Source organism: Oratosquilla oratoria, chromosome 43 (genome assembly GCF_046742065.1).
Source record: "Oratosquilla oratoria isolate Oo_2021 chromosome 43, ASM4674206v1, whole genome shotgun sequence".
NCBI lineage: Eukaryota > Metazoa > Arthropoda > Malacostraca > Stomatopoda > Squillidae > Oratosquilla > Oratosquilla oratoria.
In genome coordinates, this window is record NC_134819.1 from 25,158,978 (window position 1) to 25,223,580 (window position 64,603).

The window sequence follows — 64,603 nt, forward strand, 5'->3', positions numbered from 1 at the left end:
TCTATATCATATTCCAAAATTATTTCAGCACCATCTATTTGCTTGGGATAATCTTGAGATGTCAAACTCAATTTTGGCACTCAGCTAAAAGTGCCAAATTATCACAATGATGAATTATCGAGTGTCAGCTGCATAGACTTTCATCTTGCTAGGTTGCAATAAAAAAAATTCTATCTGAATACAGATAGGCTTTTTCCCCTTTATAAGGGAGATAGCCAGCCAAGGCAAACACCCAACCCCACCCATGAACCATCTCACTTTTATTTTAGATCAGTCCAAAATTATCATTAACATAATGATTCTTTCACAAGAAATATATCTGGAACTAAAATAATATTATGAATAAAAAAAAATAGAAAGAGGAGATGAGATCCAATGAGTATTGCTCCTTTCCTGAATACCACAATAAGGTAAATACAATTAGGTAGATACATGAGTTAATTACTCTCATATAGAATGATTTGTAGTAACCCCCTACACACACACACACACACACACACACACACACACACACACTTCAGCGAATGGACGACTTGGATGACGTTCTGAAGAAAACTGAAGTCTGTGGATCCCAACGCAAAGAGAAGTGCCTAGTGTTTTTGCAGGGTGGGGGGGAAATTGCTCGTGGAGTAGTGGGAAAGTAGGGAAAGAGGAAAAGGGGAGGGATTACTGAGGGAAATGGAAGGAAATGAGGAGGGAGTAGACTTGGCCCAGCCAGACAAGCGGAAGGTAAACAAAAGACTGAGTGAGGATGACATGTCTAATAAAAATGTAAAGATTAGAAGTATAGAGAGGAGCAATACAGAAGAAAGTGACGAGAATATGTTCCAGGGATTTAAAGAGGGTGGGGGGGACACAACCCCCCCCGACTGATAAGACTAGAGGAGAGAGTTGATAAGGTGATCGAGGACTTGGAGCGTAAGTTAGGTAACGTAGACTCCATTTTCCAGAGAATTGAAAGGTTGGAACAACTAGAGAAGGCTAACAGAAACTTAACTGAAGAAATAGAGGACCTAAAAAGACAGTTAGGAAATGTAAAGGAGGAGAATGAGAAATTGAAGAAGAATAGTAATGAAAACAGAGAGAAAATAGCTACAGAAGCTAAAAATTGGAGAATAACTCAAGAAGGGAATAAGGTTTCATTCACTGACATAGTCAAACAGCAATTGAAAGAACATAATGAAGACTCAGTTATTAAAGTGATGAGACAGAAGGAGAATATAGTAAGAGAATTAGCTGACAAAAAGAAATGTATAATTATATTAGGAATGGAAGAGAAACATAACCCAGATAGAACCGCAAGAATCAAGGAGGAAAATGAAAGAGTAAGCAGTTTATTAAAATTAGTCCAGGAAGATGAACCAGAAATTATAAAGGAAATTGAGGAAAAATTCAGACTCGGAAAATATAGTACAGATAAGAACAGACCAATTAAGATTAAATTCAGGTCACAAACAACGGCAGAGAAAATTCTATCCAAGACAGGGAAACTAGCAACAAATGATCAATATAAAAAGGTATGGATAAAAAGAGAAATGAATAAGGAGGAAAGAGAGGCAGAAAAGCAGAAAAGAATTGAAGCTAAGGCAAAAAACGAGGAAAGAACGGAGTCAGAGAAAGAGAGATTCTATTGGAGAGTAGTGAACATGAAAATAAAGCAGTTCGACATACTAAAGAAAAACATAAGGGAAACAGAGAATACAATGGAAGTGGCAGAAAACTAAGAGTGTCTTACACAAATATAGATGGATTGATAACAGGATTGAATGAACTGAATGATTATTTGAAAGAAAAAGAACCGGACATAATGGGAATTGTAGAAACAAAATTAAAAGGCCCACTACCACCCAACAGTGTAGGACATGATACATACAATTATTGGATTAGAAACAGAGAGAAAAAACAAGGGGGTGGAGTTATGTTCCTGACTAAGAAGGATATAAACGTGAAAGGTGTCATATATGGAAAGAATACAGTAGAGATGATTATGATAGAAGTGGAAGACCGAGATAAGAAGAGCAGAAAATTTGTGATCAATTATGTGCCTCCGAAAACAGCCTCATGGGAGGAGAGTGAACATAAAAGTATGTTAGAGGACACAAGGATAGCATTAACTAAAATAATGGAAGACGGAGGAAGAATAGTTATGATGGGCGACTTTAATTGCAAAGAAATCTGCTGGGAAGAAATGACAGTAAAGAGTGGTGATGACTCATGGGGAAATGCTCTACTTGAGATGATTACTGACCATTCAATGACACAATGGATACAAGAGAACACTAGGTATAGAAATGAAGAAGAACCATCGAGGCTAGACTTAATAATTACATCTGAACCTAGAATAGTGGACAAGATTGAATATAAAACACCAATAGGTAAAAGTGACCACATATTGATTGAACTGGAACTTAATGAAGAAAAATATATGAAAAGAAATGAACAATATAGAAAAGGAAGAATGATGTATGAAAAAACAAACTTTGATAAAATAAGAGAATTCTTCCAACAAGAAAACTGGGAAGAAATATACAAAGAAGAAACAACAGTGGAAGAGAAATGGAATATTTTGACAAAAATTTACAAAAAAGGAGTGGAAAAGTATGTCCCAAGACAAAAACAAGAAAAAGAATATGTAAAATGCTGGTACAACAAAAGTTGTAGGGAGTTAAAGGACAAAAGAGACAAAGCCTGGACCAGATGGAAAAAAGACAGAAGACCTGAAAAATGGAAAATATATACTGGTTATAGAAATTAATATGTACAAAAGTGCAGAGAGGAAAAAAGAAAATATGAAAAAGATGTTATAGAAAAGTGTAAAGATCAACCAAAACTATTCTACAGATTTGTAAACAATAAACTGAAAAACAAACAAGACTTGGAGAAATTAAGACAAGGAGGAGTTGAATACACTGAGGAAATGGAAATGGCAGAAATTATGAACAAACATTTTAAATCAGTGTTTACAAGGGAAAATATACAACCTGAAGAGATTGAGTGGAAAGAAAAAGTCCCCCCTATGGAAGAAATAGAAGTAACAAAGAATGAAATATTGACACACTTGGGTAATTTTGATGTCAGAAAATCGCATGGGCCAGATGAAATAGCAAACTGGATTCTGAAAGAATGCAGGAATGAACTGGCAGACAAAATACATAGCATAATAAGCAGTTCCTTAAAAGAAGGAAAAGTTCCAGAAGATTGGAAAAAAGCAAATATAGTACCTATATGTAAAGGAGGAAATAAAGAAGAACCTACCAACTATAGACCAGTCTCTCTAACAAGTACAATAGCAAAAATTTGTGAAAGAATTATCAAAAGTAGATGGGTAAAATACTTGGAAAAAAACAACGTACTAAATCCAAGGCAATTTGGATTCAGACAAGGACGATCATGCGTCACCAATTTAATATGTTTCTATTCAAGGCTAATAGATATAATACAAGAAAGAGATGGGTGGGCTGATTGTGCATTTCTAGACCTAAAAAAAGCTTTTGACAAAGTACCACATAAGAAGTTGCTTAAGAAATTAGAATCTGAAGGAGGAATACAAGGTAAATTGCTAAATTGGATGGAAGACTTTTTGCAAGAAAGAAAAATGAGAGTAGTGATAAGAGATCAGCACTCAAAATGGAATGAAGTAATAAGCGGTGTCCCGCAGGGAACAGTTCTGGCCCCAATAATGTTTGCTATATATATTAATGATATGGATGAAGGAATTGAAAGCTATATGAGCTTCTTTGCAGATGATGCAAAATTACTGAAAAGAGTGAAAACTGAAGAAGATTGTGAATCACTACAGAGAGATCTAAATAAAGTACAAGAATGGAGTAGGAAGTGGGAGATGGAGTTCAATACAAAAAAGTGTAGTATAATGGAATTTGGAAAAAGCAAAAACAGAATAACAGGATCATATAATTTGGGAGAAGAAGGAATAAAAAAAGTAGAAAATGAGAAGGACCTGGGAGTCATTGTTATGAATAATATGTCACCTGAGAAACATATAAATAAGATTTTTGGAGAAACTTATAATTTAATAAGAACAATCAAAGTGGCATTTACATACCTGGATGAAGAAATGGTGAGGAAAATCCTAATCACCCTGATAAGACCAAGATTGGAATATGCAGCAACGATATGGTCACCAAGTACAAAAAAATGTATAAAAAAACTTGAAAGAATACAAAGAGCAATTACAAAACTGGCACCAACACTCTCAAAACTATCATATGAAGAGAGACTACAAAAACTTAAACTACAGACACTAGAGCAAAGAAGAGAGAGAGGAGATTTGATAGCTATTTACAGAATCATGAAAGGCATAGAAATTACTGATAGAGAGAATCTGATAAAATGGGATGACAGAAATACAAGAGGACACGGAAAGAAAATAAAAAAAGACAGCTATAGAAGAGATTTTAAAAAGAACAGCTTTCCTCACAGAGCAATAGACAGTTGGAACAAGTTAGATGAGAAAGTGGTGTGTGCAAAAACAATACATGAATTTAAAAATAGTTTAGATAAAATGAGATATGAAGACGGGACCCCACGAGCATAGCTCCCCTTCCCGTAAAATACAACTAGGTAAATACAACTAGGTAAATACACACACACACTTTCAACGAACGGACGGCTTGAAGAACGTTCTGAAGAAAAGTGAAGATTGTGGATCCCAACGCAAAGAGAAGTGCCTTTTTGTATTTGCAGGGTGGGGGGAAATTGCTCGTGGGGTAGTGGGAAAGTAAGGAAAGAGGAGAGGGGGAGGGATTGCTGGGGAAATGGAAGGTAATGAGGAAGTGGAGGAAATGGCCCTGACGGGCCGCCGTAAGGTAGACAAACGACCCCAAGACGAGTTGGATGATGACGACATGTCTAATAGGAATGTGAAGATTAGAGGTATAGATAGGAGCAATATAGCAGAAAGTGATGAGAATATTTTCAAGGGATTTAAAGAGGGTGGGGGGGACACAACCCCCCCCCGACTGACAAGACTAGAGAAGAAGGTTGATAAGGTGATCGAGGACTTGGAGAGTAGGTTAGGTCATATGAACACCATTTTACAAAGGGTTGAAAGATTGGAAGAACTGGAAAAGGCGAATAAAAACTTAACTGATGAAATAGAAGACCTAAAAAGACAGTTAAGAGAGGTAAAGGTGGAGAATGAGGAATTGAAGAAGAATAGTAAAGAAAACAGAGAAACGATAGCTAAAGAAAGTAAAAATTGGAAGAAAACCCAAGAAGGAAATAAGGTTTCATTCACTGACATAGTCAAACAGCAATTGAAAGAACATACTGAAGACTCAGTTATTAAAGTGATGAGACAAAAGGAGAATATAGTAAGGGATTTAGCAGACAAGAAGAAATGTATAATTATATTAGGAATGGAAGAGAAACACAACACAGATAGAACCACAAGAATCAAAGAGGAAAATGAAAAAGTAAGCCAATTACTAGAATCAGTTCAAGAAGATGAACCAGAAATTATGAAACAAATCGAAGAGAAATTTAGACTCGGAAAGTATAGCACAGACAAGACCAGACCAATTAAGATTAAATTCAAGTCACAAACAACGGCAGAGAATATCTTATCCAAAACAGGGAAACTAGCAACAAGTGAACAATACAAAAAGATATGGATAAAAAGAGAAATGAATAAAGAGGAAAGAGAGGAAGAAAAGCAGAAAAGACTGGAAGCTAAGGCAAAAAACGAGAACAGAACGGAGTCAGAGAAAGAAAGATTCTATTGGAGAGTAGTGAACATGAAACTAAGGAAGTTCGACATACAAAAGAAAAACATAAGGGAAACAGAGAACACAATGGAAGTGGCAGAAAACTAAGAGTGTCTTACACAAATATAGATGGATTAATAACAGGATTGAATGAGCTGAATGATTATTTGAAAGAAAAAGAACCGGACATAATGGGAATTGTAGAAACAAAATTAAAAGGCCCACTACCACCCAACAGTGTAGGACATGATGCATACAATTATTGGATTAGAAACAGAGAGAAAAAGCAAGGGGGTGGAGTTATGTTCCTGACTAAGAAGGATATAAACGTGAAAGGTGTCATATATGGAAAGAATACAGTAGAGATGATTATGATAGAAGTGGAAGACAGAGATAAGAAGAGCAGAAAATTTATGATCAATTATGTGCCTCCGAAAACAGCCTCATGGGAGGAGAGTGAATATAAAAGTATGTTAGAGGACACAAAGATAGCATTAACTAAAATAATGGAAGACGGAGGAAGAATAGTTATGATGGGCGACTTTAATTGCAAAGAAATCTGCTGGGAAGAAATGACAGTAAAGAGTGGTGATGACTCATGGGGAAATGCTCTACTTGAGATGATTACTGACCATTCAATGACACAATGGATACAAGAGAACACTAGGTATAGAAATGAAGAAGAACCATCGAGGCTAGACTTAATAATTACATCTGAACCTAGAATAGTGGACAAGATTGAATATAAAACACCAATAGGTAAAAGTGACCACATATTGATTGAACTGGAACTTAATGAAGAAAAATATATGAAAAGAAATGAACAATATAGAAAAGGAAGAATGATGTATGAAAAAACAAACTTTGATAAAATAAGAGAATTCTTCCAACAAGAAAACTGGGAAAAAATATACAAAGAAGAAACATCAGTGGAAGAGAAATGGAATATTTTGACAAAAATTTACAAAAAAGGAGTGGAAAAGTATGTCCCAAGACAAAAACAAGAAAAAGAATATGTAAAATGCTGGTACAACAAAAGTTGTAGGGAGTTAAAAGACAAAAGAGACAAAGCCTGGACCAGATGGAAAAAAGACAGAAGACCTGAAAAATGGAAAATATATACTGGTTATAGAAATTAATATGTACAAAAGCGCAGAGAGGAAAAAAGAAAATATGAAAAAGATGTTATAGAAAAGTGTAAAGATCAACCAAAACTATTCTACAGATTTGTAAACAATAAACTGAAAAACAAACAAGACTTGGAGAAATTAAGACAAGGAGGAGTTGAATACACTGAGGAAATGGAAATGGCAGAAATTATGAACAAACATTTTAAATCAGTGTTTACAAGGGAAAATATACAACCTGAAGAGATTGAGTGGAAAGAAAAAGTCCCCCCTATGGAAGAAATAGAAGTAACAAAGAATGAAATATTGACACACTTGGGTAATTTTGATGTCAGAAAATCGCATGGGCCAGATGAAATAGCAAACTGGATTCTGAAAGAATGCAGGAATGAACTGGCAGACAAAATACATAGCATAATAAGCAGTTCCTTAAAAGAAGGAAAAGTTCCAGAAGATTGGAAAAAAGCAAATATAGTACCTATATGTAAAGGAGGAAATAAAGAAGAACCTACCAACTATAGACCAGTCTCTCTAACAAGTACAATAGCAAAAATTTGTGAAAGAATTATCAAAAGTAGATGGGTAAAATACTTGGAAAAAAACAACGTACTAAATCCAAGGCAATTTGGATTCAGACAAGGACGATCATGCGTCACCAATTTAATATGTTTCTATTCAAGGCTAATAGATATAATACAAGAAAGAGATGGGTGGGCTGATTGTGCATTTCTAGACCTAAAAAAAGCTTTTGACAAAGTACCACATAAGAAGTTGCTTAAGAAATTAGAATCTGAAGGAGGAATACAAGGTAAATTGCTAAATTGGATGGAAGACTTTTTGCAAGAAAGAAAAATGAGAGTAGTGATAAGAGATCAGCACTCAAAATGGAATGAAGTAATAAGCGGTGTCCCGCAGGGAACAGTTCTGGCCCCAATAATGTTTGCTATATATATTAATGATATGGATGAAGGAATTGAAAGCTATATGAGCTTCTTTGCAGATGATGCAAAATTACTGAAAAGAGTGAAAACTGAAGAAGATTGTGAATCACTACAGAGAGATCTAAATAAAGTACAAGAATGGAGTAGGAAGTGGGAGATGGAGTTCAATACAAAAAAGTGTAGTATAATGGAATTTGGAAAAAGCAAAAACAGAATAACAGGATCATATAATTTGGGAGAAGAAGGAATAAAAAAAGTAGAAAATGAGAAGGACCTGGGAGTCATTGTTATGAATAATATGTCACCTGAGAAACATATAAATAAGATTTTTGGAGAAACTTATAATTTAATAAGAACAATCAAAGTGGCATTTACATACCTGGATGAAGAAATGGTGAGGAAAATCCTAATCACCCTGATAAGACCAAGATTGGGAATATGCAGCAACGATATGGTCACCAAGTACAAAAAAATGTATAAAAAAACTTGAAAGAATACAAAGAGCAATCACAAAACTGGCACCAACACTCTCAAAACTATCATATGAAGAGAGACTACAAAAACTTAAACTACAGACACTAGAGCAAAGAAGAGAGAGAGGAGATTTGATAGCTATTTACAGAATCATGAAAGGCATAGAAATTACTGATAGAGAGAATCTGATAAAATGGGATGACAGAAATACAAGAGGACACGGAAAGAAAATAAAAAAAGACAACTATAGAAGAGATTTGAAAAAGAACAGCTTTCCTCACAGAGTAATAGACAGTTGGAACAAGTTAGATGAGAAAGTGGTGTGTGCAAAAACAATACATGAATTTAAAAATAGTTTAGATAAAATGAGATATGAAGACGGGACCCCACGAGCATAGCTCCCCTTCCCGTAAAATACAACTAGGTAAATACAACTAGGTAAATACACAAACACACACACTTATTAAGCAAAGGATTAGTTGTGGGAAAACATTCCTATGATTGATATTTAGTAAAAAAACATTCATAGTACCAACTACAGGAATAATGAAAGGCAAGCTTGTCACATCAAGGCATTCCCTCCATATACTATTTTCAACCTTGTTTTTCCACAGAGTTATTTCTGTATTAGCCAATTAAGAAGCAAACTGGTAGAGGCATTCTAATGTAATTTATAATTAGTTGTCAATTGTTATGATTTTAAACTTTAATCATTTTGTTATATGACATCAATGAAAACATCCACAAATTTTTCAGATAAGATGACTATGTATATTGAAAAACAAAAACATATATATATGTATATGGCACAAAATTTGTTTTATAATTTTCAGACACTTTTTGAGTTATTTTTTCCTTTCACATAGATTTGAAACTGCATAATTGTGTTTCTCTTTATGTGTACTAGTATTTGTACTAGTATTCTTATGACACAATAATTATCAGTGGTCTCTATATTAGGTTTCTCGTTCAAATTTTTTTTATATCTACAATGGAAGTTGCTACTTGTATACTTACATGTTTGCCTTGCTTTCTACAGCTCATCTACACAGTTTTGCTATTGCATGGTTCTTTTCCAGTGCTCAAATATCTGGAAGCTTTGTTTTATAGTATTTTATTAGATTATCATTGTCAGCATGTCAATAGATAGACGAGTCTTCATAATAGATAATAGTACAATGTAACTTTCATGTTACAAAATTTATATATGTATTAGGGGCTGTAGCAGTGTATTTAGGGTAGGTTGTAAAATATGCAACCTGCCAAAGAAAATTCAAAAACAATTTTATTCTTTTTATCAATATGTTGTATATAGCACCGTATTTGGGTTCAGTTGGATACCTGTTATATCATTCCACATAATTAAAGCTGTAAAATTTTATTCTGTAATACAGTTGTAAAAACACAAAATAAGTTGACATGTACATCTTAATGGAAAAATTAGATGTAGGTTAATTAAATCAGACTTGATATATAACAGGATATAATTAGGATTAATGAGTGTTCAGGTGAATAGTGAATTTTATGCATATAAAAAAGTAATAGAGGTAAGTCACAGATGAGTGCTCATCCTTACCACTCATATAACATGCTGACACTAATTTACAGATGCGTGAATTTGACACTTCTAGTTATGGATGAAATAACGCATTCCTTTGTCTTGATCCATGAATGCAGAATTCATGTTCATATATATTTAATCTAATTTTATATATATTTTTTTCAATCCTAGAAATATAAGAAAAAAGAACATTAGATAGATCAAGATTTGTAATATGTATTGACACCAATAGTCTTTTGTATTTACCTAGTTAATGAAGTTTGAGCTATGTTTATGTGGTCTTGGCTTCATATCTCCATTTGTTAAACTTTTATCTTGAATTCATTTATGTTTTATATATATACCAAGGCCTTCTTCCATCTTATTAGGGAGGTAGCCAGTCAGGGTTAGGAGTGAGTACATACTGGCTACCTCCCATATAAGGGGGAAGAGGGCCTTAGTATATAGATAGATATTTGTTGGCCTGGATTATGTCTTCATCTATTTTATTTACACAAATCTATGTATCTGTGTGAAAAGCTGTACCTCCCCCCCCCCCAATTTATTTATTTATTTATTTTTTTCATATATATATATATATGTATATATATATATATATATATATATATATATATATATATATATATATATATATATATATATATATATATATATATATATACTACAATTTCTTGTTGACCTTACCATACCATACCAGCAGTTCCTCTCTGTACATTTCTCTATTCCTTTGTCTGGTCTAACAGTATCATATCACTTCTTCATTCATCCAATGTGGGAAGTCCCTTTTTTCAGTTTCTCCTCGTAACTTTTCAATCAGGCTTGAAACCATCTTCATTGTCATGTGTATGTATAAGAAAAATTTGATGCAGCCCAAAGGGATTTCTCCCCATCTTCTCCTCCTCTGCATGAGGGGACAGAGAGGTGGGTCACCGAATAAATGAAACTGCCTTGATGTGCCTGTTGCTGTGTCTTGCTGCATTGCTTCTCACCCAGGGCAATGGGCAAGATGCAGGGATGACCTGTCATCCAGGAGGAACCAAGAAAAAAAAATGAGGGAAGGATGGTGAATGGGAGTGGAGTATGTGGGGGTGAAATGGGTGGGAATGGATTTATGCCTTTGACTTTGGCTACATCCTTTGTAAGGGTGAAAGTGCCTTTGGTATATGTTTGTATGTCATTCACTCACTCACTCCGCTGGATCTTGAACCTCGTGTAGATTCTGGTCCGCCAACAGTAATCCTCTCCATGCCCTTCGGTCCTGTGCTGCTTCCATCCAGGTTGCTTTATTTATTCCTCTTCTGTCCATCTCTGCATCCACACCATCCATCCATCTCATTCGAGGTCTCCCTCTGGGTCTTCTTCCAAGCATTCTACCCATCATCATATGTATGTATGTACCTCCCTTATTACAAGTGCCAGAACTAAGCCCTATGGTGCCCAACTAGTCACTTCTCCAGTCTGACATCACCTCTCTCACTAACATTTACATATGTCTGTTACTTGAAAAATGTTTACCCATTCCAATGTACTCCTTTTGAAACCTATATTTCCATCTTTAATATTAATCTTATGTGCAGTACCTTGTCAAAAGCCTTTTCTGAATCCAGGTGCATACAATCTACCCAACCCTGTCTCACACAGTACATCAACACTACCTACTAATCTATCACTTCATTTGCAAAATTTGTAGTATATATAGTGCATGTTGTATGTTTATGTATACAGCATGCATTATGAATTTGTTTGTGGTCTCGGATATCAGAAATATAGTATCTTGTGTTTTGTCTTGTGCTTTGATATTTAGGGATGTGCTTTATATTCAGAGGAACATATCACACTTGATCCTAACAGTCTAAGGACACAGAATAAAAGTGACAGCTTTTATCAGAAAAAATACTTTCTTGTGTATGTGTTCCCTTCCTTCATTATTTCCACAACTTTGGTGTTTCAAAAATATTGAATCTGCCAGATTATCAACAGTGCCAAAATTAGTTCATAATTTCAGGATAATAGCAAATTATAACATGTTTTCCTGAATTAATGAGAAGTGTAAAGGCTCTCAATAATAAACAATTCAGTTTTAGCACAAATGCCATATTGAATTACTGATATTGTTAGTCTCAAAAATTTCTGCATTAAATTATATATTTTTATTATTCTGAATATCTGAGGTATATGGCATCACCTCAACATCTCAAAATAGTCCCGGCTTATCGAACTAGATTAGCACTCATCAAATCATGCCAAATGATCACAAGTTTTGAATTATTGAGAGCACAATATATATCTGGAGAAAAAACAGGTTTGTGATTTTTGTTATATGATTAATTCATAAATAGGGGAACCCTGCATTATTAAAGTAAAACTATATTCCTAAATTGTTGTCACTTCTCTTTCATAGGAGGTAGTTACAATGTTTACAACCAATTTGTAGTCACAATCAAAGCTATATTTTTGTAAAGCTAAACTATGCATCTTGTAGTCCCTTGGAATTTGATTTTGTCTTATGCTGTAACATATGTGGCTTGCAATCATGGGAATGTGATAACCAGTTTTTACCAATTATGGGTACCTGCCAGTGGTGCAAGATTTCCGTCGGAAGCATATCCCTACTGCCCATCATTGAAACTCGTCAACATTCTTGCCTCCATCTGGAGCTGCAGTTCTGAATGGTTGATATTCAGTCTGGGCCCAAGATCTTCTAACTTGGTTGCCTACTAACAACCAACAACTGCTCTCCTACTTATATAAATCAATGGTTGTGGGTTTCCAGTTAGTAAAACTTAAGGCAACAATTAATATCATTACCAGTGAATCATGTTATTTTGAAGTATAAATCTGCTGCTGTAGCTTGTACTTGATAATTGCGAATGAATCCATCCCCATGTAAAAGTTATTATGAAGGGAAGGAAATGGTGTGTATGACCATGGTGGAATGCCTTTCATAATATATATTTTACATGGTAAAGGAACAGAAACTCTTCTTTAAAGCCAATGTCAAGCCTACCAAAAAGTTAGTTTTCTTTACTATGAAATATCTGCTACCAAAGTTTTACAGGTGTGGGGCAGAACAGTTGGTTCCTTCATTTTGTAATCTTGTTTCCTGTTTTTGCTCCCAGTATGCAACAGTTGGCTCCCTCTCACATGAAAGGGTATTTGCCACCTGTTTGACACTTCAGCAGTCATATATAGATCCTACTGTAAGTTAAATTTCTTTTATGATATTGTATTACACATTTCTTTGATGTGCTCTGGTTTTGTCATTTGTCAGTTTTTTATATATTGTTAGTTTTATGTTAGTATTTATGTGTATCAGGATAAGTGTATCATGAAGTAGCCTTGCTGTGGATGTGCTGTGTCTTGCTGCATTGCTTCTGACCCAGGGCAGTGGGTGAGATGCAGGGATGACCCATCATCCAGGAGGAGCCAAGAAAAGAGAGAGGGAGGGAGGGACGGAGTATGTGGGGGATGAAATGAGTGGGAGTGGATTTATACTTTTGACTCTGGCTACCTCCCTTGTGTGGGGGGAAAAGCCCTTAGTATATGTATAAATAAGGATAGATATAAACTCTAAACAGATAACAGATACTTATGGGGCATTATATAGGGTAGGTGCTCAAACCAGCATTCCCATCATATGCAATACAGCTCAGTTGTTATCAGTCTAGTAGGCCTATTCATCCAGTTTTATATATTACTTGACTTTTCAATTAACCTGGCCATCACAAGCCCCCTTTTCTCTCTCTCTCTCTCTCTCTCTCTCTCTCTCTCTCTCTCTCTCTCTCTCTCTCTCTCTCGTCAATGGATGAAAGTTGGTAGCATAATCGGACGCATACTGGTCTTGTATTCTCTTAGTTGAGGGTTTGAATCCCACTTTTCTTTCTATTCCTGGCAAAGACTGTTACCTGCCCCATCATTGGCTGCAGCTAGACCCTCTTGGCACAGAGACCTCACTCTCTTCTTTCATGGGAGGGTTTGCTTATTCATATAATTGATAGTTGCCTCGTTTTCACTAAGTGGAAAACCCACAGCCCTACAATGGCTGACAACAGTCTTGGACCCTTCCACAGATCTTCTTGAGATAAAACTTTGGACTGTTGTATTAGTGCGGGACTCCTTCATGCAGTGTCACTGGCTAGAAGGTGTCGAGGGAAGAGAGCCATTGTTGGTTGTCAGCTCTCCATGTGTTGATAGAGATCTTGGACTTAATCTAGACCAAGTGTCAGCACCTCAAAACTATGCCTACCAAAGGAGGTGAGGGCGATTGATAAGTTCTGAAAATGGGCAGCTTCCCTGTCCATTTTGCAAGACAAACACATGCAAATACCTGTCCTTGGTCCTGAGGCATTCAGTTTTACTGTTGGGTGTTTCCTTGATTCATGGGTTTCTATCTATATACCAAGGGCTTTTTCCTCCTTATAACAGAGCTAGCCAGCCATATAATAGAGCTAGCTAGCCATATAATAGAGCTAGCCAGCCATATAATAAAGCTAGCCAGCTAAATATACTTCCATCCCTACCCAAATCTACTCCCATCCATCACTCGTATGTTACCCTCTCGTAGTTTTCTGGAATGAGTAATGTGTCTGAAGATTTTTGGCAAAAGGCCTCCATTCTATTATTTCTATGAATTACTCTAATTTGTCTAAGTAAGCTCAGGTGTTCTTAACCATTTTGTAGTTGTAGTCAGATCATCTGTACAGGTGAGGAATTTGGTGTTATGTTAATGGATGTGATTACTTGAAATTGACTGTTTATGGAATCCCCAAGAAATAGCACCAAAGGAAGTAGAATTTGTAGCTTTAGTATCCTTCAGTAGGAACCTTGCAGCTTCATGCATAAGGTTCTGAGCTGAAATTTTGGTAATAGTCTAGGGATTAAATGCCAGCAAACTGACCACTTGATAACTGTAATGTCCTTTTATTTCTCAAGAATATAATGAACAGTTAGAAAAAATTATTACAGAAGAACCAGAATTTTATCTATTTCAATCGATCCATTGCCCCTGGTGTCTCTTGCAGAAGATCTGTGGCCTTCAGGTAACCAGTAACAGCCTCCAGGCTGTTACTGGTTAGTGTGGGGCAGCGTTTCTCAACCTTTTTACCCTTGCGTAACCTTTAAAATAAATTGCATGTCTCAAGGAACCCCTGCACAAAAAAAAAAAACACACACATACCATATCTTTCTCATTTTATTTTCATCGTAATAATAGGTTAGATAGGATGATGTCTATATTACATTATTACAATAACCAAGAATATGTCATGCGTGTTTAATTATATTACATATATGAAATTAAATAAAAAATGCATTAGCTTATCTCACATGTTCTAGTGGAACCCTTAGGGACCTTTTGCGGAAACTTAGGGTTCCAGGGAACCCTGGTTGAGAAACGCTGGTGTGGGGCATTGTAATATGAGATGGTCTGTGTCTTCTGTGCGGTGGTTGCATCTGGGGCAGTTTGATTCTGCAGCCAGGCCGATTCTGTGGTGGTACTGTTTTAATCCTAGATGGCGTTCTCAGCACAGATATGCCAGTGTGGTTCTTATGAATAATAATAATGAAAATATATATATATAGTTATGAATTTGGTCTGCCTGATCGATCTTCCAGTTTTTTATCTAAATTTTTGCAAAGTCTATTCACACCATTAATGTTAAGGTAAAGTAATTAAACTGTGAACATAACTTTATAAAACTATGATTTAGAACATAAAACCACCTTTTTTAAGTACCATATAGTTAAATAGCTGTGAAATGACCTGTATAAGAAAAAAAAATTGTTTAACATTTAGAAAGATAATCAAATGAAATGAAGTAACAACTTTAAGCCCTCCAGTTGCAACCAAGAATGGTATCTAAGAGTGTATTATGTTAAAGATTATGTACCCATGCATGAACGACTTTTTGGACAGTCACTGATGTAGGCAAGGCAGAGATCACTCAAATACTGTATCAAATTGAGACTGTCTTTTCTTATTCAGGATGATCAAAGTATCTTGCCCCTTGACTGAAGGACCGTTTTTATCTTTTTCTTGTTTAGAGATTTGTAAAAGTGTTTAGAGCTCGTTACCGTTTCACTTCTAGCTAGCTTATGTATACATACACGTTATTGACCCATTTCGTATTTTTTTAACCATGACATTTTTGCTACTACTGCAGTACTATTATATACTGTATCCTTATATTTTTTCCATTAAGTAAAACTTGAAAGCTGTATGAACAGCCATAGTTTACTTCTCAATTTTCTACTGAGCCGATAGTATCCAGTGTATTTGTTCCCTACAGATGAACTAATGATACTGTTGTAATCTAATAGATAAGGAAGCTAAGTTGTCAGTAATAATCTAGTTAAGAGTACCTAATTCTTGAAAGAAAATTAGCATACAAGATTGTGTGCAATGTTAGTAAGTAGTAGCAAAAAATTGGTAACCAGATTTGGTTTAAAAAATTTGATGGATGGAAGTGAGGCATTGTTGTATATCCATAAGTTTCAGTAACAACCTTTGTATCAGTGAGCTGCATCAAACAAAAAATGTAAACCATTAAAGAAAAGGATACTCATAAAAATATACTTTCTAGATTCTCAAGTATCACGGATGTAACATATACTGTAATCTAGTCCTAGTTTTAAGGGTTGGTGAAAGAAAAGGAATCCAGAATTTAATAATTTCCTGCTGCTCATATAACCCAATTTATCTTCATTTAACTAAGGTTTTTGTTTACCTTATGAACACACATCTAATTTATTCAGGTGAGAGTTGGGACCTTGCTTGGATTAAGCAAGAAAGGAAAAGAGAAATAGAAAAGTAATAAATTATTTTCATGGTCCTACCTAACTTGCCATGTCATCATATATAACTTTTCAAAGTATGTAAAAATCAATACCAGCCTAATGTGATCCGTTACATTTCAGGGTCGACCCGGAAGTCAAAATGAAGCTCGACCGTACAATCAGTCCCTGACAGTCAATACACAGCAGGAGCCTGTTCCGTGAGTACATTTAAGATTATTTACCGGTTGACTAATGAGTATGAAACATGTAATTAAGGAGGATAGCAGATAGGTGTGAAACTTGAGGAGGCATCTGAGAATGAGATGGATGGATGGAATGAAAAGGGCTTTGAGCAATAGGGGAATGTCTGTTGAGCAAAGATGGGAGAAGGTAGAGGATAAGGGTGAATGGAGAATGACTGTATATGGACAATACTTTGATGCAGCACAAAGGGATTTCCTCCCTTCTTCTCTCTTGTCTATATCAAACAAGGAAGGGAGGAGGCAGGGGATTGGGTGGAATATGTATGGATGATATTTTGCTGCTGCCCAAAAGGATTTCTCCCTATCTTCTCCATTTTTCACTTGAGTGGACAGACGGGTGATTGCCAAATAAGTGAAGCAGCCTTGCTGTGGATGTTCTGTGTCTTACTGCATTGCCTCTGACCCATGGGCGGGAAGCCAGGATGACCATGAGGAGCTAAGATGAGAGGGAATGGGTAGGAGTTGGTTCAGCCCTTTGACTTGGTTACCTCCTTGGTGTATTATCAATAGATAGTATTTGACGCAGCCCGAAGGGATTTCTCCCCGTCTTCTCCTTTTCTGCATGAGAGGATGGAGAGGGGGAGTCGCCGATTTAATGTAGCGGCCTTGCTGTGTCTTGAGTCATTGCTTCTGACCCAGGGCAGTGGGCAAGATGCAGGGATGACCTGTCATCCAGGAAGTGCCAAGATAAGAGGGAGGATAGAGGGTGGATGGGAGTGGAGTGTATTAGGGATGGTTTTTATGCCATTGTTTTTTGGCTACCTCTCTTGTAAGGGGGAAAAAGCCTTTGGTATATGTATGTATGTAGTATTTACCAAAGCACATTCTCCATTTATACATTTTCCTTTACAGTTACCGTGCCCTTTACAACTACAAGCCCCAGAATGATGATGAATTGGAGCTTCTAGAAGGTGACATTGCTATGGTAATGGAAAAGTGTGATGATGGCTGGTTTGTAGGCACCTCACGTCGCACTGGGCTGTTTGGAACCTTCCCAGGCAACTATGTTGAGAGGGTTTAGAAATTGTCAGGCAGAAATTGAAGCATTTTCAAGTTGTTATTATCCACTTCCTGTGCATTTTGTAGCACCATCTCCTATTTATCCTCAACGCTTCAGCCCCATTCCAAAATACAGATTCCATTATACCTAGAAATGTATGAGTGTTTGAGTATGCAGTGTATGCTGTATATGTATTACAGTACATATATCCTAAGAACATGTGTATGATGTGGGTGCGCACATTTCCATGTACACTCATACGAATATATATCTAAATATTCATGAGTTTATGAATACACGGATATAAGAATCTAATTTAAACACATGTATTCCAATATGCCAATATGCATGTATACATGAAGCTTCAATTGTAATTTTCATTTTCTGTCTCAAGCATCTCCAAGAGGAATGGGTGCCTTTCAGCTTAGAGGATAGAAGGCTATTCCAGACTAGAACAGCTTTAAACAATTCCCTCCAGCTGGAATAGATCTAAGTCATATCTAATAAGATCTCAAAATGTAATAGGAAGTTGGAACTAAAAAAGATATAGAAAAAATTTATAAAAAAGGCAACAATTTTTTTACCATTTTCTCTCTTTTTTCCACCAATTAGTTCCCATCAAAGGTGCTACTGAAAAACAACTCGGCAGAACTACTGCCATAGTCACTCATGTTGACCGTTGTGAATATGAGGACTTATAAGTGGTCAGATAAAAAAATGTAAGGAGAGGAAATGGACATTATATACTGTGCTGAATTGTGATTTTTCCACAATATTTCACAGACAAAACATAAGAGTTGGTATAACGAGTGCCAGTCGGCAGGGGTATTCGTCTGTTATACACAAACAGTGAGAAGACTGAGGTGGACGGAACTGAAGAATCATTGTTGTTTTCAAAAGTGTCGTGTTGTGACGTCAAAGAAAACAAAACGAAAAGGAGAAATGAAAGCTTCCTTTTTGTAAATCTGAAATTTTTATGTTAAGTTTTAAATGAATTTATTGAGATTTTAAGCTGCTTCACACTTTTTGCACTTGCTACAGTATGTACAGACAAAAGACTTAGAACATTTCTTGGTGCTTTTTGAAATATAAATTCTGATGTTTTGAGTTTTGATAACTTACTGAAGATATTAGATCTAGTTCACTTATTTGCTAGCACCACTTTCATGAACACTTAAAAAGTACACATTGTGTATATTTGCGCATATACACACATATTACATGTACACAATATATATTTACATATGTGTGCATAAAGTATTGTATACAGTTTATTATATATACAGTAAACAGTATCATGTACAAGGTATATATAAAACTATATATACAGTGTTCATAAGTGCATACAGATCCACAAACATCTACACATATATTAGCATGCCTATGTGCATTGAAGTCTACATTTTCATACCTGAGTTGTATAAAAGTATTGTCTAATTTTGATCAATTGCAAGAATGTTATATTCAGGTTATTTTGCACACCTCTAGTCACAGCCAAAGTTGAGTAGTTACCATTTTCCTGTTTCTCTCATATTGCATCATACACTCAATTACGGATTACATACTATCATATCACTTATTGGCAACAGTGCATGCCTAATCTGTTTTCAATAATTTCTTCTATCTGAAACTAATATCTGTTGGTTTTTGTCATAATTTTATTATTCATGCAGTTTTTATTCTTCTAGAAATTATTTTACTTTTTTTTTTTATAAAATGCAAACTTGAGAGTTCCTCATTTACCTACAGTATTGTAACTCTTGAAGACGTGAAAGTTAAAGCTGTACAATTTTTCTTCTTACTCTATAAGCATTTAGCCTTCTGTATATGGAAGGATTTTTTCTACAAGGTCAGCCTTTATCTTAAAAATATCAGTATTTCACCTATTGCCTCCATTAAGAATAAAAATAAAAATAAATCCCTCAAAAATCATTACTATATTCATCAATTAATTTTTTTCCTTTTTCTTGTCATTCATGTTTTCTAAACCTTTAGTGACAATGTCTGCTACTCCATATGGCTTGTTCTTTTAAAGTAATGTATCATTAATATCCAGCCTTTGTACCATCACATCTTATCTTGATATTCTCTTTGGTTTGAATACTTTGTAGTTTTTGGAAGATCCCACCGTTACTATAAACTTTACTATCGTACATTATTGTTATCCAATACTGGCATATCTCTCCCATTTTTCACGCAATTATTGCAGTTATGATTATTATAATCATTGCTCTATAGTCTTTTAAGTTCCCTTCTACATATTAAGAAGTTTGCAAAGTCTTGCCATCCTGAACGGAAGGCAATGAAATATGAATTATCTAAAATTGCCAGATTATTATTTGAATTATAGAATACAGATAATTAAATCTTAAGTCTTTGTAATGAAGTCGTCCTCTTTATGAGTTGGGCATGTCCATATACCAAGCATAAGCTTAGGTATGTATTTTTCTTACTGGACATGTTCAAATCATGAGCCTTTTGAATTTAACATGGTTGGTCGTATGTCGTGTGTGCTTCCGTAACCCTCTTCCCTATGTGACTTGTAATATGAACTATTTTATTACCGTCTTGCTGGTATGGTGTTGTCGATATTATACCCTTTCAAAATTACTATCTTAAATTTCTCCTCAGCTCTTCTATAATCACAACCGTAATCAGAAATACGAAATGCCTTTTGATTTTTTCATGATTCGTGTCAACATCATTATAATTCATCACTACACGGCTTAAAAACGCACAGGTCAGTGCGAATTTCAAGTCCCTCCTCCATATACTACTGACAATGTTTACAGTTGACTGAAGTGCCTTGTTGTATTGTGAGGTGGAACGATACTGGAAGTTTTCGAAGAGCCAGTGCCAGCAGGTGCCAGCAGGTGCCAGTAGGTGCCACGTCCAGGGTAGGCAGAGGAGGCCCTGGCCTTCTGTTGGCCTGACCACTTCCTTTTGATTCGTTATGCACAACTTACTATGTAGTTTAGCATGTAGGACTATGATAATAAAGGGGATAATCTAATCTCTTATTTTTAGACCTTAAATTTCATTTAAAAATATATGTATATACATGTGAGGTATTATGGAAAGTTTTGTAAGCCATTTTATGAGAAGTGTTTACTAAGTGCTTTGGATATTTTAATTCAGAAGCTATGCTATATATGCTAATGATACTGTTGTAATATAATAGATTAAGAAGCTAAGTTGTCAGTAATAATCTAGTTAAGAGTACCTAATTCTTGAAAGAAAATTAGCATACAAGATTGTGTGCAATGTTAGTAAGTAGTAGCAAAAAATTGACAAGTGGCCAAAATGACCCTCAAAATTACCAAAGGGGTTAACCCACGGATTTGGACAAAAACCGTCATGTCTCCGATTTGGCCCAAACTTACTCCAGAGGGAGAGTTGTCCACAGGGCACAGCGAGATAGACGTGGGTAACCTGGACCCAAGGGCGAGGTTGTGGCGATCAGCCAAATTTGTTTGTCTGTGTAGATTTCCCCTCTCATTTCCGTCTGTTGGCGCCCGTACTTTTAGCCTGAGCAGTATCTAAGTGCGATCCGCAAGAGCCCTGGTGGCCCTCGACCTGTAGCTGAGGTGGCGACCCAATCGGGACAAGTGGCCAAAATGACCCTCAAAATTACCAAAGGGGTTAACCCACGGATTTGGACAAAAACCGTTATGTCTCCGATTTGGCCCAAACTTACTCCAGAGGGAGAGAGTCGTCCACAGGGCACAGCGAGATAGACGTGGGTAACCTGGACCCAAGGGCGAGGTTGTGGCGACCAGCCAAATTTGTTTGTCTTTGTGTAATTTTCCCCTCTCATTTCCGCCTGTTGGCGCCCGTACTTTTAGCCTGAGCAGTATCTAAGTGCGATCCGCAAGAGCCCTAGTGGCCCTCGACTTGTAGCTGAGGTGGCGACCCAATCGGGACAAGTGGCCAAAATGACCCTCAAAATTTGGACAAAAACCGTCATGTCTCCGATTTGGCCCAAACTTACTCCAGAGGGAGAGAGTCGTCCACAGGGCACAGCGAGATAGACGTGGGGAACCTGGACCCAAGTGCGAGGTTGTGGCGATCAGCCAAATTTGTTTGTCTTTGTGTAATTTTCCCCTCTCATATCCGCCTGTTGGCGCCCGTACTTTTAGCCTGAGCAGTATCTAAGTGCGATCCGCAAGAGCCCTGGTGGCCCTCGACCTATAGCTGAGGTGGCGACCCAATCGGGACAAGTGGCCAAAATGACCCTCAAAATTACCCACGGATTTGGACAAAAACCGTCATGTCTCCGATTTGGCCCAAACTTACTCCAGAGGGAGTCATCCACAGGGCACAGCGAGGTAGACGTGTGCCCTGTGGACATACAACCACAACATACACCTACCACTTACCACGACATACAACCACAAAGTACAACCACGACATATAACCACCACCTACAACCACAATATATAACCACTTACAACCAGGACATACAACCACCACTTACAATCACGACATACAACCACCACCTACAATCACGACATACAGCCACCACTTACAATCACGACATACAACCATTAGTTACAACCACGACATACAACCACCGCTTACAACCACATACAACCACCACCTATAACCACGATATATAACCACCACTTACAACCACGACACATCCACCACTTACAACGGCGTACAACCACCACTTACAAACACGACCTACAACCATCACTTATAACCACCACGTACAACCACCACTTACAATAACGACTTACAACTACATAAAACCACTTACAACCACGACACAAACCACCAATTACAACCACGACATACAACCACCGCTTGCAACGACAAACACAACATACAACCACGACATACAACCAAAACTTACAACCAAAACTTACAACCACGACATACAACCACCACTTACAACCACGACATACAACCAACACTTACAACCACGACATAGAACCATCACTTACAATCACGATATACAACCACCACTTACAACCACTACATACAACCAACACCAACCTCGACATAGAACCACCACTTACAACCACATGCAACCATCAGTTACAACCACGACATACCACTGCTTACGACATACAACCACCACTTTCAACCATGACATACAACCACAACTTACAACCACCACTTACAACCACAATACCAGCGCTTACAACCACGACATACAACCACCACTTACAACCACAATACCAGCGCTTACAACCACGACATACAACCACCACTTACAACCACGACATACAAAGGATTACCAAGGATTACAAAGGCGGAGCATGCCGACAGGAAACCTTTTGATCCATATCTAGGTCGGATGCGAAAAAAAAAATAATAAAACAATAAATAAAAACTATAATAATGTAAATAAATAAAATACATAGATAAATGCATAGGTATAGTTAAATAATAAACAAACAGGTAAATAGTAAATAATAATAAATTGACATATAACTAATAATAAATGAAAATCAGACAAATGATAACAAAACAAAAACAAATAATATAAGATAAATTATAATCATTACAGCATCTTACTTAGGTATTTATCTAACCGATTCTTAAAGCTTCGAACTGAACTACATTGCACTACCTGTGCAGGAAGTTTATTCCATTCATTTACTACACGGTTGGCAAAGTTGTTTCTACCTACTTCCAAAATTGAATCTATTTCCGGATAGTTTGAGAACATTGTTTCTCGTCTGATTCTCACAACCACAAAAACAACCACTTGCAACCACGACATACCACATCCAACCACCACTTACAACCAAGACATACAACCACCACTTACAACCACGAAATACAACCACAACATACAACCACCACTTACAACGACATACAACCACTTACAACATACAAGCATCACTTACAACCAAGACATACCACAACTTACAATCACGACATACCACTTACAATCACATACAACCACCACTTACAACCACGACATACAACCATCAGTTACAACCACGACATACAACCACCACTTACAACCACGATATACAACCACCACTTACAACCACGACATATCCACCACTTACAACGACGTACAACCACGACATACAACCATCACTTACAATCACGACATACAACCACCACTGACAATAACGACTTACAACCACCAGTTACAAACACCACTTACAACCACGAATAAACCACCAATTACAACCACGACATAAACCACCAATTACAACCACGACATACATCCACTTACAACATACTACCAGGACATACAACCACAACCAACACTTACAAACACAACGTACAACCACGACATAACCATTTCCAACCACGACATACAACCACCACTTACAACCACGACATACAACCGTGACTTACAATCACGACATACAACCTCCACTTACAACCACTACATACAACCACGATATACAACCAAAACATACAACCACCACCTACAAACTCGACTTACAACCACATGCAACAATCAGTTAAAACCACGACATACCACTGCTTACAACCATCACTTACAACCACTACGTACAACCACGATATACAACTGCGACATACAACCACCACCTACAACCGCGACATAAAACCACTTACAACCTCGACTTACAACCACGACATGCACCCATCAGTTACAACCACGGCATACAACCACTGTTTACAACCTCGACATAGAACCACCACTTACAACCACAACATACAACCACCACTTACAACTACGATATACAACCATTTACAACCACGACATACCTCGACATACAACCACCACTTATAAACACGACTTACATCAGTTACAACCACGAAATACAACCATCACTTACAACCACATACAACCACCACTTACAACCACGAAATATAACCACCACTTACAACCACGACATATAACCACCACTTACAACCACATATAACCACCACTTACAACCACGACAAACACCATTTACAACCACGATATACAACCATCACTTACAACCACGACACACCACAACTTACAACCACGAAATAGAACGACATACAACCACAACATACACCCACCACTTACAACCACGACATTCAACCACAAATTACAACCGTCATATAACCACTTACAACCACAATATACAACCACCGCTTACAACCACGACATACAACCACTTACAATCACGGCATACAACCACAACTTACAACCACCACTTACAACCACCACTTGCAACCAAGACATACGACCACGACATACAACCACCACTTACAACCACGACATACAACCATCACTTACAACCACGACATACAACCATCACTTACAACCACGACATACAACCGCCACTTACAAATTCGACATACAACCGCCACTTACAACCACGATATACAACGCTCACATACAATCACGACATACAACCACCACTTCCAAACACGACATATAACCATCAGTTACGACACATCCACCAGTTACGACCTACAACCACGACACATCCATTTACAACCACGACGTACAATCACCACATACGACTTAAGCACGAAATACAACCATCAGTTACAACCACCACTTACAACCACGACATACAAAAACCTACATACAACCACGATATACAACCACCACTTACAACCACCACCTACAACCACGACAAAACCATTTACTTGTAACCACAACTTAGTCGCGACATACAACCACGGTACATCCACCACTTACAATGACGTACAACCACCAGTTACAACGACATACAACCACCACCTACAACCACGAAATACTGGTGATTGTATGTCGTCGTTGTAAGTCGTGATTATAAGTGGTTGTAAGTGGTGGTTATATGTCGTGATTGTGATGATTGTACGTCGTTGTTGTAAGTGGTGGTTGTAACCATTTACAACATACAACCACAACTTACAACCACGAGATACAACCATCACTTACAATCACGACATACAACCACCAGTTACAACCACGACATACAACCACCACCTACAACCTCGACATACAACCACGACTTACAACCATCAGTTACAACCACATACCACTGCTTACAACCACGACATACAATCACCACTTACAACCACGACATACAACCACCTACAACCTTCAGTAACTCCCACGACATACAACCACCACATACAACCACATAAAATCACCACTTACACCCACGACTTTCAACCATCAGTTACAACCACGACATACAACCACTGCTTACCTCGACATACAACCACGATATACAACCCTCATATACAATCACGACATACAACCACCACTTACAATCAACCTGCAACCACGACTTACAACCACAAAACCAACACTTACAACCACGACATACCACTTACAACCACGACATACAACCACAAAAACAACCACGATATACCACTTTATACAACCACCACTTACAACCACTACATACAACCCCCACTTGCAACCACAAACCACCACTTACAACCACGACATACAACCACCGCTTACAACCACGACATACAACCACCACTTACAACCACGATATACAATCACCACTTACAACCACGACACATCCACCACCTACAACCACGACGAACACCACTTACAACCATTACCTACAATTACGACATACAACCACCACTTACAACCAGTAAATACAACCACCACCTACAACCGCGACAACCACGATATACAACATACAACCACCACTTACAACCACGACATACCACCTCACAACCACGACATAACCATAAGTTGTATGTCGTGGTTGTAAATGGTTGTATGTCGTGTTTGTAAGTGGTGATTGTATGCCGTGGTTGTAAGTAGTGTTTGTCGTGGTTGCAAGTGGTGTTTTGTCCTGGTTGTAAGTGTTGGTTGTATGTCGTGGTTGTAAGTGGTGGTTGAATGTCGTGGTTGTAAGTGGTGGTTGAATGTCGTGGTGGTTGAATGTCGTGGTTGTAAGTGGTGGTTGTATGCCATGGTTGTAAGTGGTTGATGTGTCGTGGTTGTATTTGGTAAGTGATGGTTGTATGTGGTTGTAAGTGGTGGTTGTAAGTCGTGATTGTAAGTGATGGATGTATGTCGTGATTGTAAGTGATGGTTGTAAGTCGTGATTGTAAGTAAATGGTTGTATGTCAAGGTTGTAAGTAGTAGCACGTCGTGGTTTTAAGTCGTGGTTGTACGTTGTGGTTGTATGTGGTGGATGTGTCGCGGTTGTATATCGTGGTTGTAGGTGGTGGTTGTATGTCGAAGTTGTAAGTGGTGGTTGTATGACGTAATTGGTGGTTGTAAGTCGTGGCTGTACGCGGTGGTCGTATGTCGTGGTTGTAACTGATGGTTGTATGTCGTGGTTCTAAGTGGTGGTTGTATGTCGTGGTTGTGTATCTTAGTTGTAAGTTATGGTGTGGTTGAAAGTGGTTGTAAGTGTTGGTTGTATATCGTTGTAAGCGGTGGTTGTATGTCGAGGTTGTAGGTGGTGGTTGTATATCGTGGTTGTGAGTGGTGGTTGTATGTCGAGGTTGCAAGTGGTGGTTGTATGTCGTGGTTGCAAGTGGTGGTTGTATTTCGTGGTTGTGTGGTGGTTTGTCGTGGTTGTAAGTGGTGGTTGTATGTCGTGATTGTAAGTGGTTATATGTCGTGATTTTAAGTGGTAGTTGTACGTTGTGGTTGTAAGTGGTGGATGTGTCGTGGTTTTAAGTGGTGGTTGTACGTTGTCGTATGTGGATGTCGTGGTTGTAAGTGGTGGTTGTATGTTGTGGTTTCAAGTGGTGGTTGTATGTCGTTATAAGTGGTAGTTGTATACGACACAACTACCACTTATAACGACATACAACCACCACTTGCAACCTCGACATACAACCACGGTGGTCGTATGTCGTGGTTGTAACTGATGGTTGTATGTCGTGGTTGTAAGTGGTGGTTGTATGTCGTGGTTGTAAGTGGCAGTTTTCATGGTTGTAAGTGGCGGTTGTATATCGTAAGTGATGATTCTATATCGTGGTTGTAAGGGGTGGTTGTAAGTCGTAGTTGTAAGTGGTGGTTGTATGTCGTGGTTGTAAGTGGTTGTTGTAAGTGGTGGTTGTATGTTGTGGTTGTAACTGATGGTTGCATGTCGTGGTTCTAAGTGGTGGTTGTAGGTGGTAGTTGCATGTGGTTGTTTGTTGTATGTCGTGGTTTTGTGGTTGTAATTGGTGGTTGTATGTCGTGGTTGTAAGTTGTGGTTATATCTCGTGGTTGTATGTCGTGGTTGTAAGAGGTGGTTGTATTTCGTGGTTGTAAGTGGTGGTTGTATTTCGTGTTTTAAGTGATGGTTGTATGTAGTGGTTGTAATTGGTGATTGTATGACGTGATTGTAAGTGGTGGTTGTATGTCGTGGTTTTATGTTGTGGTTGTAAGTTGTGGTTGTATATTGTGGTTGTAAGTTGTGGTTGTATCTCGTGGTTGTATTTCGTGGTTGTAAGTGGTGGTTGTATTTCGTGGTTGTAAGTGGTGGTGGTATTTCGTGGTTGTAATTGATTATATGACGTGATTGTAAGTGGTGGTTGTATGTCGTTGTAAGTGGCAGTTTTCGTGGTTGTAAGTGGCGGTTGTATATCGTAAGTGATGATTGTATATCGTGGTTGTAAGTGGTGGTTTTGTTTGTAAGTGGTTGTTGTTAGTGGTGGTTGTATGTCGTGGTTGTAAGTGGTAGTTGCATGTGGTTGTAAGTTTGTTGTATGTCGTGGTTTTGTGGTTGTAAGTGGTGGTTGTATATGGTGGTTGTAAATGGTGGTTGTAAATGGTGGTTGTAAATGGTGGTTGTATGTCGTGGTTGTAAGTGGTGGTTGTTTGTCGTGGTTGTAAGTGGTTTTTTTGTCCTGTTTGTAAGTGGTGCTTGTATGTGGTGGTTGAATGTCGTGGTTGTACGCCGTGGTTGTAAGTGGTGGATGTGTCGTGGTTGTAAGTGGTGGTTGTAAGTGGGTTGTATGTCGTGGTTGTAAGTCGTGATTGTAAGTAGTAGTTGTACGTGGTTGTAAGTCGTGGTTGTATGTTTTGGTTTCAAGTGGTGGTTGTATGTCAAAGTTGTAACTGGTGGTTGTATGTCGTTGTTGGAAGTGGTGGTTGTATGTTGTGGCTGTAAGCGGTGGTCGTATGTCGTGGTTGTAACTGATGGTTGTATGTCGTGGTTCAATGTGGTGGTTGTATATCTTGGTTGTAAGTTGTTGTGGTTGTAAGTGGTTGTATATTGTGGTTGTAAGCGGTGGTTGTATGTCGACGTTGTAGGTGGTGGTTGTATATCGTGGTTGTGAGTGGTGGTTGTATGTCGAGGTTGCAAGTGGTGGTTGTATGTGGTGGTTGTATGTCGTGGTTGTAAGTGGTGGTTGTGGTGGTTGTATGTCGTGGTTGTATGGTGGTTTGTCGTGGTTGTAAGTGGTGGTTGTATGTCGTGATTGTAAGTCGTGGTTGTATGTCGTGATTGTAAGTGATGGTTGTAAGTGGTAGTTGTACGTTGTGGTTGTAAGTGGTGGATGTGTCGTGGTTTTAAGTGGTGGTTGTATGTCGTGGTTGTACGTTGTGGTTGTGTGGATGTGTCGTGGTTGTAAGTGGTGGTTGTAAGTTGTGGTCTTGTCGTGGTTGTAAGTGGTGGTTGTATGTCGAGGTTGTATGTGGTGGTTGTATGTCGTGGCTGTAATTGTTGGTTGTATGTGGTTGAATATCGTGGTTGTAAGTGGTGATTATACGCCGTGGTTGTAAGTGGTGGTTGTACGCCGTGGTTGTAAGTGGTGGATGTGTCGTGGTTGTAAGTGGTGGTTGTATGTGGTGGTTGTATGTCGTTGTGGTAATAAGTCGTGATTGTAAGTGGTTGTATGTCGTGGTTAAGTAGGGATTGTATGTCGTGATTGTAAGTAGTTGTACGTCGTGGTTGTACGTTTTGGTTGTATATCGTGGTTGAAGGTGGTGGTTGTATGTTTTGGTTTCAAGTGGTGGTTGTATGTCGAAGTTGTAAGTGGTGGTTGTATGTCGTTGTAAGTGGTGGTTGTATGTCGTGGCTGTAAGCGGTGGTCGTATGTCGTGGTTGTAACTGATGGTTGTATGTCGTGGTTCTAAGTGGTGGTTGTATGTCGTGGTTGTATATCTTGGTTGTAAGTTCTGGTTGTAAGTGGTTTTGTCGTGGTTGTAAGTGGTGGTTGTATATAGTGGTAAGCGGTGGTTGTATGTCGAGGTTGTAGGTGGTGGTTGTATATCGTGGTTGTGAGTGGTGGTTGTATATCGAGGTTGCAAGTGGTGGTTGTATTTCGTGGTTAAGTGGTTGTATGTGGTGGTTTGTCGTGGTTGTAAGTGGTGGTTGTATGTCGTGATTGTATGTGATTGTAAGTGATGGTTGTATGTCGTGGTTGTAAGTGGTAGTTGTACGTTGTGGTTGTAAGTGGTGGATGTGTCGTGGTTTTAAGTGGTGGTTGTAGTTCGTGGTTGTACGTTGTGGTTGTGGTGGATGTGTCGTGGTTATAAGTGGTGGTTGTATGTCGTGGATGTAAGCGGTGGTCTTGTCGTGGTTGCAAGTGGTGGTTGTATGTCGAGGTTGTAAGTGGTGGTTGTGTGTCGAGGTTGTCAGTGGTGGTTGTATGTCGTGGTTGTAAGTGGTGGTTGTAACTGATGGTTGTAGGTCGTGGTTGTAAGTGGTTGTATGTCTTGGTTGTAAGTGGTGTTTGTATGTCGTGGTTGTAAGTAGTGGTTGCAAGTGGTTGTATATCGTGATTGTAAGTGGTGGTTGTATTTCGTGGTTGTATGTTGAGGTTGTAAGTGGTGGTTGTATGTCCTGGTTGTAAGTGATGGTTGTATGTCGTGGTTGTAAGTGGTGGTTGTATGTCTTGCTTGTATGTCGTGGCTGTAAGTGGTGTTTGTATGTCGTGGTTGTAAGTAGTGGTTGCAAGTGGTTGTATGTCGTGATTGTAAGTGGTGGTTGTATTTCGTTGTTGTAAGTGGTGGTTGTATGTCGTGGTTGTAAGTGGTGGTTGTATGTCGTGGTTGTAAGTGGTGGATGTACGTTGTAAGTGGTGGTTGTATATCGTATACCACGACATACAACCATCAGTTGTATATCGTGGTTGTAAGTGGTGGTTGTATGTTGTGGTTGTAAATGGTTGAATGTCGTGGTTGTAAGTGGTGGTTGTACGCCGTGGTTGTAAGTGGTGGTTGTATGTGGTTGTAAGTGGTGGTTGTAAGTCGTGGTTGTACGTCGTGATTGTAAGTGATGGTTGTACGTCGTGATTGTAAGTGATGGTTGTATGTCGTGGTTGTAAGTAGTTGTGCGTCGTGGTTGTAAGTAGTTGTACGTCGTGGTTGTACGTTGTGGTTGTATGTGGATGTGTCGTGGTTGTATGTTTTGGTTTCAAGTGGTGGTTGTATGTCGAAGTTGTAAGTGGTGGTTGTATGTCGTTGTTGTAAGTGGTGGTTGTATGTCGTGGCTGTAAGCGGCGGTCGTATGTCGTGGCTGTAAGCGGCGGTCGTATGTCGTGGTTGTAACTGATGGTTGTATGTCGTGGTCGTATGTCGTGGTTGTAACTGATGGTTGTATGTCGTGGTTCTAAGTGGTGGTTGTATGTCGTGGTTCTAAGTGGTGGTTGTATATCTTGGTTGTAAGTCGTGATTGTAAGTCGCGGTTGTAAGTCGTGTAAGTCCTGGTTGCAGGTCGTATAAGAGGTGGTTGTAAGTCGTGCAATAGATTGTTCTAAGTCGTGGTTGTAAGTGGTGGTTGTAAGTCGTGGTTATAAGTCCTGGTTGTAATCCGTGATTGTTGTAAGTCGTTGAAAGTGGTGGTTGTAAGTCGTAGTTGAAAGGGGTGGTTGTAAGACGTGGTTGTAGGTCGTGTGTTGGTTGTAGGTTATGTAAGTGGTTGTAAATCGTGGTTGTAAGTCGTATAAGGTGGTTCTAGGTGCTGGTTGTAAGTCGTGGTTGTAAGTCTTGGTTTTAAATCGTATAAGTCGTGGTTGTAAGTCGTCTAAGTGATGGTTGGAAGTGGTGGTTGTAAATCGAGTAGGTCATGTAAGTGGTTGTAAATCATGGTTGTAAGTCGATGTGGTTGTAGGTGGTAGGTCGTGGTTGTAGGTCACGGTTGTAATTGTAAATCTTGTAAGTCGTATTTGTAAGGGGTGGTTGTAAGTCATAAGTGTTGGTTGTAGGTCATGTAAGTTGTGGTTGTAAGCGCTGCTTGTAAGTCGTATAAGTGGGTTGTAAGTAGTGGTTGTAAATCGTGTAAATCGTGGTTGTAAATCATGTGATTATTGTAAGAGATGGTTGTGATTATAAGCGGTGGTTGTAAGTGGTGATTGTAAGTTGTGGCTATAAAACGTGGTTGTAAGTCGTGTAAGTGGTTACAAGTATAAATTGTGGTTGTAAGTCGTGTAAGGGATGGTTGTAAGTGATGGCTGTAAGTCGTTGTGGTAGTTATAAGTGGTTGTTGGTCGTGGTTGTAAGTCGCGGTTGTAAATCGTGATTAGGTTACGTTGGCATAAGTCGTGTAAGCGATGGTTGTTAGCGTAATATGTGGCTGGAAATCGTGGTTGTAAGTCGTGTTTGTATGTCATGGTTGTAAATCATGTAAGTGGTAGTTGTAAATGGTTATCAAATGTGGTAAGTCGTAGTTCTAAGTAATGGTTGTGTTGGTTGTAAGCCGTGTTAGTGGTTGTAAGTCGTGTAAGTGGTTATAAGCGATGGTTGTAAGTCGTGGTTCTAAGTGGTGGTTGTAAGTCGTGGTTCTAAGTGGTGGTTGTAAGTCGTGTAAGTGGTGGTTGTATGGGATTTTGGCCAAAATCGACAGGTGACCGATTTGGCCCAAACTTAGTCCAGAGGGAGAGAGTCGGCCACAGAGGACGGTGAGGTAGACGCGAGGAACCTGACCCCAAGGGCGTGGCGACGGCGCCCATCCAAATTTGGAGGGAGAGGGGGGGCTTTTCTCCCGTTCTTCGCCTTTGGGCCTCTGGCGACCGATTTGACACAAACCTAGCCTAGTCGTGGTTGGAAATCGTGATTAGGTTAGGTGATTGTAAGTCATCGTTGTAAGTCGTGCCTGTAATTCGAGTGAGTGATGGTTGTAAGTGGTAATTTGTAGTTGGAAATCGTGCACTAGTATAATATTAAATTTGGGTCAAATCTGTCATCTGCAGATTTTGGGGGCTATCATGGTCTAGCACTAGTAAACTAGTACACTAGTAAACTAATACACTAGTACTAGTATACTTGTACTGGTAGAGTACAATTGTACTAGTAAACAAATACAGTAGCACTAGTAAACTAGTACACTAGCGGTAGAGTACTGGTACACTAGTATAAACACACTATTATTTGTATAGTAGTACACATGTACTAATACACTAGTATTTGGTTACTAGTGCTAGTAGAGTACTTGTATAATAGTACAATACTAGTAAACTGGTACGAGTAAACGAGTACACTAGCAGGGTACTAGTACACTAGTAGAGTACTAATACACTAGTTATTTCATCAGTAGATTACTAGTACAAGTACACTAGTATTAGTATACTAGTACACTAGTAATTGGTTACTAGCACTAGAAGTAGAGTACTGGTACTAGTGCACTAGTACTAAATGTAGTGTAGTACACTGGTACTAGTATAGTACTAAAACACAAGTGTTGCAAGATTGACCGAAATATTCAATCTTTTATATGTCTAGCGTACACAAGCGCACGCACGCATTAGTTACAGGAAAGGTCCGACGTCTCCAAAGAACGCCCACGGACCACCTATTGTGCTAGACCTTATCGCGGTCATTTGAGGAGAGTACGTCTGACTTCACCGCGGTCAATTGTGCCGATCGTCTGGACACCTGCATCTGACATTGGTAACTGCATGTCATCATACGACCAATATTCAATGCGTTCCCGTTGCTTGTAAATAAATCACCCATGCATAAATATGAAGTGCCCATACTCAGTTCATGTATTGTGCATTGTAGAAGTAGACAGTAGGGAATAAATTGTATATAGCTTCTTGTTTGCCAACAGCCACCATATGTATGTTAATAGCACCATTGACAACAGCAAGAGTTTTCCTCGGTGAATACTTTGGGATGTAAACTCTAGAGACTCTAGACGGAGATATCAAAGACCAGAAAACCACAGCTTCGTTGGTCTCAACGCCTCCAAACCCAACGTAGAACAAACATAAATATACACAAGTACTAGAGTACAGTACTAGTACACTAGTACTATTATACTAGTACACGAGTACTAATATACCAGTACTTGTAATAATACACTAGTATTAATACATTACTAGTACTAGAGTACTAGTATACTAGTACACTAGAGTAGTAGTGCACTAGTACTAGTACATTAGTATACTAGCGCTAGTACACAATATATTAGTACTAATCCACTATTACTAGTATACTAGTATTAATATATTAGTATATCAATACTAATGCACTAGTATCAGTACAATATTATACTAGTACTAGAACACAAGTACTAAAATAATAGTACTAGTAATACACTAGAACTAGTACACAAGTACTAGTACACTAGTAGTGTATTAGTACACTAGTACATTAATACTACTAGTATACTAATAACTAGGACACTTATACTGGTACACTAATACTAGTTCACGAGTACACTGGGCCTAATAGTACACTAACACTAGTACAATATTAATACACTAGTACTAGTACATTAGTATGCTAGAATTTGTACACCGGTACATTAGAATACTAGAACTAGTACACTAATACTAGTACACTAGTATTAACACACTATTACTAGTACATTGGTACTCTTACACTAGTCCTAGTACAAATACACTAGTTCACTAGTACATGTACACCAGTGCTAGGACACTAATACAGTAATACTAGTACACTAGCACACAAGTACGCATACACTAGTACTAGTGTATGTATACTAGTACTAGTGTAGTAGTAGTAGTAGCACACTATTGTTAGTACACTAGTGATAGTGCATTAGTAATAGTACACTATTACATTAGTACTACTGCACTAATACACTAGTGCTAATACACTACAACTTGTACACTAGTACTAGAACACCATTACACTAATACATTAGAACTAATACAATAGTATTATTACACTTGTGCTAATACACTAGTACTAGTACACTATACTAGTACACTATTACATTGATAAATTAACACTAGTACACTAATAATAGTAAACTAGTACACTAATACTAGCATACTAGTACAATAGTATTAGTACTACTACACTAATGCTGGTACTAGTGCACTAGTGTAATAAGACTAATGTATTAGTACTAGTATACTAATGCTAGGGTACTTGTACTAATGTAATACTGTATAGTACTACTGTATTAGTACATTACTAATGTATTTATTAGTGCTGGTGTACATGTACTAATATACTAGTACTAGTCCATATGTACTGGTGTACTAATACTAATATATTACTTAAGTACTAGTACTGGTGTACTTGTGCATTAATGTGCTAGTACTAGTGTATTAGTGTACTAGTATACGTGTACTGGTACTACTACAATAGTACACTAGTACTAGTGCAATAGTAATAGTACACTAATACACTAGTATTAGTATATTAGTACATTAATGGACTAGTGCTAGTGTACGTGTAGTGTACTATTACTAGTGCACTGCTGCTGATGTACTAGTACTTGTATACTAGTGTATTAGTACGTGTACATCTTTATTAGTACTAGTGTACTAGCACTAGTATACTAGTTTATGACTAGTGTATGTGTACTAGTAATAATGTTCTATTGTACTAGTACTAGTGCACCAGTCTATTTTTACTAGTGTACTAATATTAGTGTACTAGTGCATATGGGCCGGGCAGTGAGAAGAACATGGAAGAAAGGGAGGCCTTTTGGATAGATTTAAATGAGTGCATAGAGGGTTTAGGAAGAAATGTCAATGTAATAGTACTGGGAGACCTTAATGCTAGGGTGGGAAATGGTCCAATCGATGGAGTGGTTGGGAAGTGTGGAGTTCCAGGAAAGAATCGTAGTGGAGAGTTGATGGTGGAAATGTGTCTAGAGAGTTGATGATAGCAAATACAGTGTTTCGGAAGAAAGTCAAGCATAAGTACACATGGGAGAGGGTGGTGGAGGGAAGGGTGGTAGATAGAGCGCTAATGGATTATGTAGTGGTAAATAGGATTATGATAGGAAGAGTTAAGGATGTACATGTGCTAAGGGGAGAGGGTGGGGGAATATCAGATCATTTTTTGGTGGAAGGTAAGCTGAGAGTGGAGGATAGATGGAGAAGGAGGAAAGGGACAAAAGGTAGGGAGGTTCTTAGAGTGAACTCCTTGAATGAAAAGGAAAAGGAGGAGTACGAATAGAAGCTGAAGGAGGAGTGGGAGGGAGTAAAGGATAGAGCAGAGATGGGTGTGGAGGAGGAATGGGGATGGTTCAAGGAGGGAGTCTTAAAGTGTGCAAGGATGGTATGTGGAACAAGAAGGACAGGGGGAAATAGAAGAAAGGGTAGTGAATGGTGGGATGAGGAAACAAAGAAGGCTGTAGAAGAGAAGAAGCGAGCATTAACAGATTGGTTACAAAAGAGGACAGGGGAGTCATATGAGACGTACAAAGAAAAGAAAAGAGAAGTAAAGCAAAAGGTAAAGGAGGCAAAGAGGAGAGCAGATGTGAAATGGGGTAGGAGTATGACAGAAAAATTTGAAAGTAATAAAAAGATGTTTTGGAAAGAAATTAAGAGAGGAAGAGGAGGCGAATCAAGTAGGGAAGAAAAGGTAAAAGGTATAGATGGAGAGTTGATAATGGAAGAGATGGCAGTGAGGGGAAGATGGGCAGAATATTTTAGGGAGTTGCTGAATGTGAAGGAGGATAGGGAAGGAAAGATAGCTGCAGTGGGAAATGCGAAGAAAATGAGAGTGATGAGTGAGGAGAATGGAGGAGAAATAAGGAAGGATGAGGTGAAGGCAGCTGTAAAGATGATGAAAGCAGGTAAGGCACCTGGTCTGGATGGATGTCATGCAGAATGTCTGAAAAAGGGAGGTGCAGTGATGGTGGACTGGTTGGTGAGGTTATTTAATGTTTGCTGGAGAGAGGGTAGAGTACCGGAGGACTGGAGTAGTGCCTGTATAGTTCCTCTTTACAAGGGAAAAGGGGACAAGTGTGAATGTAGTAATTTCAGAGGGATTAGCCTGTTGAGTGTAGTAGGGAAGGCTTATGGGAGGATCTTAATTGAGAGGATTAGGAGAGGAACAGAGGGAGTAATTGGTGAGGAACAGTGTGGATTTAGGACGGGTAGAGGTTGTGTAGATCAGATCTTTGTGGTAAGAGATATGTGAGAAAGCTATAGGATAGGGGAAGGATGTTTTTTGGGCTTTCATGGATCTGGAAAAGGCTTATGATAGGGTAGACAGAAAGGCACTGTGGGAGGTTATGCAGATTTATGGGATAGGAGGAAAGCTTTTGGGAGCTGTCAAGAGTTTTTATGTGAGTAGTAGAGCATGTGTTAGGATTAGAAATGGAGAGAGTGAGTGGTTTGAAGTAAAGGTGGGACTTCGTCAAGGATGCGTTATGTCGCCCTGGCTGTTCAACTTATACATGGATGGGGTGGTGCGAGAGGTGAATGCTAGGGTAGTGAGTCAGGGATTGGAGATGGTTAAAGAAAATGGAGAAAAGTGGGAGGTGAGCCAGCTGTTGTTTGCGGACGACACTGCACTTGTGGCAGGGTCAGAGGAGGGATTGAGGAAGCTGGTGGCAGAGTTTGGGAGAGTATGTGATAGAAGAAAGCTAAAGATAAATGTGGGTAAAAGTAAGGTGATGAGATGTACAAGGGGTGAAAGTGGCAGTAGACTGGAAGTGAACATTAAGGGAGAGCGACTGGAGGAAGTGGATAGTTTTAGATACTTGGGTGCAAGTGTAGCAGGAAAAGGTGGAGTGAAGGTGGAGGTAGAATGTAGATTGAGAGAAGCGAGTAAATGCCTTGGTGGTTTAAAGAGTGTAATGAGGAATAGACATTTGGGAATGGATGCGAAGAGGAGACTGTATGAAGGAGTGATTGTGCCAACAGCACTGTATGGGGCAGAAACGTGGAACATAAGAGAAGAAGAGAGAAGGAGTTTGAATGTGTTTGAGATGAGGTGTCTGAGAAGTATGGTGGGGGTTACTAGGCTAGATAGAGTGAGAAATGAGGAGGTGAGGAGGAGAACAGGGGTGAAAAAGGATTTGGGAGATAGGGTTGATGAAAGAATATTAGGATGGTTTGGACACATGGAAAGAATGAGTGAAGACTAGAAAAAGAGGTATGGAAGGCAGATGTGGAGGGAGTGAACATGAGGGGACGTCCTAGGATGAGGTGGATGGATGGGGTGAAGGGGGCTTTGGGGAAGAGGGGAATGTCTGTTGAGGAAGGAAGGGAGAGGACGGAAGACAGAGGTGAGTGGAGAATGGTTGTATATGGATGATGTTGTGACTGCATGAGGAGGAATGGGCGGGGAAGTGGGGGGTGGGGTAGTATGTGTGAGTAAATTTTGACGCAGCCCGAAGGGATTTCTCCCCGTCCTCGCCTTATATGCAAAGGGGGACGGAGAGGGGGGGTCGCCGATTAAATGAAGCGGCCTCGCTGTGGATGTACTGTGTCTTGCGACACTGCTTCTGACCCAGGGCGGTGGGCAGGGTGCAGGGATGACCCGTCATCCAGGAGGTGCTCAGATGAGAGGAAGGGTGGGAGGGGTGTGGAGTGTATTTAGGGATGAAATGGGTGGGAGTGTTTTTATGCCTTTCCCTTTTTGGCTACCTCCCTTGGAAGGGGGAAAAAGCCTTGGTATATGTATGTATGTAGTACTAGTGTACGAGTACTATTGTACTGGTACTAGTCAATGGTGTACCAATGTGCTATTACTCCTGTACTACTCTTCTAGCACTAGTGTACTAATACTAGTGTACCAGTAGTGTACTAGTGCATTAATTCTATGGTACTAGTGTTACGCCTCCCATTAATGCCCTATGGTACTAGTGTTACGCCTCCCATTAATGCCCAATCTTAATTGGAGAAACAATCCTACCTTCAATCATTGACGAACCAGATTGAGCCTAAATGGCAGGGTAACAATATATTGCATATCAAATATAAATCTGTGCAGTACTTTCAAGCACGTATGTCAATAGCTTTAGGTGACCGGTGAATAACTCAAAGGGGCAAGGTTAAGGCAAAACTGGTGTTCTAACATAAATTATTTACATATTCACTTAGCACTACACAAACACTTATTTTATGCCTACCCGGACCACTTGTTACCACTAGGGTCCACCTAACATACTTAACTTAGGGATTAAAGTGGAGCGGGAAGTGTCCGCTCTATACGGGTTCAGAACTTCAGACTTCAGAAATCAGAGAGAGAGTAAGAAGTACTACCTCGTGACTACGGTCACCATGGGGGGCCGCAGTTGCCAACTCACAAACCGTTATAATTTATTTTATTACAGGTAGGGAGAGTGGTATAACATAATACACATACAGAGATCATTAACATGATAAGGTACAATATACAATATGAACAATATCCTAGCTAACTAAAATAAAAGGATAACAAAGGAATAATACACACGGACCATAGAATATTGTATTTCATACGATCGGTAATTCAGGAAGACGAAAAAACTAGGGCGTGGCTACAACTACCCGAAACAGGTGGTAACATGGAAAGTACATCTATTACAAAGGAACACAGACTTGCGGCCACGCAACACTAGAGTACTACTATTCTACTAGTACTCTAACTATTGTACTACTACTCTACTTATACCCCGTGTACTAGGTCTAGTGTACTTGTACTAGTACTAACATACCAGTACGTGGTCTTGTTGAGTAAGCACTAGCTGGGATGGAGAATTTGTATCCCCCTCGCGGCTTCGTCGAGTCAGCACCAGCTGGGATGGTGGTAGCGACTGTCTTGCGGATCGGCGCCGTGGTGTGGCACCAATGATAAGCACTATGGTGGTGGTTGTTGTGAGGGGTAGTGGTTCCACAATGCCGAGCAGGCAGTAGTCACTTTGGCGCTAGTTGTATATACACTCAGGTATAATGATCTTGTTAACGAGGTTGAGTTTGACAGGACTGTAAGTAGCACTATCTGAATGTAGCTTTGTTTATTAACTGGAGCACTGGTGGGCACTTGTAGGTTAATGTCCGTACAAAAAAGAAGAAGAAAAAAAAAAAAATCCAGTTTCTGAGGAGTAGGTAGCTACGTATATGCTGCCACCAATATGAATCCACAAGGGGAAGAATTCATGAAGAAAACTCGTCAGTCCCCTTCACTATATTTAACACCAAAATGGTACAGGGTGTAGATCCTCCAGGATCTATACATACATATACCAAGGCTTTTTCCCCCTTACAAGGGAGGTAACCAAAAAGGAAAAGGCATAAAATCATTCCCACCCATTCCATCCCTGAATACACTCCACCCTCCCTCTTATCTTAGCACCTCCTGGATGACGGGTCATCCCTGCACCTTGTCCACTGCCCTGGGTCAGAAGCAGTGTCCCAAGACACAGCACCCTCCAGGATCTACTTTCACCTATTAACTGTTGCTCCCGGGGCCCAGCCTGAGTCTTTAGGCAGTTTTAATGCTGAGCTCAGCTTCCAGAGAGGGAGTTTAGCAGTTTTACAATTTCTAGGTTTTTCTGTATTACAAATGGAAGGTTTAAACATATATGCAATAATACAGTTAGATATATTATGTGGTTATTTCTTGTGATTTGATTTGTGTTCAAGTTTATTTAGGGGTATGGTGTATATGCTCACTTGGAAATACGTTCTTGGTTGCTCACTTTAGGGCATGGATGGGGTGTTCATTCGTGTGTACATTGTAATGTAATTTTCCATGGGTAATGTTGTAATAGTTACAAGATGATTAAAGACATTGGTGCAGTGTTTTGTAAATCAAACATTTTAGTAATAATAATAACTGTGAATTTGAATTTCACTAAGTAGAAAACTCACACAGCTCCACAATTGCTGGGAGTGGTTTTTAGGCCATCCCATAGATCTTTCCGTGAAGAAACTTTGGACTTGTTGTATGTGGGGTTGTTTCTGTGCTGCAAGATAAAAGTAATAGAAAGGAAGCTGTCACTATTTTTTTTTTCATTCCATAGACTGTCTGGCCAAGCAGTCCAGTCTCTCTGAGGAATGCCATGGTTGTAACAGGATTTTCCCACAAACCTCTTATAGAATATATATTGATTTTGTACAATGTATTTTTCCATAATGTGTTGTATAGTCTTCTTTACCTTTACCAGACTGTCTGGCCAAGCAGTCCAGTCTCCCTGAGGAATACCATGGGTGTAACAGGATTTTCCCACAAGTCTCTTATAGAATACATATTGATTTTGTACAATGCAGTTTTCCATAATGTGTTGTGTAGTATGGAGTGAAATGTTATATCCTGGACAGTTATCTGTGATGAGGTCATCATGTCTCTTCTGGTAACTTTGAAGGGATGGATGGTGGTCACACAGCAGCCTGGCCAGGTGGACTCAGTCCTCTCAGGGAAGAGAAGATTCAGAGGAATGGATATCAGGGGGACTGGCATGCAGCAATGTATTGTCTTTCAGGCTGTTAATCAAACAGTGAGTTATATGTTTATGGACATGCTTATCTAAGTGTTCATCAATACACTACCTGATGTTAATCCATATATGATTCCACATTTATAATCATAACTATACTTAATCCTAAAACTTAGCACTATAGAGTAAATGTCCTTAAATGGGCCACTTTCTTCTCCATCATGTTATAAAAAATCTCATGTAAACAAAGTCAGGAATTTTCAATTTAATGCTCTTTATTACACATATGCTTAAGTTTAAAGGTAAAAATGTAAATAAAAGCTCTCAGTACTGAAGTTTACCATGATGAATCAAGAACTGACATACATATACCAAAGGCTTTTTTCCCCCTTACAAGGGAGGTAGCCAAAAAACAAAGGCATAAAAACCACTCCCACCCATTCCATCCCTATCACACTCCACTCCCCTCCACCCTCTTATCTCAGCACCTCCTGGATGACGGATCATCCCTGCATCCTGTCCACTGCCCTGGGTCTGAAGCAGTGTCACAAGACACAGCACATCCACAGCGAGGCCACTTCATTAAATCGCCAACCCCCCTCTCCGTTCCCTCATGCAGAAAAGTAGAAGACAGGGAGAAATCCCTTAGGGCTGTGTCAAATTTTTCTCACACATACTCCCTAACCCTCTATCCCCCATCTATTCCACCTCAGTAAAGATCTGACATAAGTTACAATTCTACAGACTTCTGTCTTCAATCTCACGGAAACAATTCAGTACCAAATATAAAAGTTTAGTGGCATACTAAATGAACAGTAATGAGATCAATCATGAAAATGAGGTTAACCTCTTCCATACAACGATGCCTATGTAGGCCTCATGGGGCGCAAGTAGGTATACGAGGATTGGTGCCTTGTCTATATTTAATTTGTAGTTACAGTTGAGTGACCCCTGAATTCTGTAAATTGGCTTGATCGTGTTTTCTGTGTTTATTATTATTCAGAGTGAAAGAGAACAAGTAAAATAGCAGTGACTTTATATTCTATGATGTGAGTATTGTGATGCATTCGTACATCAGGCATCTGATGCTGTACACAAGAATTTGACTCGTATCGAAGAGGTTAAATGATGATTAATATACAATAATTTGTAGTACATCTACTTGTGAAGGCAAATCACAAGGCCTGTTATTAAGTTACAGTAGTAACTCCACCAACTATCTTCTTTTGGTGATGTACAAGTATAATATTTCTAAGACACTTCCTGAAACCAATGGAAGACCAAACTAACAAGGAGACATTTTGGTCCATGTTACATAGAATAAATCATACTACACAGCACAAAGATCATAATACAGTGTACTACTTTGTTAATATACATTTGGCATCTTATGTGTCTTCCAAATCATTTATGAAGATACTAAGACAAGCTGCTTAGCTATCATGCAATGTATAAATATGGTTTTTATTCTGTTGGGGATCTAACAGCATAACGCATGAGATTGCCTGGTCCTCGGATCTCTTGTAGATGTTTGAGAGTTCGCAAAACAGTGAGCATTGCACGTCCAGCAGTGTCCAGTCGCAACTTACTGTACTGCTTGATATCACTGTCAACCACAAATCGTGTGCCTGAGAGAAAAAAAAAAAAAAAAAAAAAAATGCACATTCATTTTCTAAATTAGTACAACCTATTACTAAAACAGACCAAAATTTTTTTTATATCAATATCCTGTGAAGCACAAATTTGTCAATCCATGATCAACAGATTGCCATTATCATACAGTATTTTAAATATAAGGAACAAGGAGGATGGAGGAAATAGAGGGAAGGGTAGTGAGTGGTGGGATGATAACGCAAAGAAGGTTGTAGAAGAGAAGAAACATGCATTCACAGATTGGTTGCAAAATAGGACAAGAGAATCATATGAGAGATACAAAGAAAAGAATGTAAGATAAAAGAGGCGAAAAGAAGAGCAGATGTGAAATGGGAGAAGAGTATGACAGGAGAGTTTGGTGAAGTAAAGTATTTTGTGGTCCATTGAGGACTACCTGTTTTGTGATCGAGTGTGTATATGTATTTGTATCAATGTATTATGGCATATTGGGGTAAGTTTTTTGTAAATATTTGGGTGGATGTGCTGTGTCTTGCGACACTGCTTCTGACCCAGGGCAGTGGACAGGGTGCAGGGATGACCCGTCATCTAGGAGGTGTTAAGATGGGAGGGAGGGTGGAGGGGTGTAGAGTGTTTTCGGGGATGGAATGGGTGGGAATGATTTTATGCCTTTTCCTTTTTGGCTACCTCCCTAGTAAGGGGGAAGAAGCCTTGGTATATGTATGTATGTATGTATGTATGTACTACTAAATTTATTTCTGTTTCATTCGGTGGGCTTTGACATGATGTGGGAAATGAGTAGGTTGTGCAAAACTATGTGGCTATCACCTTCATGTGCTACTCATTGGGAAGGATTTTGGATGAGCGTGTTCCTTTTTTATCCATATATTGTGGGGTACTGGAGCCGAGTCATTACAGATATTTGAGTAAAATACTACACCAGTTGTTTTTATGTTACATTTGGTGGGCTGTGTTTGTATGATGTGTGGGATAAGTGGATTGAATGAGTGAAGAAAGATTAGTAAAGGAGGTGTGGAAGGCAGAGGTGGAGGAAGTGAACAGGAGGGGGTGACCAAGGATGAAATGAATGGATGGGGTGAAAGGGGCACTGGAAAAAAGGAGAATGTCTGTTGAGGAAGGAAGGGAGAAGACAGAAGACAGGGGTGAGTGGAGAATGGTTGTGTATAGATGATCCTGTGATACATGGAAGGGAGTGGGTGGGGGATAGTGTATGTGTGAATGATATTTTGATGCAGCCTGAAGAGATTTCTCCCCGTCTTCTCTTTTTTTGCATGAGGGGATGGGGGGGGGGGGTCATAAATTAAATTAAGTGGCCCTGCTGTGGATGTGCTGTGTCTTGCTGCATTGCTTCTCACCCAGGGCAGTGGGCAAGATGCAGCAATGACCCGTCATCCAGGAGGTGCCAAGATAAGAGGGAGGGAAGGGGGGTGGATGTAAGTGGAGTATGTTGGGGATGGAATGGGTGGGAGTAGATTTTATGCCTTTGTTTTTTGGCTACTTCCCTTGTAAGGGGGAAAGAGTCTTTGGTATGTATGTATGTATGTATGTATGTGGTATGTATGCATATATGTATGTTTTCCAAATAGTCTTGAATTCTGATGTAATTTGCTTTTCACTTCATGGATAGAGATGATCCCTGTGTGGGAAGAGAAAATAAGGCTCTAAACTTAATAAGGGAGGTACCCAGCCAATGTATGCATCCACCCTTCACCCATCACATTTATCTCATTGTGGATGGAAGGCCAGCCCTGCCCTATGCCCACTGCCTGGGTTCAAAAGCGATGTGGCAAGACACAAGACCTCTACAGCAAGGCCTACCACCAAAAACCAGTTTACCCCCATTCCTTAACCCATAAACTGTGACATACATATGATGAACAGCGTGTAACTGTCACATACATCATATAATGTGAAGGCATTTCTCAAACTTACATACATACATCTCATCCTAGGTCGCCACCTCTGCCATCCACACCTCTTTTACTAATCTTTCTTCACTCATTCTTTTCATGTGTCCAAACCATCCCATACTTTTTCATCAACCCTATCTCCCAACTCCCTTTCCACCCCTGTTCTCCTCCTCACCTCCTCATTTCTCACTCTATCTAGCCTTAAACTTGGTGGTCTATATTTCATTCCCACATGTCTTAAAATTAAGTTTTGCACCTCAGGGTGAACGAATCCACATACTACACCTTTCCACCCATACATCCTTTGTTCTCCTCCAACATCACGGATGAAGCAGGTCAGTCACCACCACATGACCCACAACCCTCTATTTCTTGAAGTGTAAGACGTAAGACAACTTACACAAAAAACATTCACATGAAAAAGAAAGAAACAGAGGACAATTGAAGCTGCAGTGGGGAGCAACAATGTGTGAAAAAGTCGTAGAAATGTTCTGTGGCTTACCCATGTATGACCACTGCTCACTGTCCACTAACTTGGAATGACAAAACATCCAACTTCACTACACCACTATGCCTGAACTAAAGCATATATTCAACTAATATTTTGTCTTCCTATACTTTTCCATGCAATCTTTCATTTCATAACAATAAAACTGTCACTAACTGCCTATGACTCTCCTCTGGCCCAGCCAACAAGTGCAGCATCATCAGTGAATGCCTGGTTCACTTCTCACTTCCCTCCATTCTCACCAACCATCTCCAATCCCTTGCCCACCACCCTCGCATTTATCTCCCATATCACCCCATTATACACACACAGAACTACGAAAGTAACATTACACAACTCTGATGCAGCCCAACCTTCACCTCAAACTACTCGGTGTTACCATTTCAAACCCTAACACAAACTATTACTCACATTAAAGCTTTTGATTGCCCTTAACAACTTTACCCCTATGCCATACTTCATCAACACCATCCACAATGCTTTCCTCACCACACTATCATATGCCTTCTCCAGATCCATAAAAGCAAAAAAAAAATAATAATAATAATAATCCTTACCTTTTGCCTAACTTCTAGCAAATCTGCCTTACTACAAAAATTTTAATCCATACATTCTTTACCTCCCTGAAGGGAAGACCACTCTAACAAAATGGCTGAGGATTCTTGGGAAAGTCAAAGGACCTTTTGAAGGGTATTACCTGCTGTCTCTGTAGTTTCCTGCTGCTTGAATACATGTACATTCTTCAATTCCATAGGACGAAGTTTGTTTCGAGGTCTTGATAAGAGTGCATATTTGGCCTCTAAAGTTTTGTTCAACTCTGTGACTGCCTTGTTGACTTGGTCATACTGCAAGCGCCCTCTTATGTACCTTTGGCAAAAGAAAGCATTTGATTAAATAATATTACAGTGTATCAATAAATAAAAAGGATTAATGCACTGCAATACAAATCTGACTATTTAATTTATAGAAAACCCTCTTATGTACCTTTGGCAAAAGAAAGCCTTTGATTAAATAATATTAAAGTGTATTATTAAATAAAAAGGATTAATATGAAAGCACTGCAATACAAATCTGACTACTTAATTTATGGAAAACATTACTTACTTAGGAACTGTTTCAAATTCTTCAACTGTGATGAACTGGAACGGCTTCCAATTCTTTTTACCCTTGACCTGTAAAGCACCAAAGTAAATAAAAATGTATATTAGCACGACAAAGTAATGTGTAAAAGATAAAATGAAGGCAGTTAAGTGTATCAAGGGTGTCAGAGAAGGTCATAGCAGTTCCTCATCAATTGGAGGAGCTCGTTGCTTAACTCACACACCAGTGCTAGTCCCCACGGTCTTTCTTAATAAGCTTCCATGCAGCCACCCGTCCCACTCAAAAACAACTCTTGAAAGGTTTGATTAACTTGTTCCAGTCATAAAATTCTGTATGCGTTCCCTTCATCTCCTCCATTGAGGGTTGTCTCTTGTATTTACCTGGTTGTATTTTACGGGAAGAGAGCTATGCACGTAGTGACCCACTTCTGTATCTTTCAGCATCCAGTTCGATCTTAAATTCTTGTATGGTTTTTGCATTCACTCTTTCCTCATTGAATTTGTTCCAGATATCTACCCCTCTGTGTGGGAAGCTATTCTTTTTGAGATCCCTTCTGTAACTATCCTTTTTAATTTTTTTCCATGTCCTTTTTGTTTTCCTTTTATCCCACTTTAGTAAATCATCTCTATCGAGGACTTCCATCCCCTTTTATAATTCTGTACATGGTTAGCAGATCTCCTCTTTCTCTTCTTTTTTTCCAGGGCTGGTAGTTCGAGTTTGTCCAATCTTTGTTCATATGTCAATTTGGAGAGTGTTAGTGCCGTCTTTGTGGGGACAACCCTTGAGTGGGAATCAACATCAGGGAAAGATGCCACATGCCTAAATAGCTGGAATTGATGTATAGTAGTTGGTGTCAGTTTTTTTCTTCAACATTTCTGCCATTGTGGCTATGTACTGAAAACATTCTCAACCCTTCATTCTTCTTACACTTATGCTTTTCACTCCTTCCACACAACAATTAGGATATGCCAACATAGATTATGTAATACATGAGACAATATTTGCCTACTCTACAAGCCTACCTAAATACAATCTCACATATCTTCACAGACTGCATAGCACTAGTAACAAGGACATGAACATGACATATCTGAGGTCAATAACCTCTAGTGGAAACCTGAGTGGATGACCCAATTCCTCCAACAGTGTACAAAACTACCCTACAACTTTTCCACTGTCATTCTTCCATTTTTTTTGTTTGTGAATTAGTAGTGTCTGGCTGAACAGGTTAGGGCATCGTTACTTGTGGCAAAGGTCGGGGTGAGGGCAGTTCGAATCCTGCCAATGGCAAAGTTGAACCAAGGGCATGGTTCCTTAAATTCCATGCTACAAAGCCCTCTGTGAGGGGCACCATCCTAGCCTCCCAATGGGGGGGGGGGGGGGGAGTTTGTGACATTAAACCATATCATCATCAGTAGTGTCATAAACACTCCATGTAGCAAACATAACTATCAGACATTCTCTGTTCTAAACCAACTGCTTACTAAAGAAATACAGAACTGCACAAAGAGTACAAGTGCATAAGTGATAATACTGTGTCTGAGGAAGACTAGAATATTTTGGGAGAGATTAAGGAAGTATTAGTAAAGTTGTTGACAGGTTTTAAAGCTGCGTGTCAGGAAGATGAATCTGACAGGCATCTCATAGAAGCACCATTTGCAGTTACCTATTGTTGGCCCAAGAGATATAGATCTACCTATCTTTCTATATACCATAGGTTGCTTCCCCTTATGAGGGAAGTAGCCAGCCAAGATCTATGCTGTGTTGACAGATACAGAGAAAGGATATGAACAACTAATAATGAAAGGGGAAACTAAATAAATTAAAATTTAGTTCTAACAAGTACAGTAAAAGATTGGTATTAGAAGCATGAAGAGTGAAAGAATAATACAATACAGTAACTGAAGAGACAAAGCTGCCTGAAAAGAATGTGTAACAAGAAGATGGAAAACTATATGAAGAACAGAAAGTAATGCAATAATTATCAAATGCATCAAATAGTTTAAATGTAGTAATCAGTATCATCAATACTTTTTATAAGCAAAAATATGATCAATTAAATATTAGTTCTAATTCTTCAATCAAGAGATATTCTTTGACAAAATTAAGTTTTCTTACCACTTTACTGCCATCTGATGGCAAGACAGCCTTAGCAGTGTTCTGTTCTTCTTTGGAGCTTGCTCCCTGAACCACGTTCCTGCCTGCTGAAGAACTATTACTCCTGCTATTTCCTTGATCAGTGGGTAGGTGCTCAGGCAGGTTCTCCTTTATAAATTTCATTTGAGCTTTCATCTGATTCTGCTGGTTTGTTAATTCTTGAGCAACCTGTAGTGCCTTCCAACCTTGGTTTACAATCTTAGGAGGGAAATGAACAAAATAATGATATACATACATACATACATACCAAAGGACTTTTCCCCCTTACAAGGGGGAGGTGGCTAAGTTAAAGCACACACCTACTATATATACACTTTAAAAAATAGTAATAAAAAAGAAAGAAAACTGGGAAACACAAATAAAAACTAAAACTGGAGAAAATAAAAATAATTAAATAAATATATAAATAAAAATAACTGCTGCCTTGAATTTCACAGTAGCTGCCGACAATCAACAGGCTCTCCAACAGATCTCTCTGAGAAGAAAATCCTGACTGTTGCATGTGTTGTATTAGAGTGGGACTGTTTCTTTGTCAATGGCTGAAATTGTATGGGAAAGGGGAGCAATTGCCAGTTGTCAGCTCTCCCTGTGTAAAAAAGTCTAATAAATACAGATGAAGTTGATAGAGAGAGATATCAGGTCCAGTCCAGAAACAGTACTTGATAGAGGCAAGTGAGTTGACAGTTTCTGAAAATGGGCAGCTTTACTCTTCATCTTGTAGAACCACCACATGCAGATACCCTTCATTGGTTCCATAAACAAAATTAGAGTACAATAAAAAACATTACAAACTCAAAAAACTCCAACTCGTAAAAGTCAGAGCAACTCAAGGAAAAATCATCATTAAAACAGAAATGCAACATAATTTACAAACACTTCTTAAAAACAAGATGCAAACCCACACCTCCAGAAAAAGGAAGATAACCAGAAATATGTAAAAAAAAAAAAAAAAAAAAAAAAAAAAAAAAACAGATGCCACCACTTTTTCAAGTTATAGAAAATACAATAATAAAATAAAAAAACTCACAAGGCAAGCAGAAGGCCCAGAAAAATTTCAAACATACATTTAAAGCATCTCTGCCTAAAAGGATACAAGGCCTTGACAGATACCTTCAACCACTTCAGGAAGCATAACAAAACTACAACAACATGGAAAAAAGAACCACAAGAAAATCCACCATGCTACAGACCAATCTCCCCACTATCCACCATATCCAAATTGATGGAAAGACAGATTTCATAAGGCACTAAAATAAAATTTCCCATGTTCCTTAACCAAGCAGAAGGCCTAGAAAAAATTTCAAATGTCTATCTAAAGCACCTTTGCCTACAAGCAATAAAGGCCTTGACATCCACCATATCTAAACTACTGAAAATGCGGATCTCAGAAAGAACCAAAACAAAACTGCTCATCTCCCTTAACCAACAGATCCAAGGAGGACTACTTTACCAGCACACTTCTCACAAACATCATTCAACTAGTACTAGGGAAGGATTTAACAAGAAAGCACCACCACAAAATAACAGTTATGTTGGCAAATTACATAAAAAACATTCAATAAACTTGCTAGACACATACTGTCATAAAAAAATCATAGAGTAACACCCAAAACATAAAAAAAAATCTTATAATCTTCTAAGTTGGAAGAAAGATTAGTGTCCCAAAATGACCAAGTAAATGATATGAACACATTGAACAACAGTCCCCCAAAGAGTATACTTTCACCTGCCCTTCTAAGCTACCAGAAGAGGCTGGATGACAGCATTGTGGACAACTGCCCAGGATGTAACACTTCACCCCAGACTATTCAACACATCATGGAAGACTGCATTATACACAATCACACACACAAACAACACAATATACACTCAATAAAGGATTTGTGGGAAAACCCTGTTCCAGCCATGGCATTCCTTGGGGAGACGGGACTGCTCAGACAGACAGCCTAGGGAACAACTGTTTCCACAAGAGTTCCTCCAACACCAAATCCAAAACATAATACCAAAGTACTCATTTATGCAGATGACATAACAATAACCCAACACAAAATGCAGCAACTACAAAAGACTCAGTAAGTTTACTTTCATTTCATGGGAGAACATCCTCACCCTTCTTATCACTCCCATCACACTAATCCTTCCCACTCTTTCCACTTTAAATTCTCCCCTGCTACCTCACCCCAATTATTCCCACTTGTTGGTCCAACCGCAAGTTTGATGCTAATTCCACTGAGCCATCAGACAAAAGGCTATGGCAGGTAATTTCAGAATTTCATCAACTAATGCATGAGACCACTTTTCAACATGCTTAAGGAAATGAGAATATGTACACTTGATTCCGACCCGTCATCCAGGAGGTGCTCAGATGAGAGGAAGGGTGGGAGGGATGTGGAGTGTATTTAGGGATGAAATGGGTGGGAGTGTTTTTATGCCTTTCCCTTTTTGGCTACCTCCCTTGGAAGGGGGAAAAAGCCTTGGTATATGTATGTATGTATGATTCCGAATAAAAGAAACACATATGATGGGAGTGACAAGAGTGAAGCCTAGTTACTTTGCACATAACAATTGTTCTAGATGAAAAATATAAATAAATAAATAAATAATGATCACAATAAAAAATGGACTATTAAGCAAGATAGCTTCTTACCTCTCGATACGACTCCAACTCTTTTCGAATCTCTATATAATCATCATGGAATGCTTTCAATTCTTGAACTGTGTCCTTATCCCATCCACCTCGCAAATCACTGCATATCTGAAAAAGAGAATCTGACTCAATATAATTCATGAGGAAACTCTACAATAATGCTTTCTTTAACTTCCCATTACTTAAACCATTTACTCAGAGTGGAACTAAACCTTGTTATACAACAGAACAGCAAGTCAGCATAAAATAACTGTTAATAAAACCTGTGGAAGAGAAAGGAGGAAGGATAGAGGAGAGAGGGAGGGAGAGAGGAAGGAAAAGGGATGGGGAAGGGAAGAACAGGAGTAAATGGGAGAGGGGAAAAAGGAAGGAGGAGTGGGAATGGATGAAAGGGAGGAATGGAAGGAGAGGAAGGGATGGAAAGATAGGAAGAGGTAGAACAGATGGACTAGGAGGAGGAGGAGGAGGAAGTGAAAAATTACAGAAGTAGAGGACACGGGAGGATGCAATTGGGGAGAAGGTGGAAGAGAGGGGAAGATGGAAAAGAGGGAAAGGTGGAGAAGGAGGAAGAGTACAGGAAGGGATTGTAGTTTATCCCTGAAAACTACCACTCCCATCCTTAGGATGAAATCATCCCAATGAGGTGGTGAAGAAGAGCAGCAGAAAAATTAGAGAGGAGAAGTTAAATGTGATCAGCCTTCTTCACTGAATGGAGGTTAATCACCAATCATAAAAGAGTGTTGTGTAGTAGCTGGGGAGTCACTAACATCCCAAAGTACTGACGGGTTGGGGGGAGGAGGGGGGAGGGGAAGGAGAGAGAGGAAAAGAGAAAGAAAGAGAAGGGGGTGGGGAAGGAGAGAGAGGAAAAGAGAAAGAAAGCGAAGGGGTGGAAGAGAGAGAGGAAAAGAGAGAGAGAGAGAGAGAGAGAGAGAGAGAGAGAGAGAGAGAGAGAGAGAGAGAGAGAGAGAGGAGAGAGAGAGAGAGAGAGAGAGAGAGAGAGAGAGAGAGAGAGAGAGAGAGAGAGAGAGAGAGAGAGAGAGAGAGAGAGAGAGAGAGAGAGAGAGAGAGAGAGAGAGAGAGAGAGAGAGAGAGAGAGAGAGAGAGAGAGAGAGAGAGAGAGAGAGAGAGAGAGAGAGAGAGAGAGAGAGAGAGAGAGAGAGAGAGGTGGAAGAGAGAGAGAGAGAGAGAGAGAGGTGGAAGAGAGAGAGAGAGAGAGAGAGAGGTGGAAGAGAGAGAGAGAGAGAGAGAGAGGGGTGGAAGAGAGAGAGAGAGAGAGGGGTGGAAGAGAGAGAGAGAGGGGGGGTGGAAGAGAGAGAGAGGGGGTGGAAGAGAGAGAGAGAGGGGAAGAGAGAGAGAGGGGGTGGAAGAGAGAGAGGGGGGTGGAAGAGAGAGAGAGAGAGAGAGGGGGGGTGGAAGAGAGAGAGAGGGAGAGGGAGGGGTGGAAGAAAAAGAGAAAAGGGGTGGAAGAGAGAGATAGAGGGGTGGAAGAAAGAGAGAGAGATTTATGTTCCTACCTTTAAGGCCTTTATCTTCATAAGATTATCATTCTCCAGCTCCTCAAACGTCAAGGCTTTGTTGCTTTCCAGCATTGTGCACTATTCCTGGAACATAAATTATTTTTACCTCTTCAGTTCTTGCTTCTAATATACATGTTTATTACATACATACATATACCAAAGGGTTTTTCCCCCTTACAAGGGAGGTAGCCAAAAAACCAAGGCATAAAAACCATTCCCACCCATTCCATCCCTAATACATGTTTAGTAATAATAATACATGTTGCCTGGAGTTTCTATGACTGGAAACTCACAGCCCCAAAGTGTTCAGCAAGTCATCAGGCTTTCACATAGATCTCTCTTTGAAGAAACACTGGATTGCTGTTTATGTTATATAAATAGAATGCAAGGAGCAGTTCCTTGTGGTCAGCTCTCTTTGCATTAAATGGAGGAGAAAATATAATCAAAGTTAACAGAGAGATCTTGGGAACCAGAGACAGAGACTGAATACCAGCCCCTCAGGGCTGCACCTCCTGATGAGGACGAGAAAGGTGACAAGTTTTGAAGTAGATGGCAGGGAGATGACTATCTCTGATGCCAATCTTGTAAGATCACCACTTGCAAATACCCATCACTGGTCACTCCATACATTTGTATTAGTACAAAAGTAACAGGGAAAAAGTCTTTGGTATATGTATGTACAAAAGTAACATTTCCTTCATGCATAGAGATACTTTCAATTCAACATACAGAAATCACAATGTCGGTACTGGCCCCTCAGGGACCCAACAGATTTGAAATGTGCGAGGTGCAATCACCACACACAAGGTACAGAGCACATTATGTAACACTTTTCTATACTTACTCCTGACAGCTTCACAAAATCTTTATACAGAGTGATTTATGTGTTGAACGGCTGTGGTCAGTTTCCAAGGCTCATGGATATCCTGCAAGAGAACCAGGACAATGGACTGAGTGATTGAAACCAAATGATAAAAGCATAGCATCTCAAAATAAATGCAAATATAATGTTCACAATTATGGTAACAGCAACTAAATTAAATCCAAACAAATTTTAATTACATTTGAAGTAATGAAATCTCAACAGTCTACTGGTACTCCAGAGATTTTCTCCCAATATAATGTTCTGTTCCACGGCAATCAACCAAAAACTTTATGAATTTTATTCTGGCTGAAGTCACATGGATTTGTTTTAACCTGAGCCCTAATATTCTCCTTAAGTATCTACATATGTGCTACAATGGAATTAATTTCAGACAATTGTACATTCATAGAAACCAACATTTCTGATAAAATAGTTAAGCATTTATTGACTTCATACACTTCTCAAACTATTGGATGTGAGGGACCACCTAGTTTATTTCTAGTGTGCAAGGTACCAGTACTATACTATGCAATATGCATACTTTTATCAGTTAAGCAGGTCAATATGTGTGAACATGTCTCAAATTAGAACAACAATATTTCTCACAAAATAGTGACATTTTATTTTCATTAACACTCTATGTTATAATGCACTGGTGGCAAAACCAGATGTGTGCTAGTCTTGCATTCACTTAGTTATGAGTTTGAATTCCACACATCTCTGATTCCCAGCTGTGACTATTATCTGTCTCGACAGTCTAAGCACATTGGGCAAAGGTGACAGCTTCAGCCTGAGTTCTGCACCTCTTGGTGTAGGCTCTTCACCACTACTACCTTTATGTTATACCATGTATACTCTACTTAACATTGTCTCTTATTAATTTTTTTCCTATGATATAGGAAATTTTCATTTTGTGTACAAGAATCTAATAGGTTAATGCAAATTTCCCTTTTATCAACTTTAGTAGTGGAAAATAACAATAATGTCTGGAAAATGCAATCCATTTATCATTCATGATGGTAATTATTGCTGCAAGTTTCAGTGACTAGAAACCTGTAACTCCACAAGTAGCTGGCAATGGTCTTTATGTCCTCCCACAGATCTCTCAATGGAAAACCTGGACTGATATCTCCACAGTATCAGTGTGAAATTATTTCTATGTCAATGGCTTGTATTAGTAGGTGCAGGAGTTGCTGTTTGTCAGTTCTCCTTGTGTTAAAATGGTGGAAGAAATACAAAAATGTTTAAGAGAGATATCTTGGGCCCAGACTGGAAACTGTCAGTTTCTCACAGCTGCACTTCCAGATGGAGGTAAGGATGTTGACAGGTTTTGAAAAAAGGTAACAGGAAGATAGTTCTCTGATATAACCATTTTGCAGACCCACCTCATACAGTTAACTATTAATCCCTTATCATTATTATAAAAAGGTGGAGGTAGAATGTAGATTGAGAGAAGCGAGTAAATGCCTTGGTGGATTGAAGAGTGTAATGAGGAATAGACATTTGGGAATGGATGCTAAGAGGAGATTGTATGAAGGAGTGATTGTGCCAACAGCGCTGTATGGGGCAGAAACATAGAACATAAGAGAGGAAGAGAGAAGGAGTTTGAATGTGTTTGAGATGAGGTGTCTGAGAAGTATGATGGGGGTTACTAGGCTAGATAGAGTGAGAAATGAGGAGGTGAGAAGGAGAACAGGGGTGGAAAGGGAGTTGGGAGATAGGGTTGATGAAAGAGTATTAGGATGGTTTGGACACATGGAAAGAATGAGTGAAGAAAGACTAGTGAAAGAGGTATGGAAGGCAGATGTGGAGGGAGTGAACATGAGGGGACATCCTAGGATAAGGTGGATGGATGGGGTGAAGGGGGCTTTGGGGAAGAGGGGAATGTCTGTTGAGGAAGGACGGGAGAGGACAGAAGACAGGGGTGAATGGAGAATGGTTGTATATGGATGATGTTGTGATGCATGAGGTGGAATGGACGGGGGGATGGGGGGTGAGGTAGTATGTGTGAGCAAGATTTGACGCAGCCCGAAGGGATTTCTCCCCGTCTTCTCCTTTTATGCATGGGGGGACGGAGAGGTGGGGTCGCCAATTTAATGAAGCGGCCTTGTTGTGGATGTGCTGTGTCTGGCAACACTGCTTCTGACCCAGGACAGTGGACAAGGTGCAGGGATGACCCGTCATCCAGGAGGTGCCAAGATAAGAGGGAGGGTGGAGGGGTGTGGAGTGTATTCAGGGATGGAATGGGTGGGAATGATTTTATGCCTTTTCCTTTTTGGCTACCTCCCTTGTAAGGGGGAAAAAGCCTTGGTATATGTATTTATTATTATATTATAGTACCATCTTCCATGTCCATAAACTGAAGACAGTACTTAACCTATAAACTGCAACATACATCATATGAACAGCATGTAATTGTGATATACATCATATGAGGCTTGGCTCTCTATAATTCACTCCCATATGTCTTAAAATTAAATTTGCCAATGTAATGATAGCACTGAACATTCCTTGTAATACTGAATTTCATTAGCCACCCTACAACACCAACTCTAGGTGAACTAGTCCACATGGTGCACCTACCCACCCATGCATCCTTTATCCTCAGACATCAAGGAAGGGGCATGTCAGTCACCTCCATGTAACCCAAAACCCTCTATGTTTCATGATGTAAGACATACAATAACTTACACAAAATACATTCATATGAAAAAAAGAAACAGTGGGCAACTGAAGCAGCAGTGGTGAGGAACAAACTATGAAAAAGTAGCAGAAAAGTTCCTGCTGCTCATCCATGCATGCCCATTGCTTACCAATGAAAATGTGGAACTCTGCTAAATCACCATGCCTGAACTAAGGCAAATAATGGTATTTTTTTAGGAGTACACATCTACATGATATAGCATTAGAAAATTAGATATTTTGCAAATCATAATATATCAACATAATATACATTTTCTCGGCAGAAATCAATAACAGAAAACATTGCTAAAAGTGATACACAAACAAAAGGAGTCATGGCGACTCCCTGAGGTGTCATCTTTATTTAGATATATTTAGAGGTTGAAGACAATGATGACCCTGATGACCTCTAGAATTACCGGTACCACATTACTAAAGGCGGGTTAGGTTAGAATAAACAAATCTATCATACTTTAATTTCTTTGACCTCTGCATCTACTAAAACAATGATGGTGTCTCAACCAATCACAGTGGCTATATTCATTTAAATATAGCTTTTAGTGACTTTTTCTGTTACTGATTTCCACCAAGAAAAACATATATTGTGTTAATGTATTATAATTTACAAAATTTATATTTAAATTTCAATTGCTGTCACCTAAGTGTGCACTTCTAAAAATTTACCCACATAATTAACTAACATCTGGTTTTCCCATACTTTTCCATGCAATCTTTTTATAACAGTAAAAATTTCTCTTGAAAGTATTTTTTTTAACCCTAAACAATTGGGCACCATGGGTATGACCGACAAAACCCAATTGCACAGTTATCAGGTTAAATTCATCAAAACTATATGACTATTATCAATAAAATTATCCTTATATTCAATTATTAATCACCCATTTTCCACTGAAGGCAGTTCAAGAAATGATCATTCTTTTGACACCCCGATAGGTTATTTTAATTATATAATCAACTTCCATATAATTCCCATATCAAATTATTGATCCTAACTGGGGAAACCAATCTGTTGGTGTTGTCCATTATCAGTATGCCAAACTCCAGTGTAGATCCAGGTTTTAATGGTTGCCATGAGCCTGTGTCTGTCACTGTTACTCAACTCTCCCTAATAACCCTATGAAGATTATTTTGAAAGAAAGACAAAGGAGTATCTGTACATAACCATGCATATCTGAATTCTGCACGTAGGAAGACGTATTCATAAGTGAAATGTATTATACTTCAGGCGATGTCTGACATTTTCATATTCCTACATCTACGACTCTACTACAGACTTACTTTTCCGAGAGAAAAAGGTTATTTGGTTCTAACGTAGAAGAATGTTTTTGACTATCCTACTTGTATCCTATTGTCAATTATTACTTCATTTTCATTACTGACATAAGTGTGTAGTATATCAATGTTCAATTCTCATATAAAATAGCTTTTATCATAACTGTTTTTGAGCATCTCGCAAGATACCAGTTTGAAGTGACTGTTTATTTCTTCATTACCATAACAATGTATATCTAGATTATACACAATAAAAAGGGGGCAATTTTGAACGTATATCACAATTATAACATATATACGCTAACACAACAAGGCATAATTTAAAAGTAAACTTACTTGTAATCCTCTTCTGCAAGTCACCTGTAAATAATGTAAACACTTTGAGAATTGAAATTTCTGCCGCGTCGCAACCAAATAAAGGTGTCGTAACTAAATTAAACTGTCGTTTAGTATGCTGTACAAGATCTGAGCGAAATCGTTGTGCTTTGTTTTTATGAAATATTTATCAACTTTAATGTATCACTCTTGTCTAAATCTAATTTATTATTGCCAATAAGCATAACTGGGCTGTGAAAAGCTGGTTGCATCCAAAGATCAATTGTATGACATTATAGCAAGGAAACATGTCTTATCCCGAAATTAGGAGAAAACAATAACTGACTGCAAAATGTATTATATAAGTAATGGCATAAAGAACATAAACATATCTCAAACTCTAACCGATTATCCTCAGTTCCAATGGATCTAAGAAAAATTAAACTCACTCGTATGGTAACAATTCCGGCCGATTGATTGCAGCTGTTGTCAAACATACGAGTCCCTTTTTTTTCGGGCCTGTTGAAACAGTAGAGGACAAAGCACAAGGCACTACAAACACACCGGGGAGGTAATGGGGCAACACGGTGAAATAGAGAATGACCCATCTTCTCCAGTCCCATATATCAGTATCTTGGGTTTTGTCATTACCATATCTAGTTATTGCAAAAAGATTACGCCATCATATATTTATTTATTCACTTTTATTTATTTATTTTGTTATTTATTTATTCATTTGTTTATCAATTTTGGGTTATTCATTTGAATATTCATTTATCTAATTATTCATGAATTAATTTATGCACTTGTTCTTATTCGTTTATCAATTTATTTATTTTTGTTTATTTATCTATTTATTTGTTTAGTGTTCTATGCATTTATTCTTTTATTCCTTTTTCATTTATTCATCTATTCATTATCAATTTATTTTTATTTATTCTTTTATTCATCTATTAAGTTTATTCATTTGTTTGTTTCTTTGTTTGTTTGCTTGTTTATTTGTTTATTCCTTTGAAGGACCAGTGGCGAGTGGCAGTCCTGTAAGCTGGACATCTGAGAGAATCATCTCCCTGCCGACCATCTTCAAAACACCAACACCTTCACTTCCATCAGGAGGTGCAACCCCGGGGGGCTGACCTTCGATCACTGGCTGCCTTTCCTCAGTATTTCCACACAAAAAGAACTGATAAGGAGCGATTGCTTGCTCCCCAACTCCCTCAACTGGTGACAAAGAAACTGCTCCTACACTTATACAACACAATCCAATGTTCTTATACAGAGGTATGAAATATTATTATTTACGTCTGGTTATCGACTTATTCATCTACTTTTTAATCTATTTATTAATCATTTATTCACTTGTTTGTTGTACTAAACAGTATGAAAGGGTTAATGAAAAATAGAGCACTTTTATTCAGGAGATGGTCAAAATATCTGGTAATTTTAATGACGACTCGAACGCAATCTTGCGGTCATCGGAGGACGTGAAGGCCTGGGGTCTGGGACACCCCAACCTTAAAGTCGTCCAACCGTTTCTTAAAACAATCGTCAGTTTCAGCGCTTACCACATGGTTACTAAGTCTATTCCAGTCGTTGATCACCCTATTAGTAAACTAATTCTTGCCTATTTCCTTCTTAAACCTAAATGTGTCCAGTTTAAATCCATTACTGCGAGTCCTGCCCTGTTGTCTTAATATGATGACCTTGTGTGCATCACCCTTGTTAAAACCTTTGATGCGCTTGACCACCTCAATTAGATCACCCCGCACTCTGCGTCTTTCCAGAGTGTAAGTTAAGGTGCCTAAGCTTCTCTTCGTAAGGTCAATTTCTGAGCCCATGTATCATTTTGGTCATTCTCCTCTGTACTGATTCAAGTGAATTGATATATAGATCTGGTATACCATGGGTCAGGTTCGGATGTCCTTAGGAGTAGGTACACGAGCGGCGCCCACGCCCTCCTCCCCCCCCCCGGCGCCCACGCCCTCCTCCCCCCCCCCGGCGCCCACGCCCTCCTCGCCCCCCCCCCGGCGCCCACGCCCTCCCCCCCCCCCGGCGCCCACCGAATGACAGCGCGGGGGCGGCATCTCCCGACACCTAGATGTACATGAATGATGGATGACCAGATCGCTAAGGACAATTTCCTTCGCTGGCAGTCCCTCTTACGCAATACTCCGAGGGCCAGTCAGTCAGTCAGCCAGCCAGCCAGCCAGCCAGCCAGCCTCATACCATCGAGGTGGACCTTCAGAATGGGTCGCCCTTTGAACGCCACCTTCTTTCATCCCCCTCAGACCCCATTCGCCATTTCATGCCACCCTCATGTGTCATTTACGACTTCTCTCATCCCACCTGCCCACCACATCATGCCACTCTTCTCCCACACACACACACACACACACACACACACACACACACACACACACACACACACACACACACACACACACACACACACACACACACACACACTGTATAGGGTACTGACTGTGTATTATTCATTCATTACTTTAAATAACTCAGTGACACCACAAGGGATAAAGTTGCTCAGCCTTCTTTGATGACTGAAGACTAATTTACACTAAAAATGGTGATCACTTTAATTCATACTACCCTTCCGTTCTGTCGCCCTCCTCTAATCCTTTTACCGTCCACCACAACGATTCAAGCGGATAGAAACGCTTGATATTTCTGACAAAATACTCAATACTCACGCCCTCCTCCTCCAACCCCTCCTCAACCTTCTTTAACCCCTTCGACGCGACAACGACCCTCAAGCTGAATGAAATGGCTCCATTCAGCTGTAATGCTGTAATACCTGCCATTTATTTTATATTATCTTTTTATTATTGTCTCTTTGTTTATTATTATTTGTTTGATTTTCATTTATTATTAGTTATCTGCCTATTTATTATTATTTACTATTTACCGGTTTGTTTATTATTTAACTATACCTATGCATTTATTTATTTTATTTATCGTTTATATCATTATGATTTTTATTTATTTATCATTATTTTTTTCGCATCCGACCTAGTTATGGACCAAAAGGTCTCCTGTCGGCCTGCTCCGCCTTTGTAATCCTTTATAAAACCATCTGATGCTGAAGAGAAAAAAAATACGTGAAGTGCGTCATCTTCTTCACGAAAGTAACGTTTCCCAAGCTGAATGAAATCGCCCGGCGGTAGCCAGAAAAAATTAAAGAGTGCCTCCGTAATGAGAAGGTTAATCGAGACGACCTTAACCCCCTTTGCTTCAGCGACTTTAAATCCCCAGTCCCACCAAGCTTACGACCTGTTTCCGACCACCACCTTGGACGTTGGCACTTTTGTTTCTCTCACTGAGGTTATCGCCAACTGGCTATTTCCATATTCATCTTCATGACGGGGAGGAGGGGGAGATTCAGTCCAATTGCAGCATTGTCTTGAATTCTTTTTGTAATAAACAGAGGAGGAACAACAAAAATCATCCTGGTCGCCGGTGGTCGGAAACAGGTCGTAAGCTTGGTGTGACTGGGCCCTAAGCTGACCCGTTGTCAGCTAGAGGAACCTGCACCGTTGCTGAAGGGACCAAGGACCACCCACGTTGCCCTCGAGGGACTCCCTTTCATGAGCCCCTCTACAGCTGCTCTTACTGGAGGGGGAGGAGGAGGGAGGAGGACGACGTGGGCATGCGGAGGGCAAAGGGTGGAAATCTGTCCCATCGGGTCCCTTCTTCCTGCCCCGACTTCGAATACTTCGGATTCCTTACTCGCACTGGCTGGTCTTCCCGCGATGTTTTCTTTATTTACTTGTTGATTGATTGATTGATTTGTTTTTTATTTATTTATTATATTTATCTGTTTATTCATTGGCTCCTTTATTTACCTACTTATCTATTAACTTGTTTATTTGTTTTTATTTTATATGTACACACACACATATATATATTTTTTTTTTCAACCACAAATCACTTTTAATTCCATGACATCGCAGTCGAGACTGAGAATCGCTCGATGGAGGCATCCGTTGGAAATTGAAACGTGGACGAGCCGAGGATTCGAACCCAGCTAACCCGTAACAAAGTTACAGTAACGTAAACCAATACGCTATCAAGAGAGATATAAGTTCAGTACGACTTTCTTATATTTGTATGATCGAATTACATACACCTACATGAAATATCGCGTTCAACCCACCTCCGCTTTGATAGTGTATTAGCTAGTATGTGCGCGTGGGAAAGTTTATACATATACACTGAATGGTTCCCAGTGATCAATTAATATCTTTTTTCAACCACAAATGATTTTTAATTCCATGACATCGCAGTCGAGACTGAGAATCGCTCGATGGAGGCATTCGTTGGAAATTGAAACGTGGACGAGCCGAGGATTAGAACCCAGCTAACCCGTAACAAAGTTACAATGACGTTAGGTTAGTTTAGGTTGAGTTGGATTAGATTTAGGCTGGGTTAAACTGAGTAAAATTGGGTCAGATTTGGCTAGGTTGGGTTAGGTTTGACTAGGTCTGGTTATATCTTAGCTTACGCTAAGCTAGGCTAGGTTACGTTACGTTAGATTATATTAGGTCATATTCGAATAATTTGTTTCGAAGTCGATGAAGGGATCTGTTGAGAAAGAATTCTATCCCTGTGTGTGTATGTGTGGATGGATGTCCCAGCGTACGGATGACCTCGGCTTTGATGCGGAATGGGCGAACACTATGATAAGGCATTGCTGCGTACAGACGACCGTGACCTATTGTGTGCACTGATCAACAAAATTAAAAATTATAATGGTTCTTGGATAAGTATATGTGATTATCCAGTACATCAACATGCTGAACGTGAATATGAAACTGACTGAACGTGAATATGAAACTGACTGTGAATATGAAACTGACTGAACGTGAATATGAAACTGACTTAACGTGACTATGAAACTGACTGAACGTGAATGTGAAACTGACTAAACGTGAATATGAAACTGACTGAACGTGAATATGAAACTGACTGAACGTGAATATGAAACTGACTGAACGTGAATATGAAACTGACTGAACGTGAATATGAAACTGACTGAACGTGAATATGAAATTGACTGAACGTGAATATGAAACTGACTGAACGTGAATATGAAACTGACTGAACGTGAATATGAAACTGACTGAACGTGAATATGAAACTGACTGAACGTGAATATGAAACTGACTGAACGTGAATATGAAACTGACTAACAACCATCAGAGAACCGACCAACGTATAACAAAGCCATCAACGTATTCTTCTCATAACCACTGGCTTCTACCTTTCTTTTCATTCTGAAAAAATTCTTCTTGAAGTGGTTTCTATACTTATGAGTTGATGACAGCTCATTGACGCATAACGTATGGCTTCAAAAACAAAAATTAGGAATCCACACGATAACAGATCGTTGCCATATCCTATGAAAATTTTGCCTTTCCATTTTCTGTATATCAAGCCGAATATTGACTTCAGTAAACATAAAATGCATTTTTATTCTAGAAAGCTGTATTCTGTATTTGCATTTCCTTTGTTAAATCTGTATAATATTGTGCGATATACATATAAAATTGTACTACAACTGTGCATATTCAAATGCAATTTTGAACATATCAATGCAAATCTTGTTTGTCCCATATGACTAACCAACTGGATCCTGTGTTAATATTTTTTATGTAGTATAGCCCATGTAAGGCCACAAATTGTGTCGCCAATATATAGTTTCATAATTATGAGGTCTTGTCATGTTGTGATTAAGTTGCATCATTCAGACAGCCTTTGAATTAAATATTGATCATGTTTCCTCTTCTTTGCATACATAAGGTTGTCAGGAGCTAGAAATGTTAATTCTGTACATAATTCAATCCGTAATATATCTAAGTGAGAATAGGACAAATAGAAGTATATGAAATTTCTCTAATTGAAATATATTCGTTACAATATATATATATATATATATATATATATATATATATATATATATATATATATACACATATATATGCATGTATGTATTTCGCTGTTCGTTTTGGAAGGTCAATTTTCCCAAAGAGCTGTTACATGTGGAGTCCTATTGCTTATACCAGCGACTAAATTGATCCTGAGAATTGGTATGATTATGAATTTCGTACAATCGAAATACCAAACCAGTTAGGGCTTTCAATAGTTGACGATGAAATTCAATTGCAGAATAAAAAACAAGGTTGAAAACTGGCATAGTCACTGGACCTCAAACATGCTCACTCACCAACGACGATGAATATAGTTAAGTTCTGACACTGCAAAACTCCCTTGTGTTCACGCGGGAAAATGCATAGACATGTTGGACAATTTTGTCGACTCAAGAGTCATGATATCACCAGAAAATATTGTCCACTCAAAATGTGAGCGATGAAAATTTCAGATAACTATGGAGGCTTTTGATTACAAAATAAATAAATTGCTTGCAAAATCTCAGGCCCCGTAATTTTGTGTTCCATTCTGTATCTTTTTGCGTGATTCACCATCATGGTCTTCGATCACGTGTTGGACTCGTGATCAACAGCTATCACCTTCCCGGATGAGAAATCAGCGATCATAGATTCCAATCTAGAGGTATTGTTACACACACACACGCCACACATCATTCCCCTTGCCCAAGGGGGACAATAACGGCTATTAGCATACTGGGAGCATCAACCCCCTGAGAGGGGCGTGAACTCAGCACCGCAGCATGGC

At 39.0% G+C, this 64,603-nt stretch overlaps 2 protein-coding genes across 27 annotated transcripts in view; one reads left to right on the top strand and one right to left on the bottom strand.

The window, feature by feature from the left end:
* Positions 1-20,879, top strand: part of LOC143021915 (uncharacterized) — a 1,014,474-nt gene extending 993,595 nt beyond the window's left edge. For all 26 annotated transcript variants that reach the window (XR_012966019.1, XM_076179768.1, XM_076179769.1 and 23 more), the window contains 2 exons: positions 16,745-16,821; positions 17,719-20,879. Coding sequence is in view for 25 of the 26 variants with exons in the window: in XM_076179768.1 (XP_076035883.1) it covers positions 16,745-16,821; positions 17,719-17,887 (246 nt within the window). In the remaining variant the exon portion in view is untranslated. The remainder of the gene's footprint in view (positions 1-16,744; positions 16,822-17,718) is intronic.
* Positions 20,880-41,518: 20,639 nt separating this feature from the next.
* LOC143021919 (SKA complex subunit 1-like) lies at positions 41,519-57,987 on the bottom strand. Its single transcript, XM_076179782.1, has 8 exons — positions 57,914-57,987; positions 53,582-53,663; positions 52,735-52,821; positions 51,221-51,328; positions 48,535-48,771; positions 46,420-46,487; positions 46,013-46,182; positions 41,519-42,893 (listed from the first exon to the last, which is right to left on the bottom strand). Exons 3-8 carry the CDS (start codon positions 52,807-52,809, stop codon positions 42,730-42,732), a joined length of 822 nt encoding a protein of 273 aa, XP_076035897.1. The 5' UTR covers positions 52,810-52,821; positions 53,582-53,663; positions 57,914-57,987; the 3' UTR covers positions 41,519-42,729.
* Between the last annotated feature and the right edge of the window lie 6,616 nt (positions 57,988-64,603).

Excerpts from the sequence above, each read along its gene's own strand:
- LOC143021919 (XM_076179782.1), bottom strand. The coding sequence starts at position 52,809 with ATGCTGGAAAGCAACAAAGCCTTGACGTTTGAGGAGCTGGAGAATGAT. Across the intron at positions 46,488-48,534 it reads CATCAGATGGCAGTAAAGTG|GTCAAGGGTAAAAAGAATTG; the intron begins GTAAGAAAACTT and ends GGTGCTTTACAG. Across the intron at positions 46,183-46,419 it reads GAATTTGAAACAGTTCCTAA|GTACATAAGAGGGCGCTTGC; the intron begins GTAAGTAATGTT and ends CTTTTGCCAAAG.